General features: G+C 38.4%; 1 protein-coding gene and 2 long non-coding RNA genes across 3 annotated transcripts; 1 reads left to right on the top strand and 2 right to left on the bottom strand.

The window, feature by feature from the left end:
• Positions 1–30,651: 30,651 nt before the first annotated feature.
• On the bottom strand, positions 30,652–37,069 carry LOC138891186 (uncharacterized). Its single transcript, XR_011407516.1, has 2 exons — positions 35,949–37,069; positions 30,652–31,606 (listed from the first exon to the last, which is right to left on the bottom strand). It is a non-coding gene; the product is annotated as an uncharacterized lncRNA (long non-coding RNA).
• Positions 37,070–44,644: 7,575 nt separating this feature from the next.
• Positions 44,645–49,811, bottom strand: LOC138891181 (uncharacterized). The gene is made up of 2 exons (XR_011407512.1): positions 49,205–49,811; positions 44,645–44,788 (listed from the first exon to the last, which is right to left on the bottom strand). It is a non-coding gene; the product is annotated as an uncharacterized lncRNA (long non-coding RNA).
• Positions 49,812–53,588: 3,777 nt separating this feature from the next.
• On the top strand, positions 53,589–57,436 carry LOC138868418 (uncharacterized). Its single transcript, XM_070145973.1, has 5 exons — positions 53,589–54,040; positions 54,128–54,250; positions 54,347–54,626; positions 54,722–54,826; positions 56,867–57,436. The coding sequence occupies exons 1-5, from the start codon at positions 53,589–53,591 to the stop codon at positions 57,434–57,436; spliced, it is 1,530 nt and encodes a 509-aa protein (XP_070002074.1).
• Positions 57,437–72,089: the final 14,653 nt, after the last annotated feature.

The following is a 72,089-nucleotide window of genomic DNA, read 5'->3' as shown; positions in this document are numbered from 1 at the left end:
GACTATCTTTGACTAAGCTAGAGAAGAAGCACAGTGAAAACTTTAGAGAATATGGTTTCCGGTGGAGGGAGCAAGCAGCAAGGGTAGACCCCACAATGAAAGAGAGCGAGATGGTTGATTACTTTTTGCAGGCTTTGGAGCAGACTTACTTTGGGCATTTGGTGTATGCAATTGGCAAGTCTTTTAATGAGGTTGTAAAAATGGGAGGCATGGTCGAGGAGGGGCTTAAATCCAACAGAATCATGAGTTATTCAGCGATCAAGGCAACCACTCAGGCCATTCAAAGCGGCACTGGGGTGTACTTGGGAAGAAGAAGAAAGAAGATGTCACGACTATTGAGTCCGGAGCTTGGTTCGGATCTAGAGGCCCGTCACACTACTATAGCCAATCACGACCCTACCACCAAAATTACCCCCACACTTTATATAGCCCTCCACAGCACCACTACCCACCGTCAGATCCCCATTTTTCCGTCCATCATGCACAAGCCTATACCTAAACCCCGGCACACGCACAATGGCGTGCGCCAGCTCCACAAAATCCATACAGCTCCACAAAACACATATCCACCCCCAAGAGCCTACAGAAATCCCTCCAGAACGGGTTTCCGACCAAACCAAGCCTTCATGAATGAGAGGTTACAGAAGCAAAAAACTTTCACTCCACTAGGGGAATCATATACCAGTCTTTTCCACGGGTTGAGGCAGTTGGGCATGCTGAATCCAATTGAGCCTAAAATGCCAAATCCTCCTCCTAGAAATCTTGACCACTCGGTGAGTTGTGAGTACTGGTCAGGAGCCCCGGGGCATGATACAGAGAAATGCTGGATACTGAAAATAGCTGTGCAAGAGCTTATTGATACTCATCAGATTGAGGTTCAGGCCCCAGAAGCACCAAATATCAATCAGAATCCACTGCCAGCTCACCATGAGACCCATATGATTGAGTTGATACACAAAGGAGGGGATCCCAAGAAACCCTCGCAGACGGTAATGATGGTCCGTTCCAGTGAAACCAGCTTAAAGGAAAAGGTAACTAATGGGAAATCAATGGTCCAATTGAAAGGGGTAGGCAATAAGCCAGTTATAGTAGCCGAGAAAGGGTCGTCAAGAATTGTTGCAGTGAAACTCAAGAAAGCTAAAGTGGTAGTACCAGGGGTTGCAAGTGAACATGTTGTGGTCGTGAAGGGGGCTCGCACAGAGCCTATTATTGTAAAACTAGTAACTCAGCTTCCAGTGATCAACAACAAAGCTGTTCCTTGGAATTATGAACGGGTGACGGTGATTTACAAAGGAAAAGAAATCAAGGAAGAAGTTTGTGAAGCACAAGGTTTGACTCGCTCAGGAAGGTGTTTTACTCCCGAGGAGTTAAGAAGAACTAAGGATGATCCAACGCCGGTGAAGAAAGCTATAACTAAAGAAGAGGCAGAGGAACTTTTCAGGAAAATGAAAGTGCATAGACTATTCTGTTGTAGAACAGTTGAGGAAAATGGTCGCTCAGATTTTATTACTCTCATTGCTAATCCATTCAGATGAGCACCGCCAATCACTGATGAAAATCTTGAATGAGGCATATGTTCCCGATAAGATCTCAGTAAACTATCTGGAAAAGATAGCCAACAAGATTTTTGAAGTAAACAGAGTCACTTTTTCCGATGATGAATTGTCGGTAGAGGGTACTGAGCATAACAAAGCCATTTACCTTACAGTGAAATGCGAGGATTCCGTGGTTACCCGGGTATTGATTGATAACGGTTCAAGTGCAAACATTTGTCCTCTCTCCACTCTAAGCAAACTGAAAGTAGAAGATGAGAGGATCCATAAGAACAATATCTATGTGCGGGGATTTGACGGCGGAGGCAAAGACTCAGTCGGGGACATAATGTTGGAGCTGACCAAAGGTCCAGTAGAATTCACAATGGAATTCCAAGTGCTGGATATAGTTGTTTCCTACAATTTGCTATTAGGGTGACCGTGGATTCACGCCGCTAAAGCAGTGCCATGAACACTCCATTAGATGGTCAAGTTTGAATGGGACAGATAGGAAATAGTGGTGCACGGCGAAGATAATTTGTGCGCTCACAATAACACCATTGTGCCATTCATTGAAGTGGAAGATGACAAGAGACCATGGGTCTACCAAGTTTTTGATGCAATGTCAGTCGAGAAAGTTCCAGAAGGGAAGTGTATCCCGAATCTGAAGATAAACGCCGCATCAGTCATGGTAGCATATGAAATGTTGAAGAATGGTTTTGTACCAGGAAAGGGTAAAGGATCAGCGTTGCAAGGCATCATACAGCCCGTGTCTCTTCCCGATAACTTGGGAACATTTGGTCTGGGATTCAAGCCCACAGCCGCAGATATAAAAAGAGCCAGGAAATTGAAACAGAGGGCATGGGTCCTTCCAAAGCTGGTCCCATGCCTTCCCAGATCATTTGTCAAGTCCGATACGAGGAGTCGCCCAGTGACAACAATTACCAGTTCTATGATTAATCCTGACAAGGAGTTGATTGAAAGATGTGAGAAGTTGTTCGATAGTGTGAACATGGTGGAAATTGGAGAAGGTTCTAGCAACGCGGAAGTGCAATTTGTCGGGCCAAAAACAAAGCTTAATAATTGGAAGGCTACTCTTCTCCCTACTCGAAAGGAGTCTTGGTAGTTCGCTTTGATTTTCTTTTAAGTTTGTACGGATTATTCCAGGGTTGTAATCCAGATTTCATTTTTTCAGTCTTTTCGAGTGTGCAAACCTTGTTATCTTTCATCATTCAATGAAATACAATTTCCCTTTCTTCATCATTCCTGATGGTTTTTCTTTTGTTTTTGTTTTCCTTTCTATGCAGTTCTTTTTACGCTGGTTCTAATGACATGGCATGCATAAGGAATCCTCAGCCCAGTCTTAAAAATCAATCTGACTCCGAAAAATTAGTTCAAGAAGTAGATTGTGATTACGAATCAGAATATGAGGATGAAGCCTTCGAAGAGATTAGTAAGGAGTTAATTCACTTCGAAGAAAAACCCAAACCCAACCTGAATGACACAGAAGCCGTCAATTTAGGGGACACAGACAATGTCCGAGAGACTAAAATAAGTGTCCACCTCGAGCCAAAAATCTGGGAGGAGTTAATCAAAGCACTCATCGAATACAAAGATGTTTTTGCATGGTCATATGACGACGTGCTGGGTTTAAGCACTGATTTAGCAGTCCACAAATTGCCCACTAATCCAGCATTCCCTCCCGTCAAGCAAAAGTTGAGGAAATTAAAAACTGATAGGAGTGTGAAGATTAAAGAAGAAGTTACCAAACAGTTGGATGCAAAGGTTATCCGGGACACCCGATATCCTGTTTGGTTGGCTAATGTCGTGTCTGTACCAAAGAAGGATGGCAAGATCAGAGTATGCGTCGATTATCGCAATCTCAACAAAGCAAGTCCAAAGGATAACTTCCCATTACCCAATATCCACATTTTGATCGATAATTGTGCCAAGCGTGAGATTGGATTTTTTATGGATTGCTATGTCGGGTATCATCAGATTCTAATGGATGAAGAAGATGCAGAAAAGACGGCGTTCATCACGCCATGGGGAACTTATTGCTACCGGGTAATGCCATTTGGTTTGAAGAATGCTGGGGAAACTTATATGAGGGCGATGACTATTGTATTTCATGATATGATACTCAAGGAGATTGAGGTGTACGTAGATGATGTGATCATAAAATCAAAACATCAGGCCGATCACGTCGAGGATTTGAGGAAATTCTTCCACAGGCTTCGCAGGTACAACCTCAAGCTTAACCCCACCAAGTGTGCATTTGGTGTTCCATCCGGAAAACTGTTGGGATTCATAGTCAACCGGCGAGGCATCGAGTTGGACCCATCAAAGATCAAAGTCATACAAGAATTGCCCCTTCCGAGGAACAAGACTGAAGTGATGAGTCTGTTATGAAGGTTGAACTACATCAGCAGATTTATTGCTCAGCTCACGACAACTTGTGAGCCTAATTTCAAGCTGTTGAAGAAGGATGATGTGATCAAGTGGACTGATGAGTGTCAAGAAGCATTTGATAAGATAAAATGTTACTTGTCAAACCCACCTATGTTGGTTCCGCCAGAACTAGGGAGACCTCTGATTCTTTACTTGACAGTTTTGGAAAATTCATTTGGTTGTGTACTAGGGCAGCATGACGCCACCGACAGGAAAGAACAGTCCATCTACTATCTTAGCAAAAAGTTCACGGCTTATGAGGTTAAGTATACTCACCTGGAAAGGACATGTTGCGCCTTAACTTGGGTGGCACAGAAGTTGAAACATTATTTGTCATCCTACACTACTTACCTCATTTCATGCTTGGATCTATTGAAGTATATCTTTCAAAAGCCTATGCCGACAGGAAGACTTGCGAAGTGGCAGATTCTGCTCAAAGAGTTTGACATAATCTATGTGACTCGAACTGCGATGAAAGCCCAAGCATTGGCCGATCATTTGGCTGAGAACCCGGTCGATGAAGAGTATGAGCCACTGAGGACTTATTTTCCTGATGAAGAGGTGATGCATATTGATGAACTAGAACAGGTCGAAAAACCAGGTTGGAAACTTTTCTTTGATGGGGCTGCTAACATTAAAGGAGTGGGAATAGGGGCCGTGCTTATTTCTGAAACAGGACATCACTATTCTGTTACAGCTCAACTTCGTTTTTATTGTACCAACAATATGGCTGAGTACGAAGCATGCATTTTGGGTTTAAGGCTAGCTGCAGACATGGATGTCCAAGAAATCTTGGTCTTGGGAGACTCTGATCTTCTGGTACATCAAATTCAAGGAGAATGGGAAACACGAGATCTGAAGCTCATACCATACCGACAATGCTTGCATGATCTTTGCCAATGGTTTAGATCAGTGGAGTTAAGGCATATTCCAAGGGTCCATAATGAGTCGCCGATGCTTTGGCTACCCTAGCGTCAATGTTGCACCATCCGGACAAAGCCTATGTCGATCCTTTGCACATTCAAAAATGAGATCAGCATGCTTATTGCAACATGATTGAAGAAGAATTTGATGGCGAACCATGGTTCCATGATATCAAGGAATATATCAGAATGGGGATATACCCAGTGCAAGCCACGGGGGATCAAAAGAGAACAATTCGACGGTTGGCAAGAGGATTCTTCTTGAGTGGAGGAGTTTTGTACAAAAGAACACCAGACCTTGGATTGTTAAGATGCATAGATGCTAGACAAGCTACGGCTGTCATGTCCGAAGTACATTCAGGAGTCTGCGGACCACATATGAGCGGATATGTTCTAGCAAAGAAAATTCTCCGAGCAGGTTATTATTGGCTCACCATGGAGCGAGATTGTATTAGTTTTGTACGTAAATGTCATCAGTGCCAGATACACGGAGATTTGAGTCATTCTCCACCATCGAAATTACACACAATGTCAGCGCCATGGCCCTTCGTCGCTTGGGCCATAGATATCATTGGACCAATTGAGCCAGCAGCATCCAATGGCCATAGGTTCATTCTGGTAGCCATTGATTATTTCACCAAATGGGTTGAGGCCAAAACTTTCAAGTCTGTGACCAAGAAAGCAGTGGTCGATTTTGTTCACTCAAATATCATCTGTCGATTTGGAATCCCAAAGGTGATCATCACGGATAATGGTGCTAATCTTAACAGCAATTTGATGAAAGAGGTATGTCAACAGTTTAAGATTACACACCACAATTCTACCCCATATCATCCCAAGGCAAATGGAGCAGTTGAGGCAGCCAACAAAATCATAAAGAAGATACTTCGGAAAATGGTAAAAGGTTCTAGGCAATGGCATGAAAAATTACCATTTGAGTTGATGGGTTATCGCACTACTGTCCGTACTTCAGTAGGGGCAACTCCTTATTTGTTGGTATATGAAACTGAAGCCGTAATACCTGCGGAAGTTGAAATCTCGTCCCTTCGGATTGTCGCTGAGGCTGATATTGATGATGGTGAGTGGGTCAAAACCCATCTGGATAAGTTGAACTTGATTGATAAAAAAAGATTGGCAGCTGTGTGTCATGGCCAGTTATATCAAAAGAGAATGGCAAGAGTGTACAACAAAATGGTACGTCCTCGGAAATTTGAAGTGGGCCAGCAGGTGCTGAAACGTATCCTTCCACACCAGGCTGAAGCAAAAGGCAAGTTCGCCCCAAACTGGCAAGGGCCATTCATTGTAACCAGAGTATTGTCCAATGGTGCCTTATGTTTAATAGATATCGAAGGAAAATGCATAGACATGGCTATCAATTCTGATGCAGTAAAAAGATATTATGTATGATTTCTTCGGTATAATTGTTGATTGTTTGTATTTGGAATTATTTAGAAGATTGAAATGACGAAGGCAATTTGTTCTACTATCTAAAACACTTTACCCTTTGTTCCCCTTTTTGAGCCTTATTTATTTCTTTCATACCCCTCTTTTGGAATCAATAACGAAAAGAGAGAAAAAGAAAGAAAAGAAAAAGAGAAAAGAAAATAAGTGGAATATATATATATATATATATATATATATATATATATATATATATATATATATATAACAACAAGGAAATTCAGGTGTGAACTACGTTTTACCTGATCCCTGTTAAGGGTATGTAGGCAGCTTCACGGCTCGGTCGTAGTAAAATAAAATATCCCAAGATCCCCAAGCAAGAAACTGGGGCAGAGGTTGTATTTGTAATAAGGAATGTGATTCCAAAAGTTGTAATTTCAAAACCATATCAAATTATTTTGAGCCTTTGATACCCTTTCTTTCTAATCCCATCCAAAAGCGCACGTTACGGTCCAAAGAAAGACCTTCTGATCAGTTTTTTCGAGAGATGATGAGTCGAGCAAACAGAAGTGATTCATATCAGGGTAATACTCCGGTCCAAGCAGGGAAATTAATGAAAATGAAAGAGTCTTATTGGTGAAAACCTTCACAGGCACCATAAGGCGACAGAAGTTGAGAGAAATAAAATGAGAGAGTCTTATCGGTGAAAACCTTCACGGGCACCATAAGGCGACGTGAGTTGAGAGAAACGAGAGAGTCCTATTAGTGAAAACCCCTCGAAGGGCACTATAAGGCGACAAGGAATTAAAAGGGGGAAAACGAGATAAGCTTGATGGAAAGGATCCGTCGAGACATCAAGTAGAATAAAGATGTTGCTTCGGCAAAAGAAGATGGGTTGCGGAACCTTTGAAATGCAAAGTAGGGACATCAGAAAGATTGATTGATATAAATAGACTGGGTTGATTAATCCAAAAATGCACGACATGACCATTGAGATCGGTTATACCATTCAAATAAGTTATTTTCTCTTCAAACAATTGTTCAGAAAGATTTTTCTTGTCCTATCTTTCGAAGTCATCATTTTCCATTTCTTTTTGATCAATAGTAGTTTGTTTTTAAGAAGGATTTTCAGATCTAACTACTAGTTGCCAACATGGTGCAAGGTAAATGGGAATAAGACATGCAAGGATAATGTGATGGACGAGAAAGACGTCGTTGTAAGACCAAATGATGGATTGGTCTAAGATTTTGGGTCAGTGTGGAGCAAAGGTGGAAAACAACGGTTGAGAAGTTGTTGAATACAGAATCATCAAGAAGGTTGGAAGTTATCGGCCAAGTTTCAAGATGGTCGAACAACACGGAGCATGGAGAAGAGAGAAAGGGAAAACCGTCCCCAGCAGGAGCATCCCCACGTTTTAAACTAACAAATTCTCTTTGATTTTAAGCAGGGACAGGAAATGTTACTGATGACATAAAGACATGCCACAAGAAAGATTGTCAAACTAGGGCAGAAAATTTTCTTTCATTTTGAAAATTTTCTGGAAGTCAGGTACCCATTTGGGGAAGAAGGAAGATAACACAAGTTTGGAGAAAAGTGGTATCCCCAGCAGTTTTGGGAAGAAGGCAAAACAAGTTTAAAGAAAGCAATTTCGGGAGGAAGATAACACAAGTCTTAAGGGAAGTAGTTCCAGATGAAGGAAAACACCAGCTTTAAGGGAAGTAGTCTCTGAAGGAGGGAAATAACATATTTTTGAATGAAATACCGGTGTTATCCCCAGCAGTTTTCAGAGGAATGAAACACCAATTTTGAGGGAAGCAGTTCTGAAAGAAGATAATTCAAGTTAGAAGGAAAATGGTTCAGGAGGCAGGAAGGAACAACGGCAATAGAACGCATCTTTAAGTTGTTTATTGAAGTCAGGAGCCCGCTTGGAGAATGGAGGTTGTTATATTTTCAAGTTGTAGTCGAAGTCAGGAGCCCGCCTGGAGAATGGAAGTATTATATTTTTAAGTTGCAGTTGAAGTCAAGATCCCGCCTGGAGAATGTAGGTATATATTTTTAAGTTGTAATTGAATTCAGGAGCCCACCTGGAGAATGGAGGTATTATATTTTAAGAAGTTGTTGAAGTTAGGAGCCCGCCTGGAGAATGGAGGTATTATATTTTAAGAAGGTGTTGAAGTTAGGATCCCGCCTGGAGAATGGAGGTATTATATTTTAAGAAGTTGTTGAATTCAGGAGCCCGTCTGGAGAATGGAGGTGTTATATTTTTAAGAAGTTGTTGAAGTCAGGAGCCCGCCTGGAGAATGGAGGTTGTTATATTTTCAAGTTATAGTCGCAGTCAGGAGCCTGCCTGGAGAATGGAGGTATTATCTTTAAGTTGTTTATTGAAGTCAGGAGCCCGCCTGGAGAATGGAGGTATTATATTTTAAGAAGTTGTTGAAGTCAGGAGCCCGCCTGTAGAATGGAGGTATTATCTTTTTAAGTCGTAGTCGAAGTCAGGAGCCCGTACGGAGAACGGAGGGTTACAACAAAAATCCCCAGCATAAACTCAAGTGCAGAAGTCAAAAGAGAGGCAACAATGGTCAAAGGAAGATAATTCGCGTGTCGTAGGAGAAACAATTCGAATTTCACAAGAAAGAAAGAAACATCAGAAGAAACACAAGCCAACAACAAGAGCAAGTTTGAAGATCCAGATAAGATTTTGTAATTCCTAGTTTAGTCCAGCTTCTTGTTTTCTTTTACCATGATGTAATAAGAGGTAAGTAAGCGGTAGCAGCAGCAACAATAGCAGTAACAGCAAAATTACAGCTCCATGGTAGTCCCAGCTACTAAAACTTCCCGAACTACATTGACCTGATTCCCTTTTAGCCAAGGATATGTAGGAACCTTCGAAGCAGAGGATCGGTCAACTCTCTTTCAAAAATATGCTCACCCGGAGTATTCCAACGGGCAAAAATCGCTCGTATCCGCTCACTTTATCTTTGCACGAAAACCCCTAGTGTTTTCGGATAAAGAGGGGCAGTTGTGAGCACGTGATTTTTGCCCTATGAGAACTACTTCCAAAAATTCAAAATAAAATAATTTTCCTTTGTGTGCAATTTTGAGAATTCGCGTGGCATTTTTTTTTTGGATAATTATTTGTATTTTTGTCTGTGAATGTTTATTATATTTTAATTAATGAAAAAAACAAAAAATATATGTGTGGCATTTGCATTTACAATTTAGTTTTGCAATTTAGGATTAATTAAACAGTAATTTGTTTTACGAAAATGAAAAATCGAAAAAATAACGTACTTCGCATTTTTAGTGTCTAATGTCAAAATTATGTGATTATCTTTGTATTTAATTTTGTGTGGTAATTATTATTAAGGGTTAATTAGTATTATTCTAAGTTAATTTTGGCTTTACAATTTATTTTAGAATTTTTGGTAATTAGGAATTAAAAAGAAAATAAAAGAAAAAAGAAGAAACAAGAGAAGAAGAGCTAAAAATCGAACTGGGTCAGTTTTAAAAAAGAAAAGTTCATGCCCAATGTCACACCCCATATCCAGGCCCAACTGGCCGGTCCAAGAGACCATACCAAACAACGTCGTTTCATCGCCAATCAATCTCAACCGTTCAATCACCCAATCCAACGGTCCAAGATCCCCTTCCCATAACCCGTCTCTAGCCCGACCCGCTTACCCCGAACCATACCCGCCCCAGCTAAGCCTAAACGACCCTGTTTGGCTTAAGTGACTTAATCTGGACCGTTGGTTCCCATCATCCACCGGCCCAGATTAATCAACTGATTTTGATATACCAAACACCCCCCCACTCGTCTCTTCAAAGACAAAAACACACACCACCACACACCACCGCCTTCCGCCCGCCGGAAATCGCCCACGGCGGCGGACGGTGGCCAAACAACCCTAAAATCACACCCCTGAACCATCAGACCATCCCCTCTCCGAATCCACGCTCATTTTTCTTCGAATCACCCCCGATCCCCTCGAATCTTCGATCGAAGATCCCCGTCCCAAACCCTAGCCTGTCCGCTTAACCCCAAAAGCATACCCAATAATCCCCTTGACCTCCTCGTCGCTAATCCCTAACCAAATTGGCTTGAATCCGAGTAAAACTCGTCGAATGGTGGATCTAGGATTCAACAGTTCGAGACTATTTCAAAGCTGTCAGGGTTGAATGGGTTCTAGTTAATATTATAAGCGTATTTCTGACGAAATAGACGTATAATGCTAACTGGAACTCAAGTTCGAAAGGGCATGTTGGTGGGATCCGAGAAAAGAACATTAAGTTCTTCTTAGCTTCTTCTTTTCCTTTTTCTATATGTTTATTTGTTTGTGTTAAGTTGTAATTAGTCGTTTCTTTAGGTTTTCAGCTTAAGTTAATTCTTAATCCAGTAAATATTCCGCCTCTTTTTCTGATTCTGGTCAGATTAAATACTCCAATGTTCGTTTGAGTAGTTCAATCGATTATTTGTTTGCCTAAATTAGGTTCGTTGTAATTTGTCTTTGTCTGTTATTTTCTCCTTTCTCGATCAGACCATTTACTTCGTTCAGTTTTCTTCTGTCAATTAATAACATATGTTATAAATAGTTTCGTCGATTAATTCATTCTTGTTTGTAGACCAGTAGTTTTCGTCAAATGGTTTGATGTCGAGTGTTGTATGTATTGATCCTTAGACACTTAGCTTCAGGGCTCATCGTTAGTATGCTTTCTGCTCCTACATCTTTGTTTTAATGCTATTCATTTAATTTGAGTTTCGAGCTTAAACTGTGGTCTGAGTTTGATGAATTGAATCCTAAGGTTGTCATGTTCAGGGTCTGAAATGAATCTAACATTGGTTTGAATTCAGTGTTGGTATGATAATGTTAATTAGATAGTAGTGAGTTATAAGGATGCATTCAGAACTTAGGACAATTGGTTATAGCTGCAGTCACAGAGTCTTCAGGGGTATTTTGGGGGTTTAAAAGTTTGGAAAATGGTCTTGCTAAGTGGGCTATCAGTAAAGTACTTAATTAACCATAAATCTAATGTGTTAGTGGGGAACAAAACATAATGGTATGGGAAGGCTTAAAAGAAATTGATTAAAATATGTTGTCCATACCTTCTTGAACATTAAATAAAGAAAAGACAAGGGTTAATGGGGAATAAAACATACTCTAGTGGAGTTCTAAAGAATATCATGGGCAGAATTAGTTTCTGCATTCTGCCTGAGTGCTCTTACGAGCTGACAGGGTCAGTGTTTGGGTATAAATAGAGGGACTTAGGGCAGAATTAGAGAGAGCTGGAAAAAGAAGAAAAAGAGGAAAGTTGGAGAACTTAGGAGATTGAAAGGAGAACATTCTGAGAACTCTAAGGAGTAACACTGTTCCATTGAGTGATTGATGATTTCTAAAGTTTCCTTAAGGCTGAAACAATTTCTGGTTAACTGATAGTTGAAATAAGTTGAAGTTAAGTGAGGTTAAGGTCTTTTTTGTTCATTTGTTTGAATTGAAAGTGTTTTCCTGGGCTGGTATTTCACTTTTCTGGGTTGGAAATTGATTGAAAACTGCTGCTGATCACTACACTTGCTACTGTCTTGCTGCTGCTATTTTCTTCTTAAACTGCAAGCTCATTTGTCCTTATTTTGATTGCTGTAATCAGGTACACATTCGAAATTCTAATGTAATTATGAGCTTGAACATGGAATAAATTGCATGCTTGCTTGGTTCTGAGAACTGCTGCTGGCTGTTAGATTTAAATGGATGCTAGAATTGTTAAGCATTATTGAGCAGTGATTTGTTGTATATAAACTTTAGATTTATTTTTATTCATGGACTGTTAGTTGATTCAAGGTCTTCTGATGCGAATTTTGTAGTCATTCGGTGATAATTGGATCCGATTTAAACTTCCGGTTGATATTATTGAATGTTAAGTGAAGCTACTGAAAATCGTTTTGAGCCCAGTCATGATTTAATGTTGAGGTCAGCTTAGATGTGATACCAGTTTAACTGGACTAGGTCAGTAATATGGCTATCCACCGTTTTAACATATATATATATGAGAATAAGCGTCCTGGACTTAGTTAATGTGTGTATTTGAATTGTTATCGTTGAATTAACGTTAGGATTTGTGAGTATTCAGATTCATGGAATTGGTTCATTGAGTTTAGTAGTTTGCTTTAGTTAATAACCTCCCTTAATTTGATCAACACCTTCAAATGAATACCTTTAGTTATTTGCATGCCTGAGTATGAAGCTACAATCAAAACAATCAATACTAGCTTGAATTAAGTGAATAAACTTGAGACAACTCAGAAGTAATTGCTCAATTCGAATTGTTGCGTCTGGGCTTTAGACTCAATATAGTTTTCAGTCTTTGAATGAGCAGCCCAGGCCCATCTCTGATGGCCGTATATATTTGGGTCCAGGCTAAAATCAGCGCACACCCCATCATTGGCGTGGGCCTGAGCGTAACACTCTCTTCGTTGGGTTTGTCTTAGAGCCTCATGGCTTTGGTGCAGATTTATTATGTGGTTTGCCTCAGTCCAACAACAAATTAATTAGGACCTTTCTTTTATTGGTAGAGACAATAAAGGTAGAAAATCATAGTCTCTTTAGGATTGACCTTTAAATAAAAAGAGATGAGCCTCGCCGAATAAAAATGCAAAATTGTGGGGCCCTCAATAGATATTTGTATTAAAATACTTAGATTTCGGGACGGGTCATTCAGCGAATTTCACGGCTTTCCCCAAAACAATAACGCGTTAGTCTCTTTAGGTGCGTATTTTAATAACATTACCTCCCTAAACTCGGGTGCGCATTTATGTGACCCAAATCCAAATCCCAACAATGTTAAAATATGTCCCAAAAACCACGGGTGCATTTATGTGACGTGGTTCAAGACTTGTTTTAATGACGTTGCAATTTTCTTTAAAAATGAATAAAAGCGGTTAAGGTTAAAATTTGCACATAGGTTCATAATTGTTAAAATCAGATAATTTAAGCAAAATATAACAGTTGAGCGACCGTGCTAGAACCACGGAACTCGGGAATGCCTAACACTTTCTCTCGGGTTAACAGAATTCCTTACTCAGATTTCTGGTTCGCGGACTGTAATACATAGTCAATCTTTTTCTCGATTCGGGATTCAACCGGTGACTTGGGACACCATAAATCTCCCAAGTGGCGACTCTAAATCTTTAATAATAAATCTCATTTCGATTGTCCTTTAATTGGAAAAACTCTCTTATGCCCTGGTGGGTGTAGGTAAAAAGGAGGTGTGACACCATAAATATGCATGAAATAAAACTTAGTAACATGTCTTTTTAATGTTGGTAATTCTCATTCAGTGGCGGAGACACCTTATACGAAGGGGTGTCAAATCGCGGAAAAAATATACTATGTAGGTAGGTAAAAAAATAAATTATATGTATATATACTATATATTGACTCCCATTAATTTTCTGGTATGTTTACTTTTATATATTTTAACATCCCTTAACGAAAATTCTAGCTCTGCCACTATTCTCATTGTTATGAAAACTATAATTTCTTTCTTTATCCTAAAGGCTTTATGTTTTAAGAAGTTCGTCATAATCCAACAACTTAGTCGTACATAATCTCAATTTACATGGCATTCGCATCAATGAGTTCATCTGACTTTTGGTAATAATATAATGCAGCATACATATATATGGGATAGTAAAGGATCTTGAAAAACTAATCAAGAAAAATATTTTGAACTGTTAACGATGCTACTTGATGCTATTTTCACAAAATCGAATCAGACGATTTTACAAAATTCTATGGAAAAGGGCCTAAATTATCCCTATAGTTTGCTAAATGGTTTATAAATACCATTCGTTTATCTATCCGTTCAAAAAAATACACTCCGTCCATTTATCCGATCAAAAAAATACACGAAGTTAATTCTATTAACAAAAATACCCCCGCAACTAACGGCAGAACTGGTGAGTCTTTCATTTAATGATGTAGCGATTTTTAATTGGGCCACGTGGCAATCTTTGACTGGAACAAAAAATGAATATTATTTCAACTCATTTACTTTATCCGACCCATTTACAAAAATGGGTAGTATCTATCACACTCATCCCCACTCATCTGATCCCCCCCCCCTTTCTTCTTCTTCAATTGGGACACTGCATACACACAATAACAAATTAATTAAAGAATAGGTAAAACCCAAAATCAAATAACACGAAATTCAAATCAGATTCTGAAATTTCTCCAATCAAACTCAGGATAAGTATTGAAACTCTTAAATGGAAAATCAACATATACATTTGGGTTGTTAAGTAAGAAGACAAGGATCAAAACAAACCAAAAATCTGAAACAAAAAAGAGCCCAAATGCTAAAATTGTCCAAATATATCAATCAAATCTAGGAGAAATATTGAAACTTTGAAAGGGACAAGTAATGGAAATCTTTGGATTGTTCATAAGAAGACAAAAGAGCCATGAAATAACAGAGAAAAAACAACTACATATAACTGATACAAGCGCACAAGAAAATTGAAACCGAGGTGCTAAAAAGCTTGAAATTATCACATTCTAGGATAAAGATTGAATCAATAAAAGGTAAAAAAAAGAGTAAAGGGTTACCTTTGGGTGTTCATACGAAGAAGAAGAGGAGGACAAATAGCCATGAATTGCAGATGAAGTGAAAGCCAAAGCCATATTTTCAAACACAAAGAAAGATTTGTTTCAACAAAGAAACGCTAAAAATTCTTTGTGAGATGAGAGTGGGTGAGAGTGGGTGTGCTGGGTGATAAGGAAAAAGAGAGGAAAAAAAGCAAAGAAAAAGAAAGAAAATAATTAGGCGGGTCAAATAAATAGGGTCGGACCAAGTAAATGGGTAAAAATAAGACCCATATTTGATTCTTGGTCAATAATGCTACGTGGCCCAATTAAATATTATCACGTCATTAAATGAAAGACCCACCAGTTTTGCTGTTAGTCGCCGGGGTATTTTTGTTAATAGAATTAACTTCGTGCGTTTTTTTTGAACGGATAGATAGACGGAGTGTATATTTGAACGGATAGATGGACGGAGGGTATTTATAAACTATTTAGCAAACGATAGGGATAGTTTCGGCCCTTTTCCGAAAATTCTATTATGAAATGTATTTATATGCATGTATCGAAATTCTATTACACTTATATTTGATAACTTTAATAGAAAGACATAGATGGCAGTCCAAGCAAAATAACCAAAAGAATAACTACAAAGTTAGAAGGAAGTTACATAACTCTTCAGGAGCGATAATTTTCGCAGGTACACAATCGAGTTGGAGAGCACACAACGATACTAATTGAAAAATTATTTCACATCTAATACATAGGTATAGGACTTAATAGTAGAAGAGAATAGATTATTTAGAGTATAGATTCATATACCATCCTTAGTGATAAGCCCACCACGCACCAGGATTGGCAATGGAGTAATTGTCAAGAGCCACTAAGCGTCCTGCCAATGTCCAGATAAGAATCCTTGACGTATCATACGTTTGTTGAGAGATTACTTTTTTTTTTAGCGCAATGCACATAGACAACAGTTTTTAGTGATATCACCAAATCCTTTTTATCATGTCAGATTGAATCTCAATATTAATCCAGGTGGACTTTTACTACTGAAAAACAGAGAATAATTGCATAGTATAGCTTCTGCATATGATGGCAAAAGAATGTGTATTGCATATCTTTTGTACCTGCATCCTAACAATAACCTTATACTATTCGCTTACAGGTTTATATACAATTAAATTTCAGAAAAGACATTTACCTCGTGCGCATATATTGCTCTTCCTGCATCCCACATTAAAAAGCCCCTCCACATATCATATTGACAGAATAGTAGCAGCAGAAATACCTGATTTGGAAGTTGATCCTGACGGTTATATTCTTGTTAAGAACTTTATGATGCATGGACCTTGCAGAGAACTTAATCCACATTGCCCATGTATGAGGCAAGGAAAGTGCACGAAGCATTTTCCGAAGAAATTCAATGATCGAACAACTTTTGATTCAGATGGATTTCCTATTTATAGGAGAAGGAACACAGGTACTCAAGTTAAGAAAAATGGTGCCAACTTAGACAATAGATATGTTGTCCCTTACAATAGGAATTTGCTTGTCAAATATGATGTACATATAAATGTCGAATTATGCAATTACTCAAGGTCCATGAAGTACTTGTTCAAGTATATCCATAAAGGGTCTGATGGAGCAACTGCACCTATAGAATCTACCAATATTGGTGCATAAAATGATGAGATAAAAAAATATCTAGACTGCAGACTTGCTGGAGGATCTTTAAATTTGACATATATTATAGAAAGCCGGCAGTTGAGCATTTGCCTTTCCATTTATAGGGAAGAAACACAATAATACTCGAAGAAGAAAAGCGAGCAGAAAGTGTGCTTAGCAGACCGGACATAGAAAAAACAAAATTTACAGAATGGTTTGAGGCGAACAAAAGATATGATGATGCACAAGAGCTGACATATTCTGATTTTCCTACGCGTTGGGTCTGGAACACAAAAGACAAAATATGGAATAGAAGGAAAAGTGGGAAGGCAGTTGGCAGAATTTACTTCGTACATCCTGCCAATGGAGAACGTTTTTATATGAGAATGCTGCTTAACTTTGTGAAAGGAAGCACTTCCTTTAAAAACATCAGAACAATAAATGGAGTAAAGTATAAAATTTATAGAGATGCATGCTACACGTTAGGATTATTAGATGATGATAAAGAGTGGAATGATTGCTTAGCTGAGGCTTCACTTTGGGCGACAGAAAATGAGTTGAGATATCTATATGTAACGATACTTATTCACTGTCAGGCATCTGATGCAAGCAAATTTTGGAATTTTATCAGAAGATATAACATCATTGCGGAGGAAGAGATTTCAATTGAAAATTTTACATTTAAGTGAAAAACAAGTAGAAGTGTCACGACCCAAATTCCACTAAGGGTCGTGATGGTACCGGACACCGCTGTCAGGCAAACCAACCAAAATACTTAATTAAATTCTCGTTTTAATAATTTTAAAAACTATGATTTTCCTTCAATTTTACCAGTAAAAGATAATCGTTTCAAATCAAATATGAAAGTTAAAAAGTTAATACAAGATACTCCATAATCATCTCAGAACCCGGTGTCACAAGTGCATGAGCATTTACTAGGGAATGGAATAAAATACAGTAACTGTCCGAAATACAAAGTGGATAGAAATGAAAAACACAGTAAAATACTCTGAAGGGGACTCTGCTGGCTACGGGTCGTCTCGATAAATGCAGCTCACCTAAGTCTCTGTATCAACCATGCCGCTATGCCACTAGCTGCATATGAACCTGTGCAACAAAAATGCACATCAAGTGTAGTATGAGTACGAAAACAACGTGTACCCAATGAGTATTCCGTCTAATCTCGAAGAAGTAGAGGTGAGAGGTCGACTTCCACACTTACTAATGGTCCAATGATAATATAGTAAAAGTGTGAGGAACTCATGGATTTCATAAAGAAAAATTTAACTCATAGAGCCAGAAAGCAAGTAAACAACTTCTTAAATAATAAAAGATTTCCAAGTATTTACTTTTCATTATCTTTATCAATTTATCTCTGGTCAGGAAGGGCAATTATCAACATTTAAAATTCTCTGGCAAGCAATACAAGCATGCGCATATCATGCCGAGGTCGTACGACCCGATCCAACATAAATGTAAAATGTGCACTGCTAAGGGTCGAACGGTGCGAACCATAGATGTATCTATTACCCCGCTTGCGAATCATACATGCAACGCGGTCAAATTTAAATAAACAATCACCCTGGTCGCGAATCATACATGTGACGCAGTTACACATACAAATACATGCTCAAATAGCCAATTAAGAATTTATCGGGGAACGTTTATCCAAATAAAAGCCAATTCTCTTTTAGCGATTTAAGAAAATGAAGTTTAATCCTTTTTTAAATTCATTTACCGATTCAATAGGATTTAAGCAATTCAACTGCCAACAAGATTACAGATATTCCAAGTACAACATGTTTTTGGGTCCTAGACTACCCGGACTTACATATAATAGTAGCTACGCACGGACTCTCATCACCTCGTGCGTACGTAGCCCCTACAAATAGAAGCACATAACCAATTATTTCACCTATGGGGACAATTCCCTCTTACAAGGTTAGAAAGGAGACTCACCTCGCTCCGAAGATCCACAACCTGCATTCCACGCCCTTCCGGAGACTCGAATCGATGCTAAATGCTCCAAAACTAGCCAATAATTATGCAAATCCATTAGTATATGTTCAAGTACTCATTACAATCCAATTTATAAAAATTCCTAATCCCGATCGAAAAGTTGACAAAATTGCCCTCGGGCTCACGTGCCCGGATTCCGAAATTTCTCGAAGATAAAGTTTACCCATAAACTCACGAACTCAAATACATGATTTTCTCTTAATTCCATACCCAAAATCGTGGTCAAAATCCAAGAATATCAATTTTCTAGGTTTTCCCTCAAACCCCAAGTTTCTACCAGTTTTCGTGCTCAAATCCATAACAAAACCATGTATTTAACTCACAAGGGGTGAAATTAACTTACCTCATGTTTAATGATGAAATCCCTCTCTTGAAGCTCTCCAAAAATCGCCCAAACAAGAGAAAAATGGCCAAGACCCCCAATTTTAAAGAACCTTACTGCCTCCAGCAATTCCGCACCTACGGTCACACGACCACTTCTGCGGTTCCACAGGTGCGACACCTCTACCGCTCCTGCGGTTTGTCTCTGGGCTCCCCTTTCCGCTTCTATGCCTCAATTCCTGCAGGTACGGTCCCGCTTCTGCAACGAGATGACCGCATCTGCTGTCCTTACACTTCCAGCCCAAAATCACATCTGCGACTCTCCTGGCCGCTTATGCGGCTCCGCACCTACGGCCAAAACCTCGCATGTGCAGTTACACCAGATATCAGCTGCCTCAATTCTTCCTCAAATTCTAAAATTGATCCGTTAACCATCCGAAATCCACCCGAGGCCCTCGGGACCCCAACCAATCATGCCAACCAGTCCCAAAACACATTGTGGACTTGCTCGAGGCCTCAAATCATATCAAACAATGCCAAAATCATGAATCAACCTCCAATCCAAGCTTTATGAACTTTAGAACTTCAAACTTTTGCATTCGATGCTGAACTTGTCAATTCATGCCCGATTGACCTCAAATTTTGCACACAAGTCACATTTGACATTATAGACCTACTCCAACTTTCGGAATCGGAATCCGACCCCGATATCAAAAAGTCAACTCTCGGTCAAACTTCTCAAAAACCTTCAAATTTCTATCTTTAGCCAAATGACTCCAAAAGGACCTACGAACCTCTAAATTCACTTCCGATCGTGCTCCCAATACCAGAATCACCATACGGAGCTATTCCTGGACTCAAAATCCTTAACGGACATTGATAACACTGAAATACACTTCAACCAAAACTTATGAGATTCTTCCAAAATGCTAACTTCCACAATATGCGCTGAAACGTTCCTGGGTCTTCCTAAATCCAGTCCGGACATACGCCCAAGTCCGAAATCATCATACGAACCTGCTGGAACCTTCAAATCCTAATTCTGAGGTCGTTTACTCAAAAATCCAACCTTAGTCAATTCTTTCAACTTAAAGCTTCCGAAATGAGAATTCTCTTTCCAAATCAACTCCAAACTTCCCGGAATTCAATTCCGACCATGCGCACAAGTCATAATACCTGAAGTGAAGCTGCTCATGGCCTCAAACTGCTGAATGACGCGTTAGAGCTTAAAACGAACGATCGGATCATTACAAGAAGCATATATATTATTTGAGATTGAAAGCATCCTATTAAAAATGAGAAAAAGTTTGAATGATATAGATGGAATGTCACTTCCAGATTCTTGCGACATGTGGGAAATCGTATGCTCAATGAGGAGCTAGACTATGATAAAGAGGAGCTAAAAATACTGCATGACAAATCATTTGCTCTTTTAAATGATTGTCAAAAGTCAGCTTATGATGCAATATACATCAGTTGAGAATGAACATGGATGATTATTTTTTATAAATGGACATGGTGGTACTAGCAAGACATTTTGGTGTAATACAATAATTTCAAAGCTCAGATCACAATAAAAAATAGTTCTTCCTGTTGCTACTTCTGGAATAGCAACTTTGTTGTGAACAAATGGTAGGACCGCTCATTCACGCTTCCATATTCCTTCGGTTGTTACTGTAGAGTCCACTTGTGAAATAAAATAAGGCACCCAGTTAGCTGAACTTCTCAACATAAATTCTTTAATCATTTGGGATGAAGCCGGCAAATAAGTTATGTTTTGAAGCATTAGATAAGACGTTGAGAGATATCCTATTGGGTATGAAAATAGCTCTGACAAACCTTTTAGAGGCCTTACAGTCGTATGTGGTGGTGATTTCCGCCAAATATTACCTGTTATTCCAAATGATACCTGAATTGATATTGTTGATGCATCACTAAACTCCTCTTATTTGTGGCCATTTTTCACAATATATTAATTGAAGCAAAATATGCGACTATGCAATGGAAAAGTAAGTGTATGAGGCTGATAAAATTGCTACTTTTGACAAATGCTTGCTATAGGTTGGAAATGAACCTTTTTCCGATTATATTAACAAAGAGCTCATCAAATTGCCTTCTGATGTATGCATGAAATCATCTAACGACCCAATCAGATTGATTGTTGAGGCAATTTATCCATCTCTCCTACAAAATTACAATGACCCAGCATATCTAAAAAAAGAAGCAATAATAACGCCAAAAAATGAGTCGAATGATAGAATTCTGAAAATGATATCAGGTAAAGGAAGAACATATTTCAGCTCTGACGATATTTGCAAAGCGAGCGTGAACACTAATGATGAAGAACTGTTGTACCCAACCGAATTTCTAAATAGCTTAACGTTGCCTTGCATCCCTAATCATGATATATGCTTAAAAGTAGGTACTACAGTTATGCTTCTCAGAAATCTAAACCAAACAGAAGGCCTATGCAATGGAACAAGATTAATTATCACACATCTTGGAAATTAGTCTGTCAAGCGCAAACATCATGTTTGGAAAGAACATCAGTTCGAGAGTCACAATTCCAAGAATCATTATGTCTCCTAACGATTCAAAGCGGCCATTCAAGCTTAAGAGAAGGCAGCTTTGGCGCCATGTTTCGCCATGAAAATCAATAAAAGTCAAGGACAATCTCTTAACCATGTCGGCTTGTATCTTCGGAAGCAAGTATCCACCCATGATCAATTATATGTGGTGGCTCCCGATTAACAATAAGAGAAGGATTAACCATACTAAATGTTGACGAGGGCGCACATGATCCTACATTCATTAAAAATATTGTTTGCAAAGAGATATTCTAAAATATATGTCCTATAGTTGCTGAGACACGCGAGGTATTTCTTACTCTTTTCCAAACTGCGACATGCACTTTATACAATACTACAAATAGTTACTTTATTATAATTAATTCAAAATGTTTGTGCTTCAGGATAACTAGCTATGCCATTGATGATTCATGATGGAATGAGCTCTCAATCCCGATGATAATTTTAAACGTCCTGGTTCAGTTGCGCTTAAGCCATCCAAAAATACAGATTATTACTTTTCCCAAATGGCTATGCTATAATTAATACATAACCGATGTTTGTCGTATTCATATATTTTTGTATCTACTTTAATGAATCAGAAGAATTTACAAAAACTACAATTGATGTCTAATGTGTTCACTTATTAAATGTTCAGGTAGTAACACAATTCAAATTTATTATTTTATTTCTCATGCGCGATCATGCTTCTAAAGTATGTATATTGAAATTATTTTGTACATATCCAATGCCTGCTAGGAGTCTCTACATTTTGGTGAGATTGTGTGACAATATAGTAAAAGGAGAGATTGAATGACATCATTCATGAACGCGCGAAGCGCGGACAATTTACCTAGTTATTAACTATAATAGTGAAATTCTACACCTCCGATCTTCAATATGTTTCTTATAAAAGGAAATGAAGTGACTCAAAGAAGTAGACGTTGAGCCTAATCCACTTATAACACCTTTGTCTTTATTAGACTAGCCAATCGATATACTGAAAATTTAATGTTAAAAAAATAGACGTTGAGCCTCATTCACTTTGAAAATTAGCTCAAATTATGAGGATCGTCCAAAACTATTTAGGGAGACAACAATCATGTACACTTGGCCTATGTAAGACTATAGCCTCACACATGCTAGGAGTTTAACATTTGGAGCGAGGATAACGTGATATGCGGCTCTAAAAAGTTGGATGGTTGTGGCTCTAGTACCATATCAAGAAATACGGAATATTTTATATAGGAACTAAGTTATATAAATCGACAATATAATGAATTTCGTTTACAATTTTTTGTAAAACTGCATGAACACAAAAGGATTCATACACCGATTTTCTTTAGTGTAATTCAACATATTATATTAGGTTATTTACAATTTATTTGAGATATTTACCAACGAGTGTTGTTTAATATAATGAACTACAATTATCAGTAAGTTGAACAGAAGGTATAAGTATTTTTGAAATTGTCAATGCTTAATACTTAAATTATTATGTTATGTTCGTTTTCTTATTTGTGATGATAGCCAAATCAAACTTTTAAGTTTGAGTTCCGGACCTCAACATCCGATAATCCACCACTTTACTCTTTATATATATATATATTGAAATTTTCTTTTTATGGTCTTAAATGATTAATTTGTTGTTTAGAAAGAATTTTTTTTGTTAGTATATAATTTTATAAAATAAATTTAAAGGCCTCTCAATATGATTTCGCCTTTAGCGGGGGATTTGCAGTCATATCCTATATTTGTTCCACCTTTTAACCTGTACCCTATTTTTAAAAATTATTGATTTGGTAACCAGCTGACAAAAAAAAAAGTAATAATATGACAATTATACTACTGACAAAAGATATAAAACATGCATCACACATTAATCATGTGATCTGCTACCTCATTCATGAATATCCCCCTCTCCTCTCAACAGCTTTATCAAAAAAACATAAACTTATCCAGATTCATCTTCAGAATCACACTTGCATGAAGTTGTTTCATGTTGAAACCAAAACTTCATGTTAATGTAGCATGAAGTTGTTTCATGTTGAAGCTAAAACTTCATGCTAATATAGCATGAAGTTGTTTCATATTAAAACTTTAAACTTTATGTTAATGCATGCTGAAGTTATTTATCCTGCAATCTACAGTTTTGTCATGATTTTTATCCGAATTTTTAGTCTAAATATGCTGAAGTTATTTAGTTCATTTGCTAAAACTTCAAACTAAACATGCTTAAGGTTTTTAGTTCATTTGCTAAAACTTCAGACTAAACATGCTTAAGTTTTCAGTTCATTTGCTAAAACTTCAGACTAGACATGCTTAAGTTTTCAGTTCATTTGCTAAAACTTCAGACTAGACATGCTTAAGTTTTTGTCTTGCAGTGTGTAATTTTCTAATGAGTTTTTTCTAATGCATGCTAAAGTTATTTAGTTCATTTGCTAAAACTTCAGACAAAACATGCTGAAGTTATTTAGTCATTTGCTAAAATTTCAGACTAAACATGCTTAAGTTTTTGTCTTGCTGTGTGTAATTTTCTAAAGCATTTTTGTTAATGCATGCTGAAGTTATTTAGTTCATTTGCTAAAACCTCATACTATAACATGCTGAAATTTAACGTAGTCTACAATTTTGTCCTGAGTTTTTTCCCAAACTTCAGTCTAAACAAGCTGAAGTTTTTTAGTTCATTTGTTAAAACTTTAGCGTAAACACGTTTAAATTTTTGTCCTACAGTTTGTCAATAGTCTTTTATTAAAGAAGGGCAAAATTGTCTTTTTAAAATACTTTTAACAAAAAGATGGGTACGGATGTAAATTGTAAAACAAAACGAGTATAAGTTGAAAAGGGCGATCAAATAAGGCGTTCATGCAATTTATACGCCTTTAGCCACGAAATCCATTGAGCCAACCATGGGTCAAGGTGTGATAGATTGTCCAAAAATTGTATAAGTAGAAAATGGCCCATACACTTGAACAATCTAGCATGAGACTCTAACTGTTAGACATTTTCTTATTCTTAAGACCGAGCTCTTCAAAGATAATTCCAAAGCTATTTAATATAAAACCTTCATAAAGGAGTTCAAATCAAAACAAAAGTGCGGAAAAGAAAGTCCGACATCGGGGTGTCACTAGTCATGAGCATCTACTACAGTTTGTTTGACAATATCGAGACTAACTTAGTCTAGAAAATAACTAAATAAAACTAAAGGAAGATAAGAGGGAGAAGAATAGGGCTGCGATCGTCAGGCAGCTACCTTGCTATCTCCGAAAAAAATCTGCAATTGGAATAGTCAACAATCGCTACCGCGACCAGAAATGCCTGGATCCGCACACAAGGAGCAGGGAGTAACGTGAGTAAGCCAACTCAGTAAATAAAGGCTAAGAAGTAGTGACGGGAAGTAATGCAAATAAAGTTCATATCACAGAAACTCAGTAAAATACGGCATGCTTTTAAAACCATAGTTTGAATCAAATCAGCTTGTTTAAATCCAGTTTCAATAAAATCGTTTTAAAGTATCTTTCAACAATTTTCAAAAGAAGGCTCAATGCGAAGGTGAGCGAAAATGATGAAATCATAAATAGACCCTCGGGCAAACATCACTCATATGCAACCTCTCGGGCAAACCTCATATCGCTCGTATACAGCCCCTCGAGCAAACCTCACCATCACTCATGCCTCCCAGTCACTCAGCACTTGACACTTGGCACTCGTACTCAATAGGTACATGTGCTCACTTGGGATATGCAGACTACAAAGGGGCTCATTCAACCTAAGCGCTATAGCAAGCCAATCATGGCATAAATCAATCAGGCACTCAGCCTCACTCAGTCATGAATCAGTAAACCATGTTACGACGTGCATCTCAATCCCATAAATATCCTCACAAATCAGGCCCTCGGCGTCACTCAGTCATGACGTCTCCAGCCTCTCGGGCTCTCAGAAAAACAAGGTATTCAGCCCAAACAATATTTATATGATGCATCAAAACGGAGTAATAAAGACTGAGTTATGCAGTAAATAAGTATAAACATGACTGACTATAGATTTCCAATTGAAAATAATGAGAGGATGGCAATAAAAGACCACTAAGGGTCCAAACAACACTGGCATAAGGCCTAAACATGGCATCCAGCCTGATTTAACGTAAGAAGCAGGTAGTTTTAACGTAAAATTCAACTTTACAGTTGATGCGGAACGGACCAAGTCACAATCCCCAACGATGCACGCCCACACGCTCGTTACCTAGCATGTGTGTCACCTCAAAATATTCTCATGACACAAAATCCGGGGTTTCATACCTTTAGGACTATATTTACAATCGTACTTACCTCAAACCGATCAAATCTCTACTCCGCGATTCTCTTGCTCCTCTACTCGGTCTCCAAATGCTCCGAATCTATTCACAATCAGTACAATACTATTAATATATGCTAAAGGAATGATTTCAAAAACAAAACTACCAAATTAAACTAAGAACCCGAAATCGGCTCAAACCTGGCCTCCGGGCCCACATCTCGAAATCCAACAAAAATTACAAAATTTGAAAGCCCATTCACTCACGAGTCTACCCATACCAATTTCATCAAAATCCAACCTTATTTGGTCCCTCAAATCCCCAAATTACTTCCTCAAGAACTCTTTCATTCCCCCCCCCCCAATTCCCAATTTAGATGATAGAAATCAAGATACAATCATGGAATTTAACCAAAATCAAGTGAAAAATACTTACCCCAATCAACTCCCTGAAAATGCCTTCAAAAATTGCCCAAATTCGTGGTCTCTAGCTCAAAATATGAAAAATGGGCTCAAATCCTCGATTTTGAATGTAACACTGTCTGTCCAGATTTTCTTCTTCGCGATCATGAAGCACAAACAGGCTGGCCCATATTTTTACTCTATGCGAACGCGAAAAACACCACACGTTCGCGAACCTATGCCACACAGACCTACGCAATCGTAACATGCCTCACGCGACCACGTAGAGCAATCACCTCAGCTCCTTTTCAGCTCAATGTTTTCTACGCGAACGCGACACTGGCCATGTGTTCGCGAAGCACTACATCACACACGTACGGGATTGCGACCCTAACTCAGAGATCGCGTAGAACAACTTCACATCTGCCCCAAATAAGCCTATGCGATCGCAGATGCACTCATGCGATCGCGTATAAGGAAAGTAGAAGAAAAAAATACAGCAGCTATCCGCAGTCTCTTCAAGGCCAAAAATGTTCCGTTAACCACCCAAAACTCACCCGAGGCCCTCGGGACCTCAACCAAACATACCAACACATCCCATAACATCAAACAAACTTATTCGAACCTTCGAATCACTCAAAACAATATCAAAACACCAAATTACCCTCGGATTCAAGCCTAAGAACTTCTAAACTTTCAAATTTCACAAACGATGCCGAAACCTATCAAATCACGTCTGAATGAACCCAAATTTTGTACATAAGTCATAAATGACACCACGAACCTACTCAAACTTTTGAAATTCTATTCCGACCCCGATATCAGAATTTCTACTGCCAGCCAAAATTGCCAAAATTTCAACTTTCGCCAATTCAGGCCTAATTCTATCACGGACCTTCAAATCACATTCCGGACGCGCTCCTAAGTCCAAAATCACCTAAAGGAGCTAATGGAACCATCAAAATTCAAATCTAAGGTCGTTTACACATAAGTCAATAGCCGGTCAACTTTCCTAACTTAAGCCTTTACAAGAGAGACTAAGTGTCTGAATTTACTTCAAAACCACTCCAGACCTGAACCAACTAACCCGGTAAGTCAAAATACAGCCGAAGAACACAAAAGAAGCGGGAAATGGGAAAACTAGGCTATAACTTTCGAAACGACCGTCTGGGATCATTACACAATAGATATACTGAAAATTTAATGTTAAAAGAAAAACAGACGTTGCGCCTAATTCACTTTGAAAATTAGCTCAAATTTTGAGGATTGTCCAAAACTATATAAGGAGACAACAATCATGTACACTTGGCCTATGTAAGACTATAGCTTCACACATGCTAGGAGTTTAACATTTGGAGCGAGGATAACGTGATATGCGGCTCTAAAAAGTTGGATGGTTGTGGCTCTAGTACCATATCAAGAAATACGGAATATTTTATATAGGAATTAAGTTATATACATTGACAATATAATGAATTTTGTTTACAATTTTCTGTAAAACTGCATGAATACAAAAGGATTCATGCACCGATTTTCTTTAGTGTAATTCAACATATTATATTAGGTTATTTACAATTTATTTGAAATATTCACTAATGAGTGCTGCTTAATATAATGAACGACAATTATCGTTAGGTTGAACAGAAGGTATAAATATTTTTGAAGTTGTCAATGCTTAATACTTAAATTATTACGCTATGTTCATTTTCTTGTTTGTGATGATAGCCAAATCAAACTTTTCAGTTTGAATTTCGGATCTCAACATCCGATAATCCACCACTTTATTCTTTCTCTTCTCCCCCTCCCCCCCTCTCTCTACATATATATATATATATGATTTCGCCTTTAGCGGAGAATTTGCAGTCGTACCTTATATTTGTGCCACCTTTTAACCTATACCCTATTTTTAAAAATTATTGATTTGGTAAACAGCTGACAAAAAGTCTGTAATAATATGACAATTATATCCCTGACAAAAGATATAACACATGTATCACGCATTAATCGCGTGATCTGCAACCTCATTCGTGAATCTCCTCCTCTCCTCTCAGCAGCTTTATCAAAAAACCATAAACTTATCCAGATTTATCTTCAGATTTACACTTGCATGAAGTTATTTTAAGTTGAATCTAAAACTTCATGCTAATATAGCATGGAGTTGTTTCACATTGAAGCTAAAACTTCATGCTAATGCATGTTGAAGTTATTTATCCCGCGGTCTACAGTTTTGTCATATTTTTATCCGAAACTTTAGTCTAAACATGCTGAAGTTATTTAGTTCATTTGCTAAAACTTCAGACTAAACATGCTTAATTCTTTTGTTCACTTGCTAAAACTTCAGACTAAACATGCTTAAGTTTTTTAATTCATTTGCTAAAACTTCAGACTAAACATGCCTAAGTTTTTTAGTTCATTCGCTAAAACTTCAGACTAAACATGCTTAGGTTTTTGTCGTGCAGTGTGTAATTTTCTAATGAGTTTTTGCTTATACAAGCTGAAGTTATTTAGTTCATTTGCTAAAACTTCAGACAAAACGTACATGCCAAAGTTATTTAGTTTATTTTTAAAACTTCAGACTAAACATGCTGAAGTTATTTAGTTAATTTGCTAAAACTTCAGACTAAACATGCTTAAGATTTTGTCTTGTAGTATGTAATTTTCTGAAGAGTTTTTGCTAATGCATGCTGAAGTTATTTAGTTCATTTGCTAAAACTTCATACCAAAACATGCTGAAGTTTTGTAACACAGTCTAGAGTTTTGTCCTGAGTTTTATCCGAAACTTCAGTCTAAACAAGCTGAAGTTTTTTAGTTCATTTGCTAAAACTTCAGCCTAAACATGCTAAAGTTTTAATCCTGCAGTTTGTCAATAGTCTTTTATTAAAGAAGGGCAAAATCGTCTTTTTAAAACGCTTTTAACAAAAAAAATGGGTACGATTGCAAACGAAAAATAAAACGGGAATAAGTTAAAAAGGGGCGACCAAATATGGCGCCCATGCAATTTATATTCCTTTAGCCACGAGATCCGTTGAGCCGGCCTTGGGTCAAGGTGTGACGATTGTCCAAAAATTGTATAAGTAGAAAACGACCCATACACTTGAACAATCTAGCAGGAGACTCTAATTGTGTAAAAATTACGTGGGGTAGCCACTTTTTAAAGTGTTATTTATTTTTTATCCACCATTTTTAATGCTGAGCAAAAATAGCTACTAATCTATTAAAATTAATATGAAAAAATGGTATTGCCCTTTCTTCTATCTCTTTTCCTTCTCAAACAGCGTGAGTGAAAGCGTCGGATTTTCATGAGCTGTAACTTGGCTATAGTCTATTCTTTGTCAGCGGTTTTCCATCCCACATAAAATTCTTGCAAGCAACTGTTATGCTCGATCTTTAGGACTTTTCTTGTTAGGATAAAGATTGAGGAAAAGTAAGTATGTAATTTAAAAAGGTGAGTGTGAAGAAGAGAGTGGGAGCTGCAAGTTGTCTGAAAAAATGGAGGAGGGTCGTCGAAGTAGGGAGGTTATCGGAATAGTTAAGGACAAGTAATCCTTAACTTAGATTTACAAGCTCATAAATTAAGGATAGCTAGTCTTGAACTTATATTAAAAACAAAAAGCATGTTCAGTTGTCAATTCTAATTACGTAGTCCCTTTAATTTGTTCCATTTTATATGTTACTATTTCTTTTTGCTGCTTTATTCAAAAAATAATGTCAAACTTTCTATAATTGGAAAACACTTCAGTTTTAGATCTTTTGTTTTACCTTAATGTCGTATTTGTATAAGTATAACCGTAAAAATGTCTTGCCTGGATCGATCTATTATTTATGTGGTCTCTAGCGGAAATGATACCCCTGTTTCTAGTATTATAGGAACAATTAATAGCGACACAATCAATTGACTGGGTATATATATATATATCGTCATCAAAAATTGCTCAAATAATTTTTTTTAAAATTAAAAATAATAATAATTAATTAATTTCAACTAATCCTTGTTCCAATTAAGGGAAAAGGGATTCCGATTTACTTGGGGCACAATTTTTGATTGGTGTTACTTGGGACAGAATATTGTGTAAAAATAGCACGGTATAGCTAGTTTTCGGACTAGTCATTCAAAAATAGTCGGCGTTTACGAAGTCAATGAAAAATAGCCACTATTTTGCTGCAACAAAGACTGATCCAGCATAATATACTAGAGTTTGGTGCACCTGTGTATGAACTCCAGCATATTATGCTGGACCGGTATACTTTGCTGACTCAAGTATAATATACTGGAGACTCTAGCACCGGTGCTTCTAACTCCAAATATTACACTGGACAATTATACTTGCTGGAACTCCATCATATTATGCTAGAGTTCCAGCATACTTATCCTGGAACTCCAGTATAATATGCTGGATATGCTGGAACTCCAGTATAATATACCGGCGTATTTCCAGGTTTTGAACAGTGTTTTCGCTCAGATTTATCTTTACATGAAAAATGGCTAAATTTCGATTACTTTTAAAACTGGACTATTTTTGAACGACCAGTTGTAAATCTGGCTATTTTTGAATTTCCGGTGTTACTTGGGGCACAATTAAGCAAACAATGGAATCCTAAGCGGAGTTGGTCTAGGATTTGCTTCTAGATTTATATAGAGAGAGTATCTAGGTTGAGAAGTGATCGACCACTTGCTAGGTTTCCCATCTCAAATCTTTCGAATATGGAGTCTGAAATCGAATACCGCCATCCCTGCTCGATTGGAGGCCTCCTAATTCGGCATCAAGTATCACAAATCAATAACGATAGGAGTAATAATACTACTATTTCTCCTTCTTCTTTACCCACTTTAGCCATTCAGTTTCACCTTAACACTGATGAACAATTTTGGTATAGACCAGCACCCCATGAACCTGCACAATTCCAAGGAGAGCGAAGCCATATCAATTCACTTCGTGATCTCACACTGCCCCCTTTTGTATACATGTCATATGACATGTTCTACAGTGCCATGCAATCAAATCTCAACAACTGGGGTGAGGAGTTTGATAGGAATTATCGCCACGTCGTCATCCGTGATATGATAGGCAAAGTACGTGAAATTGTTGATGATGAGTCTAACAAAGGTCGCCGTATCTTGAAGGTGTTCGTTTCTTTAACTTTAGTCATTGACCATTATTCTGATGAGAGGAGTTTGTTGGAAGGATTGTCACCGCGCTTCAACGGGACGGTACCTGCTCGTAAGTCATCCATCATGGAGCTGCCAGAGAGAATGGAGATCGATGAAGATGAACGTATAAATGATGACTGTGTCATCTGTTTTGAAGAACTCGGGAAGGAGAGGAAGATTTTGTGCATGCCTTGCTCCCACATGTTTCATGGAGAATGCATTACGACCTGGTTGGAGAAGAGTCATCGTTGCCCTATTTGTCGCTATGAGATGCCAACTGCTCATGTATTAGACTCCTAGCTAGGTAGAAGGAACAAACAAGCATTAATTAGCCGGATCGTCTTTATTTTTTGAGACTACAACACATGTACAATAATAGATGTATTAAGAAAGCTGAGTTGAATATAACACTTTGAACAAGTTGAGAGTTCCAAAAACTCACTTGCATTATATTTATGTTTTTTTTTTGTACATTTGATATTTTATGTTATGATCCAATCAAACACGTGAGAAATTGGACTCGTCTCCTACTGTTGAAGCACTTCGGGTCATTACACTACAAGAGAACATGCGATTAGCATCGGAATTTAGCGTGGGAATTCAATTCCCTAGCTAATATACGCTAGGGATGTAGCTAGAGAAGTCCAATTTCCTTGCAAAATTTTTTGATTAAAAATTTAGTCATAAAATAGCTAGGAATTAGCTAGGGACTATTCCTTGCTAAATGATAGCTACAAATTTTTTCCTAGCCAAATTTATAGCTAATTTTTAGCGGGAATTCTAATTTGGCGCTAAATTTATTTTTCCAAAAGATCATAGTTTAGCTAGGGACACAGTCCATAGCGAATCCCTAGCAATGCGCTAGCTAGGAAAGACTCCTTAGCTAATCTATAGCCAAATTTTAGCGGGAATTTTATTTTGGCGCTAATAATTTTGCGGAAAGATTATCTTTTAACTAGGATTACATTCCCTGGCTAATCCCTAGCTAAAAAGTAGCTAAGGTTTCGTGGGAAATTCTAACATGGCGCTAATGTTTTTTGTCAAATTTTGTTGTTTAGCTAGGGAGGAATCCAAGCTTGTCTCTAGCAAATTAATAATAATAATAATAATAGTGGTAATAAGAGTTTTATATCCATGTTTGGACTTTTGATTGAAATCCCTAAAGATCCGTCTTAGGGCTTTTGATTGAAATCTTAAAGGCAACCTTTTTCCTTAAAATTGTAAAGTTAACGCTTAACTTGGTAATCTTATTTTAATTGGACTATTGTATCTCAACTCCTTCAAATTCGCAACTCCTTAAAATTCGCTAAACGCCCACGCACTCTTCCACATCTCTTCATCCCTCTAAACCCTCAACGATCATCTTCCAATTCAGTGAAGGAAGAACGCTAATTATCGCTGCCGCTTGTAAGCTTCCATGAAGGTAAGAATTTCTCCTATACCTAACGCATCTGTGCAAAGAGGTCTTTTGTGAGTGTTTAATTTATTGTGAGTGTTCATCAGTACCTTTCTCGCACCAGGAACTCTTGTCATTGTTTAATTTTATGTTAAATCTGAAACTAAGAGATAGCAATTACCCCAATGATTTATGTTCCTATCATATATATAGAAATTGAACTTTCAGTAGTGTAAATTGTTTCTACTTGTATGTTTTGTTTGGTTTTTGCTAATTATAAATTTTTTGTCCTTATATTTCTCTATTGAACAACTATTTCTGGATTTGAGAGGAAAATAATGAAGAATTATTTCTACTATTGTAAACCAAGTAAAATTAATTTACACGAGGGAAACATGATAAGTGAAGAAGAATGCAATTAATACAATTTTATACTTGTAATATATGACTGGAAAGAAAAAGAAGTATATGTGACTTTTCTAGGTTTACTAGCAAACAAAATTGATGTGAGATAGTAAATTTCACTTACAAATATGTGTCAAATAGAAAACAGATCCAACTTCTACTATTTGTTTTAAAGAAAATCTAAGTGTTTTTTCCTCTTAATTAAATGGTTATTCTGAATCTTTCTCACTTAGCTATTTGTGGTATTGTCGATCTGCTTAAATTGGTGAACTAAGAATATAAGAAGATTTGGATCTCATTTACTTTGAGTATTAACTAACTATTATATTATTAAGCACTAAAAATAGTGTTTTGTCATTGTTTGTTAGATAGGAAGCATGAGTTCTTTTAGAGTTGATCGTATCTGGATGTATAATAGACTAGTGCAAAGTCGAAAAGGAGTAACTTCTGCCTTCATAGAAGGTGTGCACGAATTTGTAAGGTTTGCATTAATGCAACATGACTTCGTTTCTAATGGAAGTATAAGGTGTCCGTGTTCAAGATGTCAAAACATTAGTGGATTTCTTGAACCTCATGATGTTAAAGCACATCTGTACATGAACGGTTTAATGCCTAACTATTATCAATGGGAATCACATGGGGAGCCTTTTGTACCAATTTCTAGGCCTCAATTTAGTGCTAATACAGAAAGTGAAATAGGTCCTGACAGAACGACAGTAAATCCGTATCGCACTATGGTCTTAGATGCAATTGGTCCTAGTTTCAACTTTGAAAGTGATGGATTTGATTTGGATGATGAAGAAGAACAACCTCCTAATCGAAATGCTCAAGAATTTTTTGATATGCTAAAAGCTTCAGAAGAGCCATTGTTTAATGGATGTGTTAATCATTCTACGCTGTCAGTGGTGTGCAGGTTGCTAAACATTAAGTTCGAGTTTAACATGAGTGACAATTGCTATAACCAAATTTTGCTATTTCTGAAGGAGATCTTACCCGAAGATGCTAAGTTACCTAATGATTACTATAGGACTAAACAAATGGTTGCCAAACTTGGGCTAGGATATGAAAAGATAGATGTATGTGAGACAAGTTGTATCCTATATTACAAGGATAACAAAGACAAAATAAATTGTCCAAAGTGTGGTAAACCACGCTATAAGCCTAAGAAAGGAGGCAATGGAAGGCAAAAAGATGTTCCATATAAAGTACTACGCTACTTTCCTATAACTCCGAGATTGCAGAGGTTATATATGTCATCAAAGACCGCTGAACATATGATATGGCACCGAAAATCTCGTCGAGAACCTGGGGTAATGAGTCATCCAAGTGATGGAGAGGCATGGAAAAAGTTTGATCAATACCATCCTGACTTTGCAGTTGAGCCTCGAAATATTAGGCTTGGACTTGCAGCTGATGGGTTTAGTCCTTATGGGCAGATGGCCCATCCTTATTCTTGTTGGCCAGCAATCATCACACCATACAATCTTCCACCTGGAATGTGCATGAGTAGCCCGTATATGTTCTTAAGTCTTCTCATTCCTGGTCCAAAAAGCCCCGGAAAGAATATAGACTTATACTTATAACCTCTCATTGATGAATTGAAATAATTATGGGTTGACGGGGTTGAGACTTATGATTCTTATAAGAAACAAAATTTTCAAATGCGAGCTGCACTTATGTGGACTATAAATGACTTTCTAGCTTATGGAATGTTGTCTGGCTGGAGTACCCACGGTCATTTGTTATGCCCTTTGTCACACCTCCTTTTTGCGCGCCCGCCCCGAAGGGTTAAATGCGCGAGGGAGTTTTTCCAATTTAAGTGACAATATTCGAAATGGGATTATTTATTTAATTCATAGTCGCCACTTGGGAAAGGTTTGGCTTTTGGTGTCCCAAGTCACCGATTTATCTTGAATCCCAAATCGAGGAAATTTTCGACTTTCCAAATGAAGTCTGCGAACCAGAAATTCTAAGTAAGGAATTCTGTTGACCCGAGGGAAGGTGTTAGGCACCCACGGATCCCGTGGTTCTAGCACGGTCGCTTAAATTGTTATAATGGCTAAATATTTGATTTTAATACATGTTATAACTTGTGTGCTTTTATTAAGTTTAAACCGCTTTTATTATTATTTTTTAATAGAATTGCAACGTCGTGAAAATGCATCTCGAACCACGTCGCAATCAATGCACCCGTGGTTGTTAATACATTCTGACTCCATTGAGATTTGGATTTGGGTCACATAAATGCGCACCCGAATTTAAGAATGTAATTTAATTAAAATCGCGCCTAAAGAGTCTAACGCGTTATTATCTTTGAGGAAGGCTGCGAAATTCGCTGAACAGCCCATCCCAAATTCTGAGTATTTTTAGTATATACATTTATGAGGGCCCCGCAGTTTGTGCATTTTATTGGGCGAGGCTCGACTCATTTTATTTTTAAAAGGGCAAGCCTAAAAGCAACTATGATTTTTATTTTTTTTGTTTTGTCTCTATCAAAAAAAATAATCCTAATTTATTCACTAAGATTATCTAGAGCCATTATAATCGGGTTACATGAGATGCACCCCCGAAATTTAGAAATTAAGCATCACAACTACGTCACGGGAACCGTACCCGTAATCACAATGATTTATTAATTGCACCTAATCAACGAAACTTGATTAATAACATCTACCAATTCAAACGAATCTAGCTTTCATTTAGTGACTTGAGAAAATAATTCTAATCAAACACACATAAATCAAAACAGAAACAAAAGAAACAATAGTAAAACATTTAGACAGATCTAAATCAAAACTGAAACATTCATCTAATGCAAACAAGAAATTAGAGGAAATGAACCTTTGATATGAATATTCTATCAATAGACTGAGAAGACAACCTTCTTCATGAAATGGATACAGCTCAACAATCGTTACTCCAAAACGAAATAAAGCCAAGCAAAACCATACGGACTAGAAGGAGACTCAAACGGAAACCCGGACTAGCGACTTCGACCGGCGACGAAAATCCAAACGCATCTGTTCCGATTTCTTTTAGCCGATTTTAGCAGATCTTTTGGCTCATTTTTTGGTGGTGTTAGGGGTGGATTTTATGGCTGTTTGCAACAGGTTTTTGCTGCTATTTTAGAGGTCGTTTTGACTGAAGAAACGGAGCTATTTTCAAGCTTGTTTTGATGTGTTTTGAACTGATTTTGATGGCTGAATTACTGGAGCTTCAAGGCTGGTTTTGATGGTGAAAAGTTAGTTGTTTTCTGGTTTGAGAAGAAAGAAAGAAGGAGATACGTTAGGGAGGGGGTGTTCTGCCCGTGTATATCCGCGGTATATTGAGTGTATATCGAAGGTATACCATGTCCGCATTTTTGGGAGGGGGTGTTCTTTTGCCAGAAAAATGGGTAGTGGTTGGGTGGTTTGAAGAAGAAGAAGAAGATAGGAGAGGGGGCTGGTGTCTAAGGTCCTCTCCCGTGTGTGTTTTTATTTGGGTTTTAATGGATAATATTGAAGACCATGTGTGGGTTGTGTGCATGTGCTAGCATGTGTGAGTTGTGTGTTGTGTTCATGTGCTAGCATGTGTGAGTTGTGTGTTGTGTTCATGTGCTAGCATGTGTGAGTTATGTGTTGTGTTCATGTGCTAGCATGTGTGAGTTGTCTGTTGTGTTCATGTGCTAGCATGTGTGAGTTATGTGTTGTGTTCATGTGCTAGCATGTGTGAGTTATGTGTTGTCATGTGCGTCTCGGCTGAAAATATTTTGGGCTAGGTCCGAAAATTAGGCCTAAAATGAGTCGTTTGAACCCAAATATTATTCTTTCCTCGCAACCGAGAATAAAAACACGACCTTATTTAATTAATCCTACGTAAGCAGAATAATTATTAAAACAAACTGACAATTAAAACAAAAAAATATATATTTTTTTTGTATTTTTTAATTTATATAAAAATAAAAATAAAGTATTATTTTTGTATTTTTTCCAAATTTATTAGAAATAAATAAACTAAAATTTATATATCTTTTTTGTAATTTTCTTTTTTGTGACGAAAATAAAGTAAAAAAAGTCAAAATAAGCTGAAATAGCTACATTAAGGCTAAATTAAATATTTACGTGCTAAAAATGTGAAAGATTTGGGGAGGGACAAAAATCACATGTCAACAGCTGCCCCTCTTTGACTGGAAATGCGAAGAGTTTTCAGACAAAGAATGACTAGACAGGTTTTTGACCCGACCCTTATTCAAGGAGACCAAAAGAAAGAAGAAAGGAGAATGTGACTGAGCTCTGGTATCTGAGCTGCCTACATATCCTTGGCTATAAAGGAATCAGGCCATGTGTAGTTCAGAAGTGAATGGGGTGATGGAGTGCCGAGGTTGAGAGTCGAGCGAGGTTCCGTCGAAGTTCTGGTCTGATGTCCTATTTATTACATAAAAATCAAAATTAAAAAGACTAACTAAGCCTATCAGCTACGAGTTACAAGATTCCTATCTATAATTCTTTTGCAACTTGATCTTGGGTATTAGCTGATTCTACTTGTAGACTTCGATCCGAATCTTGATGCTTACAAGTTGTAGGCGCTTGTTTATTTTTGCAGTATTGAATGAAACGGGATTGGCGGAGCTCGGGAATTTGATCCAATTTTTGAGCGACCTGCCATTTGTTTGTTCCAATATGTGGGAACATCTTCCTTTTTTCTTTTGCTCTTTTTTCTTCTTTTTCTTCTTTTCTTTATTCTGGGTTGAGACTCATCTCGTGGGTTGTCTCGATCCATGCGCCTCGAGGCTAGACCTGCAGGGAAAAACAAACAAACGAAATTTTCTGCCCCAGTTTCACTAGGAAAATTTCGGGAGTTAATTGCCGGGAAGTTTATAGAATTGATGAAGGGATTGGAAAATTTCAGTCTACAAAATGCCAACTCCGGGATTGGATCACTAATATTGCCACAAGGTAAGAATGCTCAGTTTAGGGTTGGAGCCCTAATGCTGGCTAAATAGAAAAAGTTCAGTTCAGGGTTGGAGCCCTAATGCTGACTGAATGGAAAAAGTTTAGTTCAGGGTTGGAGCCCTGATGCTGACTGAATGGAAAGAGTTCAGTTCAGGGTTGGAGCCCTGATGCTGACTGAAAGGAAAAGTTCAGTTCAGGGTTGGAACCCCAATGCTGACTAACAGACAATGCTCAGTTCAGGGTTAATTGCCGGGAAGTTTATAGAATTGATGAAGGGATTGGAAAATTTCAGTCTACAAAATGCCAACTCCGGGATTGGATCACTAATATTGCCACAAGGTAAGAATGCTCAGTTTAGGGTTGGAGCCCTAATGCTGGCTAAATGGAAAAAGTTCAGTTCAGGGTTGGAGCCCTAATGCTGACTGAATGGAAAAAGTTTAGTTCAGGGTTGGAGCCCTGATGCTGACTGAATGGATAGAGTTCAGTTCAGGGTTGGAGCCCTGATGCTGACTGAAAGGAAAAGTTCAGTTCAGGGTTGGAACCCCAATGCTGACTAACAGACAATGCTCAGTTCAGGGTTGAAAACCCTAATGCTGGCTAAATGGAAAGAAGTTCAGTTTAGGGTTGGAGCCCTAATGCTGACTAACTGGAAAAAGTTCAGTTTAGGGTTGGAGCCCTAATGCTGACTAAATGGAAAGAGTTCAGTTCAGGGTTGAAGCCCTGATGCTGACTGAATGGAAAGAGTTCAGTTCAGGGTTGGAGCCTTGATGCTGACTGAAGGGAAAAGTTCAGTTCAGGGTTGGACCCCCAATGCTAACTAATAGACAATGCTCAGTTCAGGGTTGAAAACCCTAATGCTGGCTAAATGGAAAGAAGTTCAGTTTAGGGTTGGAGCCCTAATGCTGACTAACTGGAAAAAGTTCAGTTTAGGGTTGAAGCCCTGATGCTGACTGAATGGAAAAGTTCAGTTTAGGGTTTAAAACCCTAATGCTGACTGAATGGAAAAGAGTTCAATTCAAGGTTTAAAACCTAATGCTGACTGAATGAAAAAGTTCAGTTTAGGGTTTAAAAGCCTGATGCTAACTGAATGGAAAAGTTCAGTTTAGGGTTTAAAACCTTAATGCTGACTGAATGGAAAAGAGTTCAGTTTAGGGTTTTAAACCCCTAATGCTGACTAAAGGAAAAGTTCAGTTTAGGGTTTAAAACCCTAATGCTGACTGAATGGAAAAGAGTTCAGTTTAGGGTTTAAAACCCTAATGCTGACTAAAGGAAAAGTTCAGTTTAGGGTTTAAAACCCTAATGCTGACTAAAGGGAAAATTCAGTTTAGGGTTTAAAACCCTAATGCTGACTAAATGGGAAAAGTTCAGTTTAGGGTTTAAAACCCTAATGCTGACTGAAGGAAAGAGTTCAGTTTAGGGCTTAAAACCCTAATGCTGACTAAATGGGAAAAGTTTAGTGTAGGGTTTAAAACCCTAACGCTGACTAAAGGGAAAGTTCAGTTTAGAGTTTAAAACCCTAATGCTGACTGAAGGAAAGAGTTCAGTTTAGGGTTTAAAACCCTAATGCTGACTAAATGGGAAAAGTTCAGTTTAGGGTTTAAAACCCTAACGCTGACTAAAGGGAAAAAGTTCAGTTTAGGGTTTAAAACCCTAATGCTGACTGAAGGAAAGAGTTCAGTTTAGGGTTTAAAACCCTAATGCTGACTAAATGGGAAAAGTTCAGTTTAGGGTTTAAAACCCTAATGCTGACTGAAGGAAAGAGTTCAGTTTAGGGTTTAAAACCCTAATGCTGACTAAATGGGAAAAGTTCAGTGTAGGGTTTAAAACCCTAACGCTGACTAAAGGGAAAGTTCAGTTTAGGGTTTAAAACCCTAATGCTGACTGAAGGAAAGAGTTCAGTTTAGGGTTTAAAACCCTAATGCTGACTAAAGAAAAAGTTCAGTTTAGGGTTTAAAACCTTAATGCTGACTAGATGGAAAAGTTCAGTTTGGGGTTTAAAACCCTAATGCTGACTAAAGGGAAGAGTTCAGTGTAGGGTTTAAAACCCTAATGCTGACTAAAGGAAAGAGTTCAGTTTAGGGTTTAAAACCCTAATGCTGACTAAAGGAAAAGGTTCAGTTTAGGGTTTAATACCCTAATGCTGACTAAAGGAAAAAGAGTTTAGTTTAGGGTTTAAAACCCTAATGCTGACTGAAGGAAAAGAGTTTAGTTTAGGGTTTAAAAACCCTAATGCTGACTAAATGGAAAAGTTCAGTTTAGGGTTTAAAACCCTAATGTCGACTGAATGGAAAATGTTCAGTTTAGGGTTTAAAACCCTAATGCTGACTACATGGAGAAAGTTCAGTTTTGGGTTTAAAACCCTAATGCTGACTAATTGGAAAAGTTCAGTTTAGGGTTTAAAACCCTAATGCCGATTGAATGGAAAAAGTTCAGTTTAGGGTTTAAAACCCTAATGCTGACTAAAGAAAAAGTTCAGTTTAGGGTTTAAAACCTTAATGCTGACTAGATGGAAAAGTTCAGTTTGGGGTTTAAAACCCTAATGCTGACTAAAGGGAAGAGTTCAATTTAGAGTTTAAAACCCTAATGCTGACTAAAGGAAAAGTTCAGTTTAGGGTTTAAAACCCTAATGCTGACTAAATGGAAAAGTTCAGTTTAGGGTTTAAAACCCTAATGCTGACTAAAGGGAAGAGTTCAGTTTAGGGTTTAAAACCATAATGCTGACTGAATGGAAAGAGTTCAGTTTAGGGTTTAAAACACTAATGCTGACTGAATGGAAAAAGTTCAGTTTAGGGTTTAAAACCCTAATGCTGACTGGCTGGGGACAAAGTTCGAGGATACTAACTGACCTCTTTTTTTGAATTTTCTTGTTTTAGTAGAAGATAAAAGGGAATCTCTTGGAAACTTACCTTTCGAGTGAATTCCTTATTGCCAAACTGTTTCTTGTACTCATGTACCTTTTTCTTTGGGTGACACCTGCTTCTTGCACAGTTGTCTTGGATTATACCTGTTTCAACTTCTCAAACAAAGAACAATTGTTAGTTTGGAAATGGCGGTTGGTTCAGTGACCTTGATTGTTCCCATTGCTTTGTTGCGTCCTTATTTCTATTGAGAAATCCTGCCATTGATTGGATTCAAATGGCGAAACCCTTTTGGACTGCTCAGGCTTGTATTTCCAAATTCCGTGATGATTTGCCTTGTAAGGCTCTTTTTGTATCCCGTTTTGCTTGGAGATCCTCAACGGGGATTTTACTGGGGATACTCTGTGGGGATTTGTACAAGGCGGACTTGCCGGGGATTTGTTGCAAAGCGGACTTGCAAGGATTTGTTGGGAAAGCTCGCTGGGGAATTTTTTACAAAGGGAGGCTCTGTGGGGATTTGTACAAAGGGAAGTTCTGTGGGGATTTGTACATGGGAAGTTCTATGGGTATTTGTACAAGGCGGACTTGCTGGGGAAATTTCTCTCTTTTTTTTAAATGCAGTCAAACATCATGATTCATCAGGTTTGGACAAACGTACCAACGAAACGAGGCATTTTCCTTCGTGAAACGGAATTTCGTGAAACCAAACCTGCCACCTATCCTTTCCGGTATATCTGGAACTCAGGGTTAAAAAATGAGAGGGAATCGAAGAAAAACAAAGAAAGGAGAAAGCAAACTTCAGAAAAGAAGTGTCCCTTTCGGGACGAAAAAGACTTATCTGAGGAAGACAATGCTGACTTTAAATGGACATGACATGCTCTTTGGATTGGACGCCTGACCTTCAATGAACTTGCATTTCCTCCCGAACCAAAATGGGTCTGTGTTTCAAACCGATGGAATTTTGCCGAGACTTCCTGGGGCGGAGTCATCTTTTTGGCCAACAGCGCCTTTTACGGGTTTTCGCTAGTCGACCTCTCTCATTTCTCTTCCTGTCGTCGCTTGATAGCATTCTTTGCGAGTTTTTACTAAACAAGCTCTCTCATTTTGGTTTCTCTACTCCCGTCGCCTCGCGGTGCCCGTAGGTTTTCACCGTCGAGACTCTCTCATTTTATTTCTCTCAATTTAGAGTGTGCCGGTCTCCATTCGTGACGCTTCTTGGCTTCCCGCTACCTTTGGTAATTGATCTGAAGGGTTGTGCTTGGTAAAGAGAGGTAGATGATACTACGACTTTTAAACCGTTTGACGTGCCCCGGTTTCAATTTCAGGGTAAATGGGATTTTATTGTTGGTGTGACTGAACCTCAGGGAGAGGCTGCCTACGTATCCTTTTGGAATCAAGTCAAACGTAGTTCAGGCTCAATCAATTGTTGTTTTTTTTTTCTTTTTTTTCGGAGCATCAGGGATTTTTTTTTTATCCTCAAACCTAACTGCAATGGCTAGTCGCGTGGGACTTAACCTTTCCAACTTTATTTTGCCTTTGTAGGCCTTTCTTTTATGTCTTCTTTCTTCCAACTTCAATTTTAGAGCATTTGGGGGTACCTTGGTTTCTTCGACTTTGCTGAGGCGATTAGCCATGTGAAACTCAACCCTTTCAACTTCAATTGCCTTTATAGGCGCTTTAATTTGATTTTCTCCTTCCAAGAGTTTTGATTCCTGAGCATCGGCCGCCATGGCCAGTCGAGGTCGACTTGATGCACCTGCTGAGGCTGGGTGCCTTTTGCACATTAGCGTGTATCAAACGAAAGCCCTGTAAATCAGTCTTGCCAATCTTTCTTTGTCTTGGTTTTGGAACAGTGTTAGACCAAAAGGGATTCAAAGAGAAACAAATAATTGAATGGAGAAAGAGTTTAAAAACTAGAAGTGTCCATTTCGGGAAAAGGAGAGAAGGACTTATCTGGAGTACATACGAACTTCAATGAACATGACATGCCTTTTGGACTGGATGCATGATCTGTGTAAACCGTCCGACTCTCAAAAATTCATCACAACTTTGCCTTGAATACCAAGGAACCATGCTAGGACTCTGTTGATGACGGTGGTTGTGAGGATCTCATTTTTGATCATGGGCGCCCTTTGCGGGTTTTCACGAGCTGGCATTTTCATTTCATTTCTTACCATCTCCTTATAGTGCCCGTGTGGGTGTTCATTAACAAGACTTCTCATTTGATTTTCTCTGCTTACCGTCGCCTTACGGTGCCCGTGTGGGTTTTCACTAATAAGACTCTCTCATTTTATTCTTCTCATTTTGTTGTATCAGGTCCAAATAACTCCATCCTCCCATTTTGAACCGCTTTGCCGATTGATCAGAAGGACTTGAACAAGGTTTGGGGTAAAAAGAATTTGGGTTGAACTATAACTTTGGAACCTTTTGGGCGGGATCATTGCCGAACCATTATAACTTCTGCCCCAGTTTCACTTTTGGGGGACTTCTTGGATTTTTGTTTTGGTGTGACTGAACCCCAAGGAGAGGTTGCCTACGTATCCTTTCGGAATCAAGTCAAACGTAGTTCAGGCCACTTTTGTTTTTGGATTTTTTTTTGTATATATATTTTCTTATTTTTCCAATTCTTTCTTCTTCTTTTTTCATTTTTCTTTTTCATTTTATTTTCAATAATATTTTCAGGTTCCAAAGAGGGTAATCAAAGAAGAGTAACCAGCTCAAATGGGTTTTGCAAAGGGTTGATAGTGTTTGGGTAGCGAGAATGAAAGCCTTCGTCATCTCAAACGGACAAGATTTTATTATATAAAGGATCCAACATAGTACCTTTTGACTGCATTTGCATTGACAGTTATTTCAAGGACATTTCCTTCGATGTGTCCCAAGTACAACGCACTCTTTCTGGCAGTACTCTTGTTGTAATGTATGGACCTTTCCAATTTCGGGAATCAATTTTCCTTCAGTTGTTCCAACTCTTTGTCTTGTTTCCTTAAGCTATTCTTCATTGCGACCCAATTCTTGATTCATTATTTCGAGGTCTGACAGAGTTTTAAGATCCGGGCATGAAGTCCGCAAGCATGTCATATTATTGAAATCTGCATTTAACAGAACTAAAAGAGAATGAGAAAATTGACAAGATTTAAGAAAAGAGACATTCCGGGAAAATGAAATATCAATTTCATTTGATTTTCTTTTTGATTTTTTTTTTTTAATTTTTGAAGATAGAAGGGTTTACATCGGAAAGTAAGACAATAAAGTAAAACATCTGGATCACACCCTGAGATAATCCAGATGCAGAAAGGATAGCAAGACAGGCTACCGAGACTCCCGTCTGATGGGGAACTTTCAGGCTTGACAATCATTTTTTGGCTTTTCTTCTGTCTCGGCAATGGCTGCAATAGCCTTCAGTGCCGGATCAAATTCCTCAGCTTCACAGATCATTCCGTCTATTGGCCCATTTGTGAGAGTAGGCAGGGGAATGTTCATCATATTAGGAACCTTTTCGTCCCGGGGAACGATTCTTTCAGCTTCAATCAAGTCTTCAACTGCCATTTTGAGGGTCCAATGACCAACAGTCCTTTGTACCGTGCCCCACTGCTCCAGAGTGGCATTCACATCTAGTATCAGCTCGATGCGGGGAGGGGTGACTCGGTGTTTGGCCGATTTGGGGCCACTGGCTGCAGCAGACTTCGCCTGACTAGCTTTTGGAACAAGCCTGAGTATGATTCACCAATAGAGGTGAACTGATTCCTTTTGAAAGACTCTCTTGGGTGAGGATTGTACTGATGAACATTTGATTGGGGGATTATATGGAGCTTGGTAAGGATGGGCGTTTCTGGGAGGTGGAGCTCAGTTTTGTGTATAATGTTGTGGCCGCGTGCAAGGCTGCTCATCACTCCATACCAACAAAACCAATCACCTGAACATAACCTGGCTAATTTACTCACACACACAACCTTGTTAGTTTTTGAAGCATTTAACATATAGGAAATCGCACGATGGGATGCAATGCACCTAAACAGTTAAACGCTTTTACCATGTGTTTGAACGGGTTGCATGTTTCATCCCGACCCTAAACTAGCCCTCTTCACTATGTACCTCTTTTCTTTTATTCTTGCCTCTCTTTAGTCACTCTTGATCTTGTTTTTGCCGCTCTTTTATTTTTTGCACTCTTTTTTTTCTTTTTTCCTTTTTGTTTTTTTTTCTATTTTCTTTTTCACTCGATTTTCTTTTTCCTTTTCTTTCAGTTTTTTTTTCTCAATTTATTTTATAGTTATGATCGAATCTGATGGAGATTGCCTACGTATCATGACCCCGCATGAATCAGATCTTGCGTAGTTCGGGCCAAATGAAAGGTAAAAGTAATGAAACATTTTTTTTCTTCATAATAAAAAATTGGGTTTCAACACTCACAAAATGCAACCGAACGGTTATTTTTTGCAAACGTGGCCCCTTCCAAATTTCACATGAATTTTGAGGCCGGGGAGGATCATTTTACAAACTTGTCCGTTCTTTTACGAAAATAACCTTTCGACAACTGAAAGATACTCTAAGGCTACTTCGGCAAGAACGGTTTAAGACGCGACCGAAGCTGGCTCAGCTTATTATGACAAAATTCAAACGGTATTCACCCGACCGCTGACTCTTTGTTTTTTTTTGTTTGTTGTTTTTTTTTCAAATTACAATAAAAACCTGGTGTTGCAAACACGGCCCTTCAGCGCCTCGGGGCGAAGGTTTTTAAGGCTGTGTTGGTCTACTGGACAAAAAATACTAAACAAGACCCAAAGGTGGCTGTTTATGCAAAGTCAACCTTCCGGCGTCCCTTTTGGGAACATTCGGCTATTTATGACAAAACAACATCACCTGACTTATTTATGACTCTTTTTATCGTTTTTCAAATTAGAAAACTCAATATTGCCAACACGGCCTTTCAACGCCTCGGTGACGAAGATTTTAAGGCTGTGTGGGTCAACTGGACCAAACCTTAAAAAATGACCCAAAGGTGGCTGTTTATGCAAAGTCAGCCTTCCGGCGTCCCTTTCGGGAACATTCGGCTATTTATGACAAAACAGCATCACCTGACTTATTTATGACTCTTTTTATCGTTTTTCAAATTAGAAAACTCAATATTGCCAACACGGCCTTTCAACGCCTCGGTGACGAAGATTTTAAGGCTGTGTGGGTCAACTGGACCAAACCTTAAAAAATGACCCAAAGGTGGCTGTTTATGCAAAGTCAGCCTTCCGGCGTCCCTTTCGGGAACATTCGGCTATTTATGACAAAACAACATCACCTGACTTATTTATGACAGATTTAAAATTTGACATATATTTTTGGCTATTTTTAGCAAAAGGGAAGGTTGGACACCACCCAACTTATTTATGACAAAATTTAAAATTTGACACGTTTTTATTTATTTATTGATTTTGGCTATTTTAGTAAAAGGTGGGGTTGGACCCGATGAGGGTTGCCTGCGTATCTCACATCCAGTGAGAATCAAACCCGCGTAGTTCGGGCCTAACTTGACTCATAAATTAAAATTCTGACATTTTGGCCATTTCTAAAAAAGGGGAGGTTGGACCCGATGAGGGTTGCCTACGTATCTCGCACTCTGCGAGAATCAAACCGGCGTAGTTCTCGCGATCGTGAATGGAGTAAGTAAACTAACTCTCTTTTTTTTTTGGAATTTTCGAAAGAAATGCTTTAAAAGAAGAAAGAAGATATTTTTTTTATTTTGATTTTTGTTTTATTTTTTAAAGAAAGACTTCTAAAAAAGTTATTTGCTTTTGACTTGAACTTTGGGAATATATATATATATATATATATATATATATTTATTTTATTTTATTTTTTTTTAAAAAGAAAAGAAAAATGTGTTTGGTTGATTTTTCATTTGTTTCACCTTTTTCTACGGAAGAAAGAATATATTTTTTGATTTATGATGTTGCCTCTTAAATTTTGAAAGAGGGACTTTTAAGAAAATGATTTGGAATTTCTGAGTTTTTATTTATTTACAAAAGCACTTCTAAAGAAAAGCGAAAATATTTTTTGGAATTAATTTTTCAAATATTTATTTTTTATGGACATTTACAAAAGAAAGACTAAAAAAGAAAAGAGTATTTTTTGGATTTTTGTTGCTGATTTTTAATTCTTATTTCATTTCGTATGAAAGACTTCAGAAAGAAGGAAACTATTTTTTTTATTTGAGTTTAAAGAAAACTTCTATATTATTTTTTATTTCTTTTTTGCATTTTCTAAGGAAAGATTTATAAAGAAGGAACTAAAGGAAAATATTTTTGGATATTTTTAGAAAATTGGGGTCGAAACCGATGAGGTTTGCCTACGTATCTCACATCCGGTGAGAATCAGACCCGCGTATTCGGTCAAATTAACCGAATTATTTTAGAACAAAATTCTTTCCTTTTTTTTTCAACAAACAACTTTCCAAAAATAAAAGACTATTTTTCTATCTTTTTGTTTTTCTTTTTCTTAGTAAAGCAAATTATTGAAAATAAAACATTTTTCCTTTTTATTATCTCAAAATTTCGGCAGAGTTTTGACAGTAATTGGGCATTGTTATTTTTTCAAAGTAGAAAATTAACCCTATACACTGCTATTTTTTTTGTTTATATTTTTCAAATACTCCAAAGTCAGTCAGCATGCATGTCCGAGATAAATAAATGCACGGAAACAAATAGGATGCAACAGGATGGTCTTTTCATTTTAGGTTGCTAGTCCTAGACAGACCCAACCCCTGTGTTGAGTCCCCTAAGTCAAATGCAACATGATGCAAATAAGCGTTCCTACTAGGGATCCGGCATGAAGTCAAGTTATTCTAGGTTCGTAACCTGGGTATTTGTTCTAGACTGTGTACCCGAGCGGACAACTCGAGTCGAGGAGGGGGCTACGTACCGGGGACCCGCGAGATCGTCCGGCTTTGTAACTTGTCCGGCCTCTTTCTTATTTCAGGTATTGACACTAACAGAATAGGGAGTCTCGACCAGCGAGCTTCTCCCCGGAGGTAAGAAGAGAAGGGTTTCGGCACAGTTTATATACAGTTCAGATAATATCAAAGCGGTAAAAGACAACATTTAGCACGTTATGCAAAAACATGTAATAAAGATCAGATAATAAAGCCAAATATAACAATTATTCTAAGCTCGAATTCTTGAACCCTGAACCAGTGGTTCTGGGAGCTTCTCCCCAGCGGAGTCGCCAAAGCTGTCACACCTCCTTTTTGCGCGCCCGCCCCGAAGGGTTAAATGCGCGAGGGAGTTTTTCCAATTTAAGTGACAATATTCGAAATGGGATTATTTATTTAATTCAGAGTCGCCACTTGGGAAAGGTTTGGCTTTTGGTGTCCCAAGTCACCGGTTTATCTTGAATCCCAAATCGAGGAAATTTTCGACTTTCCAAATGAAGTCTGCGAACCAGAAATTCTAAGTAAGGAATTCTGTTGACCCGAGGGAAGGTGTTAGGCACCCACGGATCCCGTGGTTCTAGCACGGTCGCTTAAATTGTTATAATGGCTAAATATCTGATTTTAATACATGTTATAACTTGTGTGCTTTTATTAAGTTTAAACTGCTTTTATTGTTATTTTTTAATAGAATTGCAACGTCGTGAAAATGCATCTCGAACCACGTCGCAATCAATGCACCCGTGGTTGTTAATACATTCTGACTCCATTGAGATTTGGATTTGGGTCACATAAATGCGCACCCGAATTTAAGAATGTAATTTAATTAAAATCGCGCCTAAAGAGTCTAACGCGTTATTATCTTTGAGGAAGGCTGCAAAATTCGCTGAACAGCCCATCCCAAATTCTGAGTATTTTTAGTATATACATTTATGAGGGCCCCACAGTTTGTGCATTTTATTGGGCGAGGCTCGACTCATTTTATTTTTAAAAGGGCAAGCCTAAAAGCAACTATGATTTTTATTTTTTTTGTTTTGTCTCTATCAAAAAAAGAAATCCTAATTTATTCACTAAGATTATCTAGAGCCATTATAATCGGGTTACATAAGATGCACCCCCGAAATTTAGAAATTAAGCATCACAACTACGTCACGGGAACCGTACCCCTAATCACAATGATTTATTAATTGCACCTAATCAGCAAAACTTGATTAATAACATCTACCAATTCAAACGAATCTAGCTTTCATTTAGTGACTTGAGAAAATAATTCTAATCAAACACACATAAATCAAAACAGAAACAAAAGAAACAATAGTAAAACATTTAGACAGATCTAAATCAAAACTGAAACATTCATCTAATGCAAACAAGAAATTAGAGGAAATGAACCTTTGATATGAATATTCTATCAATAGACTGAGAAGACAACCTTCTTCATGAAATGGATACAGCTCAACAATCGTTACTCCAAAACGAAATAAAGCCAAGCAAAACCATACGGACTAGAAGGAGACTCAAACGGAAACCTGGACTAGCGACTTTGACCGGCGACGAAAATCCAAACGCATATGTTCCGATTTCTTTTAGCCGATTTCAGCAGATCTTTTGGCTCATTTTTGGTGGTGTTAGGGGTGGATTTTATGGCTGTTTGCAACAGGTTTTTGCTGCTATTTTAGAGGTCGTTTTGACTGAAGAAACGGAGCTATTTTCAAGCTTGTTTTGATGTGTTTTGAACTGATTTTGATGGCTGAAATACTGGAGCTTCAAGGCTGGTTTTGATGGTGAAAAGTTAGTTGTTTTCTGGTTTGAGAAGAAAGAAAGAAGGAGATACGTTAGGGAGGGGGTGTTCTGCCCGTGTATATCCGCGGTATATTGAGTGTATATCGAAGGTATACCCTGTCCACGTTTTTGGGAGGGGTGTTCTTTTGCCAGAAAAATGGGTAGTGGTTGGGTGGTTTGAAGAAGATGAAGAGAGGAGAGGGGGCTTGTGTCTAAGGTCCTCTCCCGTGTGTGTGTTTTTGTTTGGGATTTAATGGAGAATATTGAAGACCATGTGTGGGTTGTGTGCATGTGCTAGCATGTGTGAGTTGTGTGTTGTGTTCATGTGCTAGCATGTGTGAGTTGTGTGTTGTGTTCATGTGCTAGTATGTGTGAGTTATGTGTTGTGTTCATGTGCTAGCATGTGTGAGTTATGTGTTGTGTTCATGTGCTAGCATGTGTGAGTTATGTGCTGTCATGTGCATCTCGCCTGAAAATATTTTGGGCTAGGTCCGAAAATTAGGCCTAAAATGAGTCGTTTGAACCCAAATATTATTCTTTCCTCGCAACCGAGAATAAAAACACGACCTTATTTAATTAATCCTACGTAAGCAGAATAATTATTAAAACAAACTGACAATTAAAACAAAACAAAAAAATATTTTTTGTATTTTTAAATTTATATAAAAATAAAAATAAAGTACTATTTTTGTATTTTTTTAAAATTTATGAGAAATAAATAAACTAAAATTTATATATCTTTTTTGTAATTTTCATTTTTGTGACGAAAATAAAGTAAAAAAAGTCAAAATAAGCTGAAATAGCTACATTAAGGCTAAATTAAATATTTACGTGCTAAAAATGTGAAAGATTTGGGGAGGGACAAAAATCACATGTCAACACCCTTGTTGTATGGGAAAAAGTAAGGCATTTTATTTAAAAGATGGGAGAAAGACTTCATTCTTTGATTGTCATCGTCAATTTTTGCCAATAGGTCATTCATTTCGAAGGGATAAAAAATTATTTTTAAAAGGAAGAGTTGAGCACTCTACTCCTTCTCCTAGGTTGTCTAGTGAAGAAGTTTGAAACAACGTGCGTGACTTGCCAAAGATTTTTGATGATCACGCCTCCGATAAGTTGCCAGGATTTGGGGATTAACATAATTGGACAAAAAAAAGTATTTTCTGGGAATTACCATATTGGCGCGATAATATTATTCGGCATAATCTCGATGTGATGCATATCGAGAAAAACGTGTTTGATAATATATTCAACACAGTAATGGATGTAAAGGATAAAACGAAGGACAATTTAAAAGCTAGAATGGATGTGCAGACTTACTGCAATCGTCCAGAGCTTGAATTGAAGGAGCATCAAGGGAAACTTTTGAAGCCAAAGGCAGCATACTCACTAATAAAAGAACAAAAAAAGTTGATATGTGAATGGGTGAAAAGTTTAAGGTTTCCAGATGGTTATGCCTCCAATTTGTCTAGATGTGTAGACATGGAAGATTATAAATTATCAAGGATGAAGAGCCATGATTGTCATGTATTTCTGGAAAGGTTACTACCAATTGCATTTCGAGATTTTTTGCCAGAGCCAATTTGGAAAGCCTTAACGGAGATCAGCTTATTTTTTAAAGGCTTATGTGCAACTGTTTTAAAAGTAGAAGATGTACAAAAGCTTGAAGAAAGCATAAAGATTACAATTTGCAAGATAGAGAAAATATTTCCTCCTGGTTTCTTTGATCCCATGGAACATCTGCCGATTCATTTAGCATATGAAACAATAGTTGGTGGTCCAGTTCAGTTTCGATGGGTGTATCCTTTTGAGCGGTAAGAGTCTAAATTGAATCTTTGATTAGATAATTAATTTATTTATTTAACAACATTCTAAAATATATTTTAATTATAAGGAGCTACACACTTACAAAAAGAAGGTGAAAAATAGAGCTCGTGTTGAGGGATCAATATGTGAAGCTTATATCATTCAAGAAATTTCAACATTCAGTTCCCATTATTTCCATCCTAACGTGCAAACTAGGCTAAACAAAGTTACTCGAAATGATGATGGAGATGAAGTTGATGCACCTGATGGTTGTTTGTCCATCTTTCTGCATCCAGGACGTTCGAGTGGGGGGAAAGATGGTCGGTATTTGGCCGATCATGAGTGGGATGCAGCACGTTTGTATATTCTGTTAAATTGTGAGGAGGTTCAACAATTCGTCCTGTAAGTTAAATTTTTGACCAATTTAGTGCACATATGTTTCATTAATGGGCTAACATAACTAGAATTTCATTGCTCTTGTAGTATTTTTGAAGCTGAATTAAAAAGGAATTCGGAAAACATTAGCCTCGAGCAAATTGAGAAAGAGACAAATAGTAGATTTACCAAGTGGTTTGAAGCTTATGTGAGTAAATTACAATTAAATAAAAGAATTTGTAGTCTTTATTTGTCTTGGCTTAAAATTTATATTTAACTAAACATACTATTGGTTATTTGTTTTATTAATAGGTCCATAATCCAGCTAATAACATAACTGATGAGCGATTGAAAGACTTAGCTTCTGGTCCTTTTAAATGGGTGCAAACATGGCCTCAGTATTTTACGAATGGCTATAAGTTCGACACTCTTACATATGGCTCTAACAAAACAACTATGAATAGTGGTGTGTGCATCAAAGGAACAAGTTGGAGTGACTATGAAAGTGACTACTATGGATTGCTCGTTGAGAATACAACTAGAGTATTCTAATCCGACAAAGAAAAGAACTACTCTCGTGTTGTTCAAATGTGATTGGTTTGATCCAACAATGGGCCGAGGGCTGAAGGTTCATAATCAATATGGTCTAATCGATATCAATCATAAGAAAAGTTTCTCGAGCTATGCCTATGAACCTTTCGTGTTGGCTGAACAAGCACAACAAGTCTATTTTGCAGAATATCCCAGTAAAAGAAAAGATAGGGTTGATTGGTGGGCAGTGTGCAAAATAAAAGCTAGAAGCCGTATTGATTCTCCAAATATCCCGTACCAAGAAGATGAGGATTTGCCCGTGATACTTCCAAATGTCACTGATGATCTTGACTGCTTACGTCATGAAAATGGTGAGCTGGAAGTACATGACTTTGAAAAAGAGACCGCTGAAATCGAAAGAGTGCATGATATTGATGATATTGAAAGTGATGAAGAGATAGAAGAACGTGATGAAGATGAAGAAGATGAACAAAGTGATTGAAATTTGAGCAAAATTATAGTGAAAATAATGACATTCATAGAAAACAAGCTGTTAAGTATAACACATGACTTTTACTACAATATTTTTGTTTGTGTTCTTTATTGTGATTGCTGATATTTTCTACAGCTTGTAGCATTAGCAGTACATATTACATGATAGCAATATGGTACATCCCATACAGAAATTGTTAGTTCTCATTGTTTACATGGCTATTTTCAAACAAGTAGCAGAATACTAGCTAGGCCAAACTCAAATCTGTGATATCATTCTCCGCATTTTATATTCCAAAACCTTACATTTTCATAGTACTAGGCTACTAGCTGAATTCGCAATTCGCGCTCATAACATATCTTGTGAACAAAATAGATACCAGATTGTGATAATCATATCAAAATCTCCATAAAAATATAACAGGTAAACTATAAATCCTTCTCCCACTAAAAGACAGAAAAATATCATTTCTTATCGAAGGAGATCTATTAAAAAGGGGAAAAGTAGGTGAATTATTTTGCTAAAAGGTCAAATAGAGAGGTCTCTGTTATGGTTGTTGTAGCAAAATATTTGGATGGTCAAATTTTTATACTTTATATGTTCTGTTATGCTTGTTCTAGCAAAATATTTGGATGGTCAAATTTTTATACTTTATATGTTCTGTTATGCTTGTTCTAGCAAAATATTTGGATGGTCAAATTTTTATATTTTATATGTTCTGTTTGGCTAGTGTATTATTATTATTATTATTATTGTTCTACTCTTCTTGCCAGTATTTGATCAGGAAGTATGACAAGGGGAAGCGACACTAAACGTAGTTGGGGAGGTTGTGGGGGCATGTCTAACAAAGGGGGAGAAGGCTACCAACAACTACCGAACACTTCTCATGCCAATATTAGTGAACCATCACCCCCTACATCTCAACAAGTTGGTTCAAACCAACATATTATCTCGTCTCATGAAAGTAGATTTCGGCAGCTTATATGTACATCTCAAGATGTTCATGCTCAACAAACAACTTCTGCTTCTCAAAATGTTGGTGGTCAACAAGCAACTCCTGCTTCCCTGAATATTGGTCATCAACAAGCACCTCGTTCTTCTCAGGATGTTGGTTCTCAACAAGAAACTCATTCTCAAGATGTTTCTGCTGAACAAACAGTTGCATCTTATGGAAGTAGTAATCCACAGGCAAGACGAGATACAACTCGTGGAATAATATCTTTGAAAGTAAACGGAGACACGTAAGTAAATCTAGTTATACAAGTTGTGGTTAAATTCGTTTTCATTTAGTTATCTTCCAATAAAATATTATATTGATTATTTTGTAGATTTTTCCCACATGAAGCTGTTCGGAATGTAACAATAGCCTTTAAGAAAAGCTTCTCTGGATCATGGCATTGTTGGAGCAAAGTTCCGGAGCATTACGAGATAGATGGTTCAATGACTTCGAGGTATTTATACTTAACTGTCATAATTGACTTAACTTGATAAATGATACCAAACTGAATGTTTACTTTCTAATTGCAGAAAAAATATTCTTTTCCTAGTGAGGATAAAGTTTTTATTCGACGGACTTTTGAGCATGTGGGGAGTGAAAGGTTAAGTGACAGTTTGGGAAAAGCAAAAAGACAATTTTCAAAAACAAAAGAAATACCGGGATGGATTGCTAAAGATCACTGGGACGTTTTGATGGAATATTGGAACTCTGAGAATTTTAAAAAGAAATCAGAAATCAACTCGAAGAACAGAATGTCATCTAATAATGGAGAAGGTCCTTCCTTACATACCGGAGGATCAGTTGCATTTGCTGAATACAGAAGAAGACACGTATTTTTTTTTAATCTTTTCAGTATTAATTAGTATTAGTCTAATTTTTTTCTATGATATATTCTGTTAATTAATAATATTCTTAATAATTGCAGAAGGAGCTAACAGGGAAAGATCTCCGTAATGATGAATTATTTCTGAAGACTCACAAAACCAAAAATGAAAAGAAGTGGATATGTGGAAAGTCAGAAAGGATGTGGGTACGTTTTTATCTCATTTCTTCAGTGCAACACCTGCTGAGTCTTCTACTTCTCCCCTTTCTCGTTGTTAGTCTTGTCTTTTCCTTCATCTGTGTTAGAAAAATATTTTATTACACTGTCATTTTTTTACTTTTGTAATACCTGGTTGACGTTTTCATTATGATTGTTGTTCTCATTATTTTTGTGAATAACTTTGCTCCCAAATAGGCTTCCCCGTTAGCAGCTCCTTTCACTTTAGTATCAATAGAATGGTTACCAGCTACTCTATTAGTTGGATTCACCTTATCATCTTCATAAGCCCAAGGAAAATTTAACCCATGGTTTTTTGTTCATTTTACACTTCTCAAACTAAGAAAGTGGTTCAACTGATCAAAGTGAAAGTGGTTCAAGCTATCATTTTCTTCTATGCATGTCATTTCATATATCCTTTCTCAAATATTTATGTATCTGAAAGTATCTTGATCCCTTGGCATGATTACTTATCATTGGTAATTGATTTAATCTACAAGTGATGTTGTTGTGATTGGAATGCTTAAGTCATGGAGTTATTCAATGAGTTAAGAAACTGAAGTTTTAGGCTACTGTTGGATTTTGAGAATCTTGATGGTCTCTTTGGTGAGCATTGTCGAGTGTAAAAATCTGCTATAATGATACTAGACTAGGAAGAAAAGTAGTAGGCAGCTTATTAGGTGAAGTGGGGCAGTTTCTGGTTGTGACGGATGATAACAACCTTGGTCGTAGAGTAAATTAAGTCTGGGCATGGAACTAGGAGGGTATTTAGATAGATTTTCTTGTCGAAGGCACTGTTATATATATATATATATATATATATATATATATATATATATATATAAAACTGAACTTATACAAAACGACTCCACAAGTCTAACCTATAAGAGTTTGCTCACATTGTCCATCTCATGTTCAGATAAAGAAGGAGAGTATTGCAGCAAGCTACTAGCTAGAGTAAAACTAGCTAATTTATGATAAATGATCTTCAAATTTCAAAAGGAGTACTTAAATCAAAAGGAAGTATTGAACAAGAAAATAATTACTTTCAACAATATATTACTGCCACTTGAGATTAACTTTGGCTTGGAGGAAATAACAAATATTGTTACAGAAGTAAACATTATTTCTAAATATAGGTAGCTTTTATCTAAGATGACGGTTTCAATCTTTTTGCATTGCTGTAGGAAGGGGAACAAAGTTCTTCACAAATCTGGCTAGTTATAGTACTATGTTAGGAAGCTATGATACTATATATATTGTTACCACTCCTCCCCTCCCCTCTTTTATTTGTTGATTCAAATATGTCTTGTTTTGGCACAAGACATTAAAGTTATAACAGATGTAAGTTGGTGCAAATTTGATTGTGCTGGTCCTTTTAATTTTTGCTTATATACCTTACTGGAAAATTTGGCAGGCTGTGAGGGACTACAACTATGATGACCATCTGACTAGATATGTTACTTAAGACGTTAGTATGACCATAATTTTCTTTTGAGTACGTTAACTAAACACACACACACACGAAGATACACACTTGTATAATTTATGTGCATGTTAAATGTGTACACTAAAGCTGCAAGGGAGCTACCAATTATGTGCTACGATATGCCTACGGTGATTCTTTTCTTCTGTCCCAACAATGTTCTCTAGGACTAGTATTAGAGTTATTGTTCAAGGACATAATTATGGTAGAATATCACAAGCACCTATTATCTTACCCTGCATTTTTTGTTTATGAATTGTAAGAAAAGCTTCTAAGTTTTTGCACATTCTAAAGTTGAAAAACATACAACAACTCTATAGCACCTCTTCTTATGCACATCAAGAAATTAACAGTGATAAGATGCCATCTGATACTAAATGAATTGTTTTTTACATTTTCTATTATGTACTTTGTCAATTAGAGAAGTTTATTTCTCCATTATCCATTTCTTTCATTACAGAACAATCTGACTGCTTCACACAAATTTTATCTACCTTGTCACTTTTTTATTCTATGTAATAACTAATCACTATAATTCTTTTCAGCATACATTTACAGAAATTATTAAGGAGAAGGTAGGTGAGACTTCAATATCAAGGGATGAAGAAGGTTTTGAAGTAGATGATGAAGAGATGGAAAGAAACATGGCAACAAATGGAGATGAGGAAGGAGAAAAAACTAGCAAAGAAACTGTTGTGGATTTGTTGAAAACCATACCAGATGAGCAACTACTAAAAACTTGGATTGAAACAGTTGGACGCGCAAAAAAAGGAAGAATATATGGTCTTGGTCCCAAAAATTATATTCTGGCAGATTCTTTGGACAATAATTGTGCATCCTCTAGTGCTCTTAATCCTCCAAATGTTCCTACTCAACAAGTTTTTGAAACACCTGAATTTCAGCAACTTCTTGATCGTGCAATGGAGCAACGGATGGAGAACATGTTGGCACGAATTCAAGCAGATATTCGGGAGGATATGCAAGAAGAAGTAAAAGTTGCGGCTCGTGGTGTCGTGCGGGAGATGCTTGGTTTAACTTCTCAACCACCACCAAACGGCTCTGGTTGTCCCCCATCTTTGAATAGTAGAGTTTATGTTATTAATTATTTAATTTAAGACATATTTTATTTGCCAATAGACATATATATATATATATATATATATACTTCGTTGTTCTAGGATTAATGGTACCATGATTATGCTTACACACAAATTTATGGATTTAATTAATTATTTTGTCTCATGTCAAATTACGTAGAAAATTATATTTGTATTTCATCATATATAATATAGGAATTATTCCTAGCTAGATTTAGCCTGGAAAATATCCCAAGCCAAACCAAATATAGGCTAGGATATTTATCAAATTAGCTACCAAATTAGCTATAGACAAAAATCCTACTAGTAATTTAGCTAGAACGTTTGTAAGTTTAGCTAGGGATATTCCTAGCTATGTTGTAATGAAATCAATGCTCACCAGTCAAAATTTGCTTGGAATTTAACTAGTCTAGTCGTAGCAAATATTAGCATGGAATAAGTTCCTGGCTAATAGCCTAGCTACGCTTCAACAAAGTCAACATTGACCAAAGAAAGTTTGCTTGGGATTTAGCTACCACATTTCCTAGCAAAGGATTGCGAGGGATTAGTGCCAAGTAAATATCCCTAGCTATATTAGCAACGGATAAAAAAAATTTCTAGCTAAAATTTAGCTAAGAGCATATTAGCTAAGGTCAATTTCCTAGCTAAATCGGTGTTAGCTAGGACTCTTGGTAAGTTAGCTAGTATTTTGGTTTCTAGCCAATTGCATGTTCTCTTGTAGTGTTATTTAGATACATGAGTGAGATCACCAGTTCGCCCTGCCTTCGCCAAACCAAAACTAGACAGCTTTGCATTAGATTCCTGCAGTCCCACAATGCAGACATCTTAAGCTTTGAAAGACACCCGGAAAACGTATTTTAAGAGAAGGCAAATTTATACATAGGTTGATCAGAGTCTGATACATACCCACAAAATATAAGAAGCCTTGAAATCCAAATATATGACTAGTTCTTTGGCATCATGGAGGAAAGCAAGGTCTCTAGTAGCACGATAGCCATCTTAATTCTTGTTGCCAAATTCAGAGGCTGAGGTCCTCCTGTTTAACAAAGACTAAACCAAAAGTTACCACCAACCATGAATCCATGCACATTAAAAGTTTCATTAGGACGCCTGAATTACACCGAGTCACTGACAACTGTGTCAAACTGCATAAAGTATATCACAAGGACCAAAAAACAAAGATAACATGCCCGACTATGCATAAAAAGAGGACCATAAAAATCCCAATACTTGGTAATGCCACCTTAAAGAGGATTAACATAGAATGTATCCGAGACATGATCAAATATTTGGCATTTAAGCCAGGATGCTCTGATTGTGCTTCTAGCTTTCCTTCGTTTTTCTTTAGTTTTTCCTACTTTTATCATCTTATATGACAAATTGCAAGTAGTTTGAAACCTAAAACAAGCAACAGCGTATCCTGAAGTAGTAATGACATGTGAAATAATTCTAAGCAACCATAACCAAATGAATCAAGAAATGAAGAGCCACATGTTGATATGTTTGTCAACACCCCACCCCACCCTCCCACCCCCACCCCCAATCCAAGAGAGAGAATTTAAGAAGAAAAAAATCAAAATGGTGGGACATATATAGGCAAAATGAGGGAGGGGCAAAAAGCTTTTATAAGGTAGAACAAAGAGGCAAACAGCAGATACAACAACAATAATAATAATAACGACAAACTTTCCTCCAAGTCCTTGGAAGGTTCAACCGCACATCTGTTTAAGCTCATTTGCTGAAACATCTCTAAAGCTCTTTTACCATGCTCATGGAAGGCTAATCCACACATTACAGAATTCCAAGAAATGACATCGCGATTCGAGATGTTAGAAAATTCCAACATTGCAGTGCATGTTTGCACTCCTAAATTACTCGTTGACTGTCGCATTAGAAACTGATTTCAAACAACTAATTCCTCTTTTAATAACTTTATAAATGAGTTTGTTTCCCCAAATTTACAGATGGTAGGTTTGATCATACAGTAACTACACTTGTAAAAGTAGCTTCATCCAATAATACTCCTTCCTCTTTCATTGGAATAAACAATTTGATTGCATCCTAACCATTGTCATTTTTCCTAGTCCAAATATTGTAGCATTCCTTGAATTTGTATCACGATATGGAAACTGATCAAACAGTTTCATCTCCCTATATCACCCTCATTGAAATAACCTATGACTACATTAGACTCTGATAGAAAAACACTAAACGGTTTTTCTATAAAAGTGTGTGAGCTTCTTTCACTAATCCATTCGTTATAAATCTCAACAAGTCAGAATTCCATGATCTTCCTGTTTTCTGTGGCATCTCACTGAAAAGCCTCATATATTTGAGTATTTCTCATTATTCACCAATCAATTTATCATTCCATTCCAAGAGTCACAATGCCTCATAGGCATGTTGTGAAACAAAATAAATGCAATGTCAATCCATCATTTTTCTAAATATCCAACCATGATAGTATTCCAAACTTGAACATACCTTATTTCCATGTTGCCGAAACATTTACCTTGCCTCAACAATTTTCCCAGCACTAATCATCATAATAATGCAAGATGTGACATCCTGGTCACTCATCTGGCTGAATAGCTCTTTGCCTATTCTTCCAAGAAACTAAGTCTTTTATAGGCATACCCGCAATTGCCTCAAGTGCTTCATCCAAGAATCCGTTATTGGCATACCCTGGGATCATGGAATTTTATGTCACCATATCTTGATCCTCCATAGATTCAAAAATCCCTTTAGCACCTTCTACATTCCCAGGCTGCATCTGTTGAATTTGGCAAATCCCACATCGCTGGGTTAGCCTTTTGGTAAGGAATTTTTTCCTATAAAAGGAGGCCTAATGTTTAGGATTTAAACACACCTCTCATTTGTCTTTTTATCTTCTTAAGGCATTTGTATCTTCTCTCTTTAGTATTATTTCACTTGTATTTTGGAGTAGAATAAAATATTGGTTGTGTCCAAGGAGTAGGCAAAATTGGCTGAACCTCGTAAATTCTGGTGTTTCTTTTATTATTGCTTTATTGTCTTATTTATTATTTGGTGGCTGTCATAATTTTTGGTATAGTAGTTGTGACTTATTCACACTATATACATTTGGCTTCCGCAATAATTGGTATCAGAGCCAAGGTACTGTCTAAGTATGCTCTGTGGTTGTAGCATAGTCTGATCTTCCACATCAGAAAAGATTTATCTTGGTAACTGAGTCAAGGTTCTATTTTAGTATGCTATGTGGTTGCAGCTTAATCTGATCTTCCATACTAGAAAGGAAATAATCTTGTTTTTTGTCGTTATCTATTAAATAATATTTGTGTCAAAAATGGGAGAAAATAAACAAGAAGAATCTACATCAAGTGTCAACAATACGTCATCATTGGCATCTTCGCTTATGACAAGAATTGTGTCAAATGCGAAATTTGCGGTAGAAATTTTTGACGGATCAGGACATTTTGGGATGTGGCAAGGCGAGGTTCTAGATGTCCTTTTTCAACAAGGGCTAGATCTTGCCGTTGAAGAAAAAAGATCAGATGTTATTGGAGAAGAAGATTGGAGAATTATCAACCGTGTTGCTTGCGGTACCATTCGATCCTACTTTGCCAGAGAGCAGAAATATCCATACACAAAGGAAACTTCTGCAAGTAAATTATGGAAAGCACTGGAGGATAAATTTTTGAAGAAAAAAAGTCAAAATAAATTGTACATGAAGAAGAGACTGTTTCGCTTCACCTATGTTCCTGGTACCACAATGAACGAACATATCACCAGTTTCAATAAGTTGGTCACAGACTTACAAAATATGGATGCAACTTTTGATGATGGTGACTTGGCCTTGATGTTGTTGGCGTCACTTCCTGATGAGTACGAGCACCTTGAAACTACTCTACTCCATGGAAATGACGAAGTTTCTCTTAGAGAAGTTTGTTCGGCTTTGTACAGCTATGAACAAAGAAAGCGAGAAAAACAGAAGGGCGGAGAAGGAGAAGCACTATTTGTGAGGGGTCGTCCTCAAAATCAAACGAGGACAAAGAAGGGAAGATCCAAGTCAAGATCCAGACCCAGCAAAGATGAATGTGCCTTTTGTCGAGAAAAAGGGCACTGGAAGAAAGACTGTCCGAAGTTGAAGAATAAGGCCAAACATAACAATGGAAAGGCCATTATGGATTCAAATGTAGCTGATTGTGATGATTCAGACTTCTCATTAGTTACAACAGAGTCATCAACATCATCAGACATATGGTTGATGGACTCGGCTTGTAGCTATCATATGTGTCCCAACAGGGACTGGTTCGTGGAATTTCAAGAAGGAGAATATGGAGTCATCCACACAGCGGATAACAGCCCTCTTACCTCATATGGCATTGGTTCAATACGATTAAGGAACCATGATGGAATGATCAGAACATTGATAGATGTTCGATATGTACCGGATTTGAAGAAGAATCTCATCTCTGTGGGAGCCCTAGAATCAAAAGGGTTCAAAATCATTGCAGAAAATGGAGTGATGAGAGTATGCTCCGGTGCACTAGTGGTAATGAAGGCTAATCGGAAGAATAATAATATGTACCGCTATCGTGGCAGTACAGTTATTGGGACAGCGACAGTGACATCCAGTGACGACAAAGAGGCAGAAGCAACCAAGCTATGGCACATGCGCTTGGGACATGCTGGAGGAAAATCCTTGAAAACTCTATCAGATCAAGGATTGTTAAAAGGAGTAAAGGCTTGCAACTTGGAGTTTTGTGAGCATTGTGTCAAAGGGAAACAGACAAGGGTTAAATTTGGTACAGCGATCCATAATACTAAAGGCATTTTGGATTATGTACACTCTGATGTTTGGGGTCCTTCCAAAACACCTTCATTGGGTGGGAAGCACTATTTTGTAACCTTTGTTGATGATTTTTCTCGAAGAGTGTGGGTGTATACAATGAAAAACAAAGATGAAGTGCTGGGAATTTTTCTCAAATGGAAGACGATGGTGGAGAATCAAACAGGCAGGAGGATCAAGTGTATTCGCACAGACAATGGAGGTGAATACAAAAATGATCATTTCAATAAGGTCTGTGAAAATGATGGCATCGTCCGACACTTCACTGTTAGACATACACCACAACAAAATGGAGTGGCAGAACGTATGAACCGGACCTTGCTGGAGAAGGTACGGTGTATGTTGTCCAATGCTGGCTTGGGCAAAGAATTTTGGGCTGAGGCAATTACATATGCATGCCACCTCATTAATCGTCTACCATCTGCTGCTATTGATGGCAAGACACCATTTGAAAAATGGTATGGAAAGCCTGCTGTAGATTATGACTCTTTGCACGTGTTTGGCTCAACCGCATATTATCATGTGACAAAGTCAAAATTAGATCCAAGAGCAAAGAAGACTATTTTTATGGGGATTACTTCTGGAGTCAAAGGATATCGCTTATGGTGTCCTATGACAAAGAAAGTAATATTCAGCAGGGATGTTACCTTTGATGAATCTGCTATGGTAAATAAGGTAACAGAAGATACCAAACAAAATGAGGGTGCTTCTAAGCAGGTGGAGTTTGAGGGAAAATTTATTTTTCCTACACAAGAAGTAGAGGAGGAAATAAATGAAGATTATCCTCTAGAAGAAGAGCCAGTAGAGAGGGAGATTCCAACTCAGGAACCTCACCAACAACTTGAATCAATAGCAACCAGCAGGCCAAAAAGGACAATAACAAAACATGTTCGTCTCATAGAGACAGTTGCTTGTGTCACCTCAATTGTAGCTGATGATGTTCCTACCACTTATAAAGATGCTGTCCAAAGTTCAGAAGAAGATAAGTGGAGGATTGCCATGAATGATGAAATACAGTCCCTTCATCAGAATCATACATGGAGATTGGCCAATCTCCCGAAGGGAAAGAAAGCAATTGGGTGCAAATGGGTATTTGCAAAGAAAGAAGGATTTCCTAACCAAGAAGATGTTCGCTACAAAGCAAGATTGGTGGCCAAAGGATATGCTCAAAAGGAGGGAATTGATTACAATGAAGTATTTTCTCCAGTTGTAAAACATTCCTCCATTAGAATTATGTTGGCTTTGGTAGCACAATTGGATTTGGAACTAGTTCAGATGGATGTAAAAACTGCGTTTTTACATGGAAACTTGGAGGAGGAAATCTACATGACTCAGCCAGAAGGATTCAAAGTTGCTGGAAAAGAAAATATGGTGTGCAAACTTGAAAAATCGTTGTACGGATTGAAACAATCTTCTAGACAATGGTACAAGCGATTTGACGAGTTTATGTTGCGGCAAGGGTACAAGAGAAGCAAATACGATCATTGTGTGTATTTGCACAAGCTTAAAGATGGTTCCTTTGTATATCTTCTCCTATATGTTGATGATATGTTGATAGCTTCCAAGAATTCGGAAGAAATTGATAAGTTGAAGATTCAACTGAAGAAGGAGTTCGAGATGAAGGATTTGGGTGAGGCAAAGAAAATTCTTGGCATGGAGATAATTAGAGATAGACGTTCAAAGAAACTCTGTTTATCTCAAAAGGAATATTTGAAGAGAGTACTTCAACGTTTTGGCATAGATGACAAGACTAAGCCAGTTAGTACTCCACTTGCTTCCCATTTTAAGCTAAGTACTACTATGTCGCCAATGGATGAAGCTGAACGAGAGTATATGTCAAAGGTACCATACGCAAATGTTGTTGGTAGCTTGATGTATGCAATGGTCTGTACGAGGCCTGACATTTCACAAGTTGTTGGAGTTATTAGCAGATATATGCATAATCCCGGAAAGGAGCATTGGCAAGCTGTGAAGTGGATTCTACGGTATATTCATAATACTGTAGATGTTGGGTTAGTTTTTAAGCAGGAAGACAATCAGTCTGTAGTTGGATATTGTGACTCAGATTTTGTGGGTGATCTGGACAAACGAAGATCAACTACTGGTTATGTGTTTACTTTTGCAAAGGCACCAGTTAGTTGGAAGTCTACTTTGCAATCAACAGTTACTTGTCTATAACAGAGGCAGAGTACATGGCTATTACAGAGGCTGTAAAGAAGGCAATTTGGCTTCAAGGATTGCTAAAGGAGCTTGGTGTTGAACAAAAAAGTATCACAATTTTTTGTGATAGTCAAAGTGCTATTCAATTAGCGAAGAACCAAGTTTATCATGCAAGGACGAAGCACATTGATGTTCGGTATCATTTTGTACGAGAAATCATAGAAGAAGGTGGAGTCACGATGAAGAAAATTCATACTACAGAGAATCCTGCTGATATGCTGACAAAAGTGGTGACTGCGGTCAAGTTTCAACATTGTTTGGATTTGATCAACATTGTTGAACACTAAAGATTGAAGATGAAAACACAACCAAAATTTGTTATTGAGAAAAAAAAATTGAAGATATGGAATTTCGCCCCTCGCGTTCGACGTGCGGGGTGAACCAAAAGCTGTAGTTGTGTCCCAGGTCGTCCTTGCTTTGCCTTGCGATGGCTTGGTCCATGACTAGTATGCTCGGACTCTCGGATTCGGTAAACGCAATGGGCATGGGGCCTTCATTGGCTCCTATTTGCCCAAAGAATGCTCCTTACGAATGACGGTCGTGCTCGTCTTGGACTTGGCGGTGCCCTTTGGGTCGGCCATGCTCATGCGATGCCGGCGTCAATAAGGAATGCTACCTGGTTGATCCTGCCAGTAGTCATATGCTTGTCTCAAAGATTAAGCCATGCATGTGTAATGTCATGGGCTGCTTTCCAGACATGCCCCATGACCCCTTGGCCGCGCCCCATGGCGGCCTAGCAAGCCTCACAATGCCTAGCGCCATGGTCGGCCCCGTGGTCTTGGCTGCGCCAAGTGACAAGCGCGCATGTGCCTCTGTCGCCCCACCGATGCCTCTCGCCAGCGCCCAAGGGCTGGCCATTGACAACAGCGCCGCGCGCCCTGACAATGCCGCGCGCGCAGATCCTGATGCCTCGCCAGCGCCCAGCTGCAGGCCCATTCCAGCAGCGCCTCGCGCACAGACCCTGATGCCAAGCACCAGTGCCCAGCCTCAGGCCAGCACATCAAGTGTCGCGCGCGCCCACAGCAACGCGCGCGCAGACCCGCAAGACAAAGATGCTGCCATCGGACTTAGTTTTTCCTTGTAATAATCTAAGTCCTTTTCATTGTAATCATAGACTAGTTTTCATCATTTTCATTTCAGTGTGCTTCTACAGCTTTATTAGGACTAGTCTTGTAATGTTGGTTTATTTTTTTTAAGCATTATTAAGGGGGACCAAACAATCAAACATTTCAATCAGCATTTTCTGGTGTCTCTCCCCTCGACACCACATCATTGTAATCAGCATTTTCATTCAGCAATAAAATCATCATCATCATTCAAAACCCAATTCTCTCTCAGCTTCCGCAATTTGCTCACGACATTGGTTTTCCCGCACGGCACTGACAATCTAGTCTAGCGTGCGGCGAGGACCTCATTGGCGGACAGCAACCGCACTGACATCGGTTGCTTAGCCTTACGTTGCCCTTCCAAAGATCATCAGGAAGGCGTTGCGTAACAGTTGGTATCAGAGCCTAGGCTCGACATCGGACGAGGGAACATTTGCCATCATCACCATTTCTGACCATGGTGAATCATGGGGAGCGTCTAGCATCCCTAGAAGAGACGGTTGACCGATTACGACCCATCGTAGAAACGGTGCCTGATCAAAGCAACAACCTAGTGCAAAGGTTGGACGACCTGGACCGCCGAATGCGGCAGGCGGAAAATGACATTGCAAACATCAGTCGTGACTCCGACGAGGACCGACAAACGGCAGCCATCGAAACTGCCAATATTCATGGCAAATTTGAGGACCTCCAACAGGAGCGTGCCGACGATTTAGCCCATCAGCAACATGAGGCAGACAGACTAACTGCCATGCAGCAAACCATAAACGACTTGACTGACAAGCTCAACGTTGTCAATGCTGCCTTACAGAGCCTACTTCGAGAAGGCGACCATCACATCAGGGGTGCAGCAAACCTCACCCCCATTCCACAAAAGCTTAAGATACCGGAGCCAAAGCCATACGACGGATCCCGGGATGCTAAAGAAGTGGAAAACTTCATCTTCGACATCGAACAATACTTCGATGCCGTGGGCCATTTGGAGGAATCCAAAAAGGTAGCGACTGCTGCCATGTATCTTCAGGGCGATGCCAAACTTTGGTGGCGGGTCAAACACGAAGCCATCAAGGCCGGTGAAGATACTCTTCAGACATGGGACGAATTGAAGGTAGCCATACGCCTGCAGTTCTTTCCCGAAAATGTGGAATACAACGCAAGGAGAAAGCTACGGGACCTCCGCCACACCAGATCAGTGAGGGAGTACGTGCGCGAATTCTCCGCACTCATGCTAAACATACGCGACATGGGGGACAAAGACAAACTCTTCGCATTCATAGAAGGTTTGAAACCTCATGCCCGTATGGAACTACAGCGACAACGGGTAGACACCCTGCCCAAGGCCATTCAAGCTGCAGAATGCCTTGGCGACTATCATTTGGGAACTCAGAACGACAGGCCCCAGCCGTCTGTCCGAGGGGGATTCAACGGGCACCATCCCAGCAATGGTGGCCCAAGCAAAAGTGGGGGAGATCGGAGTGCATCCAAAACTAAGACTCCTCCCTCCAACAGCAACAGTGTTGCATCCATCAACAACAATCAGGGGAGAAAGCCTCCCTCAGAATGCCGTCATTGCGGCGGGGCACATTGGAACAATGAATGCCCAAACATCAAGGTCAATGCTCATCAGACGGTCGAGGATGAGTTAGACACATCAGACTCATCAGACGACGACCAGGTAGGCGCCTTCAATGCAATTGTTGGCTCTATCCCTCATGCCTTAGCGGGGACCAGTGCATGTCCTCCTAAGAAAACATCAGTCCCGATCACCAGGAAAGGGAAAGAAAAGATGGACGAAGGACCTCCTAAGCAAGCGAGGACCCTAATGTTCGTCGAATTGAAAGTGAACGGCAAGCCCCTTCACGCATTGATAGACACGGGTGCCACCCATAACTACTTGTCATCAACGCAAGTAGAGCGCCTAGGTCTTGTGGTACAAAAGAGCAAAGGCCGCGTCAAGGCTATCAACTCACCACCTCAGACATTGGGTGGAACAGCTACAAATGTCCCAGTGAAACTTGGCCCATACAAAGGAAGCATCGACCTGCGCATCGCAATCATAGATGACTTCGACATCATAGTGGGTTTGGATTTCATGAGGCAAACCAACACCATTCCAGGTACCATATGCCAACATGCTCCTGATGATGGGAGAAAAAGGGGCCAAGCCCTGCACCATACCATGCTTTCCCATAAAGATGGCCGCTGAAAACATCTCGGCCATGCAGTTGGAGAAGGTAGTCAACAGACATGAACCTCAGGTTCAGGCTACCCTTCGCAGCAACAATCAGTCATCATGTCATCGGCCTCAAAAGACTGGTGACGCTCATCATCGTGTGAAGACTTGTCAGCCATGCCACAAGGACAAGTCGGATCACTCATCACAGCCGGGACCCTCGCAGCCATCACATGTCCCTCAGAGACCATGGGAAAGTGTTTCCCTCAGATTCATCACGGGATTGCCCCAAGTCGGCAATCTTGCATCCATCATGGTTGTCATAGATCAGTTCTCAGACTATGCAACTTTCATAGCAGCCCCGCAAAACATCTCAGCAGAAGATACAGCTCGACTCTTCTTCTCGCACATTGTCAAACATTGGGGCCTGCCCAAAAACATTGTTAGTAGGCGCGACTCACGCTTCACTAGCAACTTTTGGACCCATCTCTTCAGGTGCTTTGGGTCAACATTGAGTCACAACACAGACATCCATCCACCATCGGATGGCCAGACAGACCGGTTCGATGACATGCTGGAGGAATATCTCCGCAACTTCGCAACCGGATCACAGAAGCATTGGGTGAAGCTCCTGGATGCTGCTCAACTGTGTTTCAATTCTCAAAAGAGCCATCATACAAACAAGAGCCCTTTTGAAATTGTTACCGGACAGCAACCGCTTCTCCCGCAAACGGTGAATGCATCAACCATGCCGAAATCTCCTCGAGCTGCCAACTTCTCGAGCGAATGGGAGCGCAACATGGAGATAGTGCGGAGCTATCTCATCAGGGCCCAAGAGCGGGCAAAAAGGTTCACCGAACAAAATCTTTGCTTTGCCCAACATCAACCAGGGGACAAAGTAATGCTATGCATCCCAAAGCGGTACTTGTTTGCAGAAAGGACCCATGACCCTCGCCTGCAACAAAAATACATTGGGCCCCTGCCCATTGCAAAACGCATTGGGAAGTCCACATACCAGGTCAAAACTCCATCCTGGTGGAAGATCCATCCAGTCTTCCATGTCAGCCGCATGCAATCATTGCTTCGCTACAACAGCAAGCTCAAAGAACAGAGGGGCGCAGACCTCCCATCCAACAACCATCAGAATCATCATCATCATCATCATCATCATAAGGCTCCGAGGACGGCGCCAACTCAGGTGGGGGAGAATGTCATGGGCTGCTTTCCAGACATGCCCCATGACCCCTTGGCCGCGCCCCATGGCGGCCTAGCAAGCCTCACAATGCCTAGCGCCATGGTCGGCCCCGTGGTCTTGGCTGCGCCAAGTGACAAGCGCGCATGTGCCTCTGTCGCCCCACCGATGCCTCTCGCCAGCGCCCAAGGGCTGGCCATTGACAACAGCGCCGCGCGCCCTGACAATGCCGCGCGCGCAGATCCTGATGCCTCGCCAGCGCCCAGCTGCAGGCCCATTCCAGCAGCGCCTCGCGCACAGACCCTGATGCCAAGCACCAGTGCCCAGCCTCAGGCCAGCACATCAAGTGTCGCGCGCGCCCACAGCAACGCGCGCGCAGACCCGCAAGACAAAGATGCTGCCATCGGACTTAGTTTTTCCTTGTAATAATCTAAGTCCTTTTCATTGTAATCATAGACTAGTTTTCATCATTTTCATTTCAGTGTGCTTCTACAGCTTTATTAGGACTAGTCTTGTAATGTTGGTTTATTTTTTTTAAGCATTATTAAGGGGGACCAAACAATCAAACATTTCAATCAGCATTTTCTGGTGTCTCTCCCCCTCGACACCGCATCATTGTAATCAGCATTTTCATTCAGCAATAAAATCATCATCATCATTCAAAACCCAATTCTCTCTCAGCTTCCGCAATTTGCTCACGACATTGGTTTTCCCGCACGGCACTGACAATCTAGTCTAGCGTGCGGCGAGGACCTCATTGGCGGACAGCAACCGCACTGACATCGGTTGCTTAGCCTTACGTTTCCCTTCCAAAGATCATCAGGAAGGCGTTGCGTAACAGGTTATACGAAAACAAATCAGAAGACAATATTTCATTGTAGAAACACACAGCTACCTCAACATTCCTAGTTAAGGCCATTTCTCATGAAACTTTCGGCAACTTCGAATAAAGGAGTTTCAAGTTTGGTGGTAGTACTGCGCATTGACTTCTCAAACGAAGCTTCAAACAGTGAATGTGCGGTTGTTTGAGCAACTGAATGCACTGAAGAATGAACACACCCCATTTACCAGCAAAAAATGTTCAAAGATTTAAAAATCAGAAAACTGAACCGTTGCTGCTGCTAAACCGCCGGGTTTTTCTGGTGGGAAAGGACCTCTAAAAGATAAACTAATTAACGGTTGGATTTTTCCCGCGAAAAAGTTAAGTTGTTAAAATGTTACAATGAATGGAAATTTTTAATTTATAATGAAAAAAAGAATGATATGATGAAAAAGAAAAAGAATGATACGACTAACTCTTATAATAAACTAGATAAAATCACGGGCCCAATAATCTAACTTAATGTTTCTATTGTACACAATAAAACTTAATATGATGTTTAATTACATTAGGATTTTGTTGGCACTTTATGTGTTTTATCGTTTATTCTTTAAGTATTTCATCTTCTTTTATATCTTAGTTGTAAATTATGGTGTATTTATTTTTTGGTGAAGCTCTTTTAACCCATTATTTTAGCATGAATCTTGTGATTTGAGACTTACGAAGTAAGTATCCAACATGTACATTATCAATTTCTGATCGAAAAAGATGTTATATTGTTGCATAATTTTGTTGGCGAGTTGGTAAAATAATCTAAAATTTTCGGGAAAAAAACCAAATAAATTAATTTGGTCTCTTAGTTTGATACTAATAGAAAATCTCATGATTTATATTTACATATATGTATATTATACAAATCCCTTGGGACTGCCATAACTGGCATGATATAGCCAAAACAAAATTATGAAGATAAACTACATTAAAAAAAAAGCTTATTCCAACAAGAAGAGCTTATCCACTATATCTACATATGAAATAGTCTAGTCCAATATTTTTTTTTCTTAAAGTATTATGTATGCACCTGTATACGGTCAAAATCGAGGAGTATGATTTTGAAGACTTAAATCGGGTTATAGGGCCGAGTCCGAGAGACTCGAAGTGGGTATCATATCCGGCTAAGGAACACCTACCTCGGGGAAGTTGATCGAGTGTCTGGCACGGACTGCATCGAGGGCAGCATCGTCTCGAAGTCAATCAAGAAAAAGCGGGGATAGCTCAGTTGGGAGAGCGTCAGACTGGAGAACTCAAGGACACGTGGACTTGGACATTAATTATAGGATAGGGGTTGTACGAATTGGTACAGATCCGTACTAGGTCGTTATACACCTGTACCAATAGAATTCTTTACCTTTATGAGCAAGGTACTATATTGGAGTTTTCTCCTCCTATAAAAAAGGGACTCTAATCATTTTGTAAGGAGATAAGATCATTCATTGCAATATAACATTCTTATTCTTCTTGTTTAACGTGCTCTCCAATTATTCTTCAGCTTTATTGCCTTTATTTTATTGTTCATACTTTATTACTCTTAGCTGACCTCGAGGTCCCTGGACAAGCCAAGCTCGAGGCCTCTTACTGCTCCAACAACACTGATTTGGTTCTTTATTTCTTCTTGTTTAAGCTCAATATTACTTGTATAATCACTAGTATCAGAATATATCACGTATCTTTAAAACCACAAAATATCTTTAATTGTTAAGCTCATTTTTTGATGTAAACAGTTTGGCTCCCACCGTGGGGCTAAAGATAATAGTGATTATTTTAGTGCTAGTTTCTGATAACACACGTTATTCTTCACACTTTTTCTTGTCAAAGTTTTTTTTGATTTCAAGCTTAATCATGTCTAGCACACAAAATGTACCTGCTCACGACAGTGAAGGACTTGGAGAAAACAACGGCATAGGGCTCGGTGTACCACCGGTAAACCCTGGGAGAGTGCCAAACACGGAGCCAATTGATATTAGCTCCCACAAGATTTTAAACACAGATGCAGGCACAGACCCCGTAAGAAATGCACACAGGGAAACCCAGGCCGGAGGCCAAGAAGCACGAGGATTGGAAGAAGGAGGAGTCAGCCTACATGTGATATTCGAGATGCTGCAAGTTCAGCAAGTCGCCATCGCTCAGCTTCAGAGTCAGAATAGAACTCCTAACACCGTCGAACTAGTAAACACCCAGCATGAATCAATGCTGGAAAGACCCGATGAAGGCGGCTCGGGTACTGACCCCACTATCATGAAAATGCTCGAGGGACTGATTAAAAGGATCG

The sequence above is a fragment of the Nicotiana sylvestris genome, chromosome 1 (assembly GCF_000393655.2).
Source record: "Nicotiana sylvestris chromosome 1, ASM39365v2, whole genome shotgun sequence".
In the NCBI taxonomy this organism is placed as follows: domain Eukaryota; kingdom Viridiplantae; phylum Streptophyta; class Magnoliopsida; order Solanales; family Solanaceae; genus Nicotiana; species Nicotiana sylvestris.
The sequence above is the reverse complement of the archived record's forward strand: the minus strand, read 5'-3'. Positions and strand labels throughout refer to the sequence as shown.

Bases quoted from the DNA above. Each gene is read 5' to 3' on its own strand.
- LOC138868418 (XM_070145973.1), top strand. From the start codon at position 53,589: ATGACAAGGGGAAGCGACACTAAACGTAGTTGGGGAGGTTGTGGGGGC. The intron at 54,251-54,346 runs GTATTTATACTT...TTCTTTTCCTAG, and splicing joins GATGGTTCAATGACTTCGAG to TGAGGATAAAGTTTTTATTC. The intron at 54,827-56,866 runs GTACGTTTTTAT...AATTCTTTTCAG, and splicing joins GAAAGTCAGAAAGGATGTGG to CATACATTTACAGAAATTAT.